The sequence below is a fragment of the Nicotiana tomentosiformis genome, chromosome 4 (genome assembly GCF_000390325.3).
Source record: "Nicotiana tomentosiformis chromosome 4, ASM39032v3, whole genome shotgun sequence".
Lineage (NCBI taxonomy): Eukaryota > Viridiplantae > Streptophyta > Magnoliopsida > Solanales > Solanaceae > Nicotiana > Nicotiana tomentosiformis.
This window is the reverse complement of record NC_090815.1, coordinates 1,186,056-1,258,144: the sequence shown is the minus strand read 5'-3', so window position 1 is coordinate 1,258,144 and position 72,089 is coordinate 1,186,056. Positions and strand designations below refer to the sequence as shown.

Here is a 72,089-nt window from a genome sequence, read left to right as displayed (position 1 = left end):
TGGCTCGATTGGCCCAAAGATATCCATACCTCAGGCAACGAACGGCCAAGGTGCTGACATAGGATGTAACTCTGAAGGCGGTACATGAATCAAGTCACCGTGTATCTGACACTGATGGCACTTCCGGACGAAACTGAAGCAATCCTTTTCCATGGTCATCCAGTGATAACCTGCCCGCAGGATTTTCTTTGCAAGGACATATCCATTCATATGAGGCCCACATACTCCCGAATGCACTTCGTTCATGATCTTTTCAGCTTCTTGGGCATCTACGCACCTCAAAAGATTCAGATTTGGAGTTCTTTTGTACAAGATTTCTCCGCTCAAAAAGAAATCGCTCGCAAGCCTTCTGGTAGTTCTCTTTTGATCTCCATTGGCCTGCTCGGGATATTCCTTTGTTTTCAAAAATCTTTTAATATCATGATACCATGGCCGACCATCTGGTTCTATTTCAATTGCATTACAATAACCATGCCTTTCTCGAATTTGGATTTCCAGTGGGTCAATATGGACATTGCCCGAATATGGCAGCATTGAGGCCAAAGTAGCTAGTGCGTCAGCTAACTCATTGTGGAATCGAGGAATATACCTGAACTCGATGGACTTAAACCATTTGCTAAGATCTTCCACATGTTGCCTGTATAGGATAAGCTTGATGTCTCGAGTTTTCCATTCGCCTTGGGCTTGCCGAATGATCAAATCAGAATCTCCCATGATTAACAATTCTTCCACATCCAGATCGACTGCCATATTCATGCCCATAATTCAGGCTTCATATTCATCGATGTTGTTTGTGCAAAAAAACGAAGCTGGGCTGTGGCCGGATAGTGCTGACCAGTGGGCGAAATCAAATTTGCCCTAATCCTGACTCTTTTTTGCATTTACAGCTCCATCAAAGAATATTTTCCAAGCATTGGAGTCCTCTGGAATTACTTCAACTGAATTTACTTCTTCGCCCGGAAAGTAAGTACTCAGGGGTTTGTATTATCATCAAACGGGTTCTCAGCTAGATGATCCGCCAAGGCTTGAGCTTTCATCATCGTGCGGGTGACATAGACAGTGTCGAATTCAGTGAGCAGGATTTGCCATTTTGCTAACCTTCCCGTGGGCATTGGTTTCTGGAATGTGTACTTCAGAGGATCCATTCTGGTTATGAGATATGTAGTGTAGGCCAAAAGATAATGTCTGAGCTTTTGGGCGACCCAAGTTAGGGCGCAACAAGTTCTTTCTAACAGAGTGTATTTGGCTTCATAACTAGTAAACTTCTTGCTCAAGTAGTATATGGCTTGTTCTCTCTTCCCGGTCGTATCATGTTGCCCTAGGACACAACCGAAGGAATTTTCCAAGACCGTCAAGTACAAGAACAAAGGTCTTCCTAGCTCAGGTGGAACCAACACTGGCGGATTTGACAGATATTCTTTGATTTTATCAAAAGCCTCTTGACATTCATCCGTCTATTTGATCATCGTGTCTTTCTTCAACAACTTAAATATGGGCTCACACGTGGTAGTAAGCTGTGCAATGAGCCTGCTGATATAATTCAATCTTCCCAGTAGACTCATGACCTCTTTCTTGGTTCTCGGAGGTGGCAAATCCCGAATAGACTTTATCTTTGTTGGATCTAACTCGATACCCCTCCGGCTAACTATAAACCCCAGAAGTTTCCCAAATGGAACTCCGAATGCACATTTAGCTGGATTCAATTTCAAGTCATACCTGTGCAGGCGCTCAAAGAACTTCCTCAAATCCCACACATGGTCTTCCTGCATTCTGGACTTAGTGCTCACATCATCCATGTACACCTCAATTTCCTGGTGCATCATGTCGTGTAAAATGGCAGTCAGGGCTCTCATGTAGGTTGCCCCGACATTTTTTAGACCAAATGGCATGACCCTGTAACAGTAAGTGCCCCAAGGTGTGGTGAAAGCCGTCTTTTCTACATCTTCTTCATCTATCAGAACCTGGTGGTACCTATCATAACAATCCACGAAAGACTGTATCTCATGTTTGGCACAGTTGTCAATAAGAATGTGGATGTTTGGAAATGGAAAGTTTTCCTTGGGGATGGCCTTGTTCAAATCCCGATAATCAACACACACTCGGGTTTTCCCGTCCTTATTTGGCACTGGGACCACATTAGCCAACCATGTGGTGTATCGGACCACCCAGATAACACCAGCTTTCAATTGTTTAGTGACTTCTTCTTTGATCTTATCACTGATGTCTGTTTTAAACTTTCTTTGCTTTTGTTGGATGGGTGGGTAACCGGGATAAGTTAGCAATTTATGTACCACCAAATCAACACTCAACCCTGGCATATCATCATAGGACCATGCAAACACATTTTTGAATTCAAATAAAGTTAGATCAATGCATCTCTAGTTCTTTCATCTGCGTGAATGCTTATCATGGTTTTCCGGACCTCTTCTGGACTGCCCAAATTAACTAGCTCGGTTTCATTTAAGTTTGGCTTAGGATTATTCTCAAATTGTTCCAATTCTTGCTTTATTTCCCTAAAAGCCTCATCTTTATCATATTCTGGTTCTTGATTCATTATTTCATAGTTAGACAGTGTTTTAGGATCTGGGCATAGAGTCCGCAAGTATGTCATGTTATTTAAGTCCGCATTATTAGAACTGAAAAGAAAAAGATAAGAAAAATAGCAAAATCATAATAAAGAAAAAGGAGACATCCATTGACGATGAAATATTGATTCCATTTCATTGAATTGAAGATAGGAGGGTTTACATCAAAATTAAAGACAATAAAATAAAAACATTTGAGTTACACCCTGGAATAACTCGTAATGTAGAAGAGATGGAAAGACTGGACTATCGGGACTCCCGTCTGATGGGGAATGGGGTAGCTTTCCAATTTTGAAGCTTGGCATCGGGCCCCATGTACAGCACCTCGGCATTACTCGTGCCTTACCCAGGTTGAACCATGTGAGACTCATATAACATTTGTTTCATGGCTTCACAAATATCCTCAATCTCTTTGGCCGTGAAGGCCTCTTATTCTTCTTCCCCATATTTGGGTTTAATGAATGACTTGGCGAGATGCGGAATGGGCTGGGGAAGGACCCACCCATTTTTCTTGCGCTCATCATCCCATTATCTGTCAGCCTCTGTAGCTCGGAAACCTACGCCGAAGAACTTCTCATTGACGAGTGAAGTGATGGGCTTTGTGATGCCTTGTAGAGATACCCCGAGCCCTTTTCCGGGCTTGTACCCATATCTAATCATTTCAGTGGTGACCATGACCGAGGCATTAGATAAGCAAGGTTGAGGGAACGGGGTCCCTTCTTCGCATTGGTCGGCGACCATAATTTCGAAAGCTTGGTAGACAATGTGCTCACTTCCTTCTCTATCTTCGAGACACGGGACTGAAGGCTCCCTATAAATGGATAGTTCATCCTCCCCATGGACAATTATTTCTTGGTTTTCATACTCAAATTTGACCATTTGATGGAGAGTGGAGGGCACAGCTCCTGCAGCGTGAATCCATAGTCGTCCTAGGAGAAACTTATATGAAGTATCCATGTCCAGAACCTGGAAAGTCAGTACGAAGTCTACGGGGTCAATGGTCAAAATCAAATCGATCTCCTTTATTTTGTCTCGCTTAACACCATCAAAAGTGCGCACACAGACATTGTTTGGTCGAATTCTTTTTGTTCCAATTTTCATCCTCTGGAGCGTAGAGAGAGGGCAAATGTCGACCCCAGACCCATCTAACATGACTCTCTTCACATAATAACCATCACATTTGACAGTAAAGTGAAGGGCTTTGTTGTGGGCGGCTCCCTCTGGGGGCAAATCATCGCGGCTAAAAGAAATCCTATTGACTTCGAAGAATCGTTCAGCCATTCTCTCCAACTGTTCAACTGAAGTTTCAACCGGGACATATGCCTCGTTCAATGTTTTCAAGAGTAACTTTTGATGCTCATTCGAGATCAAAAACAGAGATAAAAGCGAGACTTGGCAAGGAGTCTTCCGGAGTTGGTCAACTATGGCATATTTCCGAAGTTTTCATTTTTCGGAAGAACTCTTCTGCTTCTTCAGCGCTCACAGGCTTCTTGGGTGGAAATCGTTTCTCCTTGTTCAATTTTGATTTCTTTAACTCTTTCGGATTGTGGTACCTCCCAGGTAGATTCATTTCGTTCACCTCTCCCAAAATCTTTTTTCCCTTGTAAGTAACCACTGTTTTGTCGTAATTCCAAAGGACTGTAGTGGGGTCTCTCATAGGGTTCAGTGGTGCACGGTTGATAACCACGGGCTCAGTTAGCCTTGGTGGAATTACCGACCCTAGCGCCACATAAGTCCCTTTTGGCAGATACAACTTTGGCACATTTAGCGCGGCTTTCCTTTGCTCGAATCTTTTAGGAGTGTTCCACATGACCAGTTCTTTCCTTGGGGCCCTAGGAACATAGAGAATTGCGTCCTTAGCAGGTGCTGCCCTAGTTTTTATTTCTACAACTTTTTCTACAACTTGAGGAATTGAAGTGATTTTCTTCTCATTTCTGGCTTGTTTCGCCGCCGCTTTGGGTCTTGACTCTGAATCGGCAATGGCAATGATAGCTTTCAAGGTTGGATCAAATTCTTTATCATCACAAATCATTCCAATGACCGGCCCGTTGTTATGAGCCGGTAATGGATTGTTAGTCACATTGGGAACTTCCTCGTCCGTCAGCACCACTCGTTTTTGTTCTATCAAATTCTCAGCTGCCCTCTTGAGAGTCTAACAATCCTTCGTATCATGACCCTGTCCTCGAATGATAGGCACACCTGGTACCGGGCCAGTATGATGGAGATTCCGGATTTTGCTGGTTTGGAGGCACAGGTTGCAATAGACCCATTTGGATTAATTTTGGAAACAGTAGGACTCACCAATAGGGGTGAAGTCGTTTCTCCTGGGAGGCTCACGGGGGCGTGTATTATGTTGGTAATTGTTTTGTGGTGGACGGGGGTTATATAGATCTTGGTGAGGATGGTTATTTTTGTGAGGTCGAGCTCGATTTTGGTTGTAGTGCTGTTGTGGCCGTGTATAGGGTTGGGCATTCATCACCGATTAGGGAGGCGGTGCCACGACATATGCTTTATATTGATGGGGGTAGTAGTGTTGTGGGGTTCTGGGAGGAAGGTAAGAATGATCATGGGATCGACGGGGGCCTCTCGAACCTGAAGCCATCATGGCTCCTTCTTCCCTCTTCTTTCGATTTGCTAGACCCCCGAGTCGTTCTGGATGGCTTGGGAGGTGGCTCTCAAAGCAGATTGACTTATGATTCGGCCAGTCTTCGGGCCATTTTCTACCATTTCTTTGATTTTTATGCCCTCTGCAAAAGGATTGCCCATGGAAGACATCATGTTCTGAAAGTAATCGGCCTCTTGGGCCTGTAAGAAAACATTGACCATTTCTGTCTCATCCATAGGCGGTTTCACTCTAGCTTCTTGCTCACGCCACTTGATAGCGTATTCACGGAAACTTTTCGCGGTTTTCTTCTTGAAATTGGTAAGGGAATTCCTATCTGGAGCTATATCAACGTTGTATTGAAATTTCCTGATGAAATATCGAGCCAAGTCATCCCATATATGCCAATGGGAGATGTCCTGGTTCATGTACCATTCTGACGCAATTCCCGTCAAGCTCTCCCCGAAATAAGCCATCAATAATTCTTCTTTTCCACCAGCACCCCTCAGCTGGTTACAGTATCATTTCAGATGAGCGATCGGGTCTCCGTGCCCGTCGTACTTTTCAAATTTTGGCGTCTTAAAGCCAGCGGGAAAGTGAACATGGGGAAACATGCACAGATCGGAGTACTAGACACTCTTTTGGCCACTCAGGCCTTGCATGTTCTTCAGACTTTGTTCGAGGCTTTTCATATTCCGAGCCATTTCCTCTTGCTCGAGGTTTTTTACTATTATTTCCTGTTCCATCGGAGACTCATATTGCGGGTGCTGAGGGTAAGAGTTTGGGGTAACATGAGCTGTGTCTAGCTGAAATTGCAGGACTTAAAAAGTGAAAGCTGAAGGCTCGAAGCATGGCCTAGGCATTGTTGGCTGTGCCACAGTAGAGACTGGCGGTGCGGTGAATAATGTAGAAGGTACCCCCGAAAACGGTGCCTGAGGGCGAACCTCAAAAGGCATACCGGTGAAATTGGCTGATATAGTGGGGGTACCCAAACGGGATGAATGGGTTGGTTACGGGGATGGGGACGTTGGAGGTTCCACTCGTCCTGGGAAGCAGTTCAGGAAATCCAGGGATTGTACTGGGCGGTTCTTTTCCATTAGACCAAGCATCCCATATTTTTAACATGCGGACGTGCAACCTCCTATTTTCTTCAGCGCCTGCGGACGCTAACTGTGGAATAGCCGATACCGGATTATCCTCGGGCTCAATAATTGGTAGATGACTTTCGGAGGCCATAGAAAAACTGTCTTTAGATCTTGTGAAGTAAGGATGAGAAGCCAGATTACCAAAAAAAACCAACCACCTAAACAGGACCTGTCTTATTTGCACACATAACAACCTGGTTAGTTTGAGATATTTTAACTGATAAGGAATCGCAGTTTGGGGATGTAATACACCTGAACAGTTAAACGTTTCTAAATGTTTTTTGCAAAGGCTGTGTGTTTCTTCCCGGCTTTGTTTTTCTCAAATTTCAAATCCTGATTTCTTTCCCTTCTATTTTTACTGTTTTTTTTTTGCTCTTTTATTTTTCACTCTCTTCTTTCTTTTTCACTCAATTTTTCTCTTTTTCTTTTCCCTTTTTTTTCTTTTTCGGTTTATTTTTCACTCAAATTGTCTATGGCTATGATCGAATCCGATGGGGACTGCCTATGTATCATGACGCCGCATGAATCAGACCATTACGTAGTTTAGGAAACAAATGTGGAATAAAAGAAAAGACAAAGTTTTGGGTTTTTTAATATTTCATTAAATAAAATCTTTTTGGGTTTTCTATTACAAAGATTTGGAAATACTGACGATTAAACATACAGACTCAAAACAAAAAAACAAACAAACTTGAAAAAGACGAATATACTCGAAAAAGCAGAATACAGACTCAAAGACAAAAAGGCCAAGAATACATAAGAGCCTCCAATACTACTCCAGGGGCCCGCGGGACATCAATCGGTTTTGACGCGGGCCTGCGTGCGATCTCTTCTTGAAGGTACTCTAAATCAGCCATCACCTGACGGACAAAGGTCATCACAGCAGCAAAGAACATGGACCTGGTCATATCTTCACATTCATGGCAATTCATTACAAACATAATCATCGATTTCATTAATCCTCATTCTAATGACACCTTTTTCTTGGAGCATGCATCCAATTTGCTGTGTCCGGGCCTCTAACACCTACATGGCCATGTGGTTTTGGCATTGTAACTACTGCATGCCTTCTTCCAATCGGGAAATCAATGTATAGCAATGATCTCTTTCAGCTTTGAAATCATTTGTCTGCTGGACCATTTTATTTTCGAGATTAGTTAGCTTTTCCCTTAAGATCGTGACCCCTCTATCATACTTTTGCTTTAACTGCTGAACACACCTTGCCCGTTCTTCTGCATTGTTTGCCAACTTTTCCAGAGCTTTTGTCAATTCATCCTCAACCTTTGTCAGATCAAACCCATAATCATGAACTTTCTGCCTCAGATTACTTATGAGTCTTTCATCTTTTTTGCTTCTTACCGGGTTTTCAGCTGCTATTTTCATTTTCTGAATTTGAGCCCGAAGGGCTTCATTTTCCTGAGCCAACCTTTTATTTTACCCTTCATCCTCGGCAGTCTGCAAACTACTATCAAATTTGAGGTTTCTGATTTGATCCTCTAGTTTGCATATAGTGGTCCGGTAGTTATTCTCTTTAACTAACCAAACCCATTATTCTTGCGCTCCGTCGGTGAATTATTGGACATGGGGCTTTTTGACGAGCTGTTCTGGCTCTTGATCGACCCAAACTCTCTTACCATACCATGCGGTATAGTTGGATTCTACTTCACCCGAGGACAAATCCCGCACTTGAGTTTGTGGCTCCAGAAACCTACATTGATGCCAAATCTGGCGAACCAATTCTTCTGGGAATGCGGCCTTTGGGAATAGTTCAATAACCTGTGGACTCAGATCTTCATCATGGGGGACCGTTTGATACCTTCCCAATTAGCGTAGGGCCCGATGCAGAGCATATGGCTGAATACTACGAAGACCCATCAGTAAGAGAAAGCATACTCCAGCGGACATGTAAATAACCTCATTGACTCCACTTAATTCATCTTGCGGTCAAAGAACCCAAATACGCGAACCATGCCTTCGTACCCTCCGGCAACTCATAGCCGTCTACCCGGTTTCCGTATTCTTCAATGCAATTGAGTCTGGTAAGTTCGTAGTTCATGTAACTTGGGCAATGACAGAGATGTTCCAACATCCACATTTGCAAAAGCAGGTTGCAACCCTCAAAGAACTTTGCACCAGCTTGACATGCGGTTAAAGCTCGATAGATTTCTGCGAGAATCATCGGTATAAGAGTACCGTTGGCCTTCTTGACCATAAAGTCAGCCATTCCTGCAAGCCCCAGTTCTATATGTCCGTCACTCATTGGGCATATCAGATTGCCTAAGACTGCAACTACGAAGGCTAAACCTCTGCGTGCTTCCCACTTGGTTTTATTTCCCCGGTGACTCAAACCAGTGTCCGCAGCCTCAAATCCACGGGGGTCCCCATACCGACTATATAAGAAATGGAATGTACAGAATTCTTTGGCCAAATTTCTATCTTTAACCTACCGGTTCAGAAGGTCCAAAAACTTATGAGGGGTTACAGTCCTTGGTGCTACTGGATATTGTTGCTTGAGATTCCCGTCAAGACCAGCGTAACCTGCCATATCCTCCAGTGTGGGGGTCAATTCGAAGTGACAGAAATGGAAGACGTTGTGTGCCGGGTTCCAAAAGGGTATCAAGGCTTCAATAATATCAAACCTGGGTTTAATCTTCAGAAGACCGGTGAGCCCACCTAGAGCTTTGGTCACAGAACGCTTGATGTCCTCCCCTAGGTCGTCCCACCATATGTGGAGCCTTAGTGAAATCTTATCTACGACTCGAAAAGGTATATTTTCAACAGTGCTCATCCTGCACATTTTTATTTAGGGTGCCTGGTTAAAACATGTGAATTTTTGTTTAATTATTGACCAAAAAGATTTTTTATTTTTTTTGCAAAAAATATAACTTAAAATAACTCAAGGCCACCTTTGCAAATACGGCCCTTCAGCACTTCAGAAGGGAAGATTTTAGGGTCGTGCTTGCTAAGGAGCCAAAATTAAAAAAACAAAAGGGTCATAGGTAGTTATTCTTGCAAAAACGGCCTTTCGGCGTCCCGTTGGGACATTTCTGGCTATTTGGACAAAAACGACATCACCTAAATTTATTTATGACAAAATGGCAGCATTTTCCACATTTTGGATTATTTTTTGCAAAAGCGGGGCTGGACCCGATGAGGGTTGCCTATATATCTCACATCCGGTGAGAATCAAACCCGCGTAATTCGATAAGTTTTGATGCACAGAAAATATGACTTATTTTGAAATGACTTTTCTTTTCTTTTTTTCTCAAAATTTTGGCAGAGTTTCGGGATTTTCTGAGTACCGGGATTTTCAGAACCGGGTGTTTTTCTATCCTACCTCACTCTTGTTTTTTTTTTAATTATTTTCTTTCCCTATTCTAGAAGTCGGTCAACATACAAGCCGAAGCAAATAAATGCACGAATAGCACGTAAAATGCATCAGGATGGTCTTTTAATTTTGGGTACACTTGTTCTAGACAGACCCAACCCCTGTGTTGAGTCCCCAAAGTCAAATGCACGTGATGCAAATAATGTACCTACTAGGGATCCGGCATGAGGCTATGTCATTCTAAGTTTGGATCCTGGGTGTATTGTTCTAGACCTAGCTTACCCGAACAGACAACTCGAGCCAGGGGCAGCGTATCGGGAATACAGAAGCTTTTTCGTCTTTGCAACTTGTCCGAACCTCATTCTAAAATTAGGATATGACTCTAACAGAAAAGAAGCCACGCGAAGCGCACGCTTCCCAGAAGATTTAGAAGACTCAGAGAGAAGAAGGGTTTGCGTAACAGTTTATATACAATTCACGGCAATATCAAAGCGGTAAAAAATGGCATTTAGCACATTAGGCTCAAACACATACAAATCAGATAATAAGCAAAAGTCAAGTATAACAGTTATTCTAAGCTCGAATTCTGAACCCTGAACCAGAGATTCTGGGTTCTTGTCCCTAGCAGAGTCGCCAGAGCTATCACACCTCCTTTTTTCCGAGGGATGAGGTAGTTTTTCAAATTAAAGTGACATTATTCAAAATAGAATTATTTATTTATTTCAGAGTCGCCACTTGGGATAATTATTATGGTGTCCCAAGTCACCGGTTTATTTTAAAATCCCAAATCGAGAAAATTGACTCTATTTATGGTCTGCGAACACAGAAGATCGGGTAAGGAATTCTGTTAAACCAAGAGAAGGTGTGAGGCACTTCCGAGTTTCGTGGTATTAGCACGGTCGCTCAACTATTAATAATTGGCCTAATTATCTGATTTAATACATGTTTAAAACCTATTGTGCATTTTTAACAGCTTTTAATATTTATGAAATTTATTTAAATAAATCGCGATATCGCGCACTTATTGTTTTTGTACACATTGCGAATTGCGTCACGTGAAACGCACCCGCGATCTACAACATGTTAATTTTTATTATTATTTGAAGTTATGGTCGGGTCACATGAAATGCACACCCAAATTGGGATTATGTATCATGACTATGCCACGTGAACCGTACCCATAGTCACGATGATTTATTATTAATCGCGCCTAAAGCAGCTACGTAGGTTTATGAGTTGTTTGTTTTCCTAAGTTTGGGATTTCACGCGAGGGTTCATAATTATGTAACAATTTATAATAATCAAGATATGTAATTGGGCTAAACTAAGTTTAAGGTATTGACGAACTATCACTCACTGGATATTTGGATTCGTTTGGGCATTTGAATACGTTTAGAAAGCTATTTGATTTAAAGGAAAAGGGGAGTCACCTAGTATTTAAGTTATTACCTTGTTGGATTTTGGTAACTCAGACAAAACATGCATGTGCTGGGGTGGCAGGTCCAAATTATTAGGAATTTCAGATTTATTGATGCTTGCGTGCAAATAGCAATGAGTCCAAGTGAACTCCGCATCGCTATAGCAGCAGAATCAAAATAAAACAGAAAATAAGTCTCTGAAAACTGAAAAAGGGTAGCAACAAGAATAAGTACAGCAGCAGTAAACAGCAACACCGGAATCAAGAAAAAACCAGCAAATTTCCGGAACCAAGAGAAGTATTCCAGCAACTCAAGAGCAAAACTCAGCAACCAACTTAAAATCCCAACAGAATTGGAGTAAAACCAGTAAAACTGAAAAGAAGAACAACTTTGAATTTTTTTTTCCTATCTCTACATTGAATTTTGTGTGTGTCTTCTGTTGAGAGCCAAAGCAAAATACAGAGTATTTTGTGTGTAAAAATTATCCGGACCCCTAATGCTAGAGTTCTTATCCTTTTATACAATGGAGGGAGTGTGTTGTATGAGGGGAGGGAATATATGAGATGTCAGCTAGTTTTTAGGAGATAAAGCATCTTTTGTAGCCAATTCTTGGACAGCTGTCCCTATTTTCAGATATTTAAATTTATTTTTCAGCATCTTTCTTAACAAATTGGGACATTTGTCCCTATTCTAGAAGCTTCTTTTATTTTTTCACTCTTAAAATTCTGTATTTTACCCTTTTTTTATCACTCCAAGTTTATCTAAATGCACTTTAGTCCTTTATAATACCTACTGATAGTTCTGAACAGCTCAACAAGAAGCCTCTTTATTTTTTCTAATTCTCTCTCAACCCCTTTTTAGACTTTTCGTCAACTAAAAATTAAAAATAAAACAAATTATCACACAAACTGAAAATGCTAACGCAAAAGATGAAACAATTCAATAATAAAATCCTAATTCAAATATGTGACTAACTAATGTATTCAACTAATACTAATCATGCCAAACACACAATTAAACAGGTAATATGTAAAACGTCTAACCAAACTAAACTAAGAGAAAAAAGAGTGCAAAACGAGAATTAAATAAAATTAACAAAGAAATAGATAAAGAGAAATATTGAAAATTTTACCAATCAAATGCTAGCCAAAAAGGACTGGTGATTGACCAAGCTCCGGCAGAAGAATCCGATCAGTGTTTAATATTTTCATATGAGCACTAATTTAATACTCGAAAGCACATTTAATGATATATATGACAACTTTGAGCACGGGCCAGCCGAGGGAGTGAAATGTGAAGGAAAAATTTCTTCTTGAAGACCTCATGAACTAAAACACTCCAAGAAATGGTAGTTCGTAGATGGTCAAGGCAACCGGCTTTGGTATTGAAGCTAAACGAACCAAGATTTGAAGAAAAATCAAAAAAGAAGTGGATTTAAGATTTTTTTGATTTCCTCAGGTCTAAAATTCGGGGGGTTTGGGTAATTTTATGGTGAAATTAAACGGAGGTATGTGATGAGGGGAAAGTGGGGACTGTAGGATGAAGTTTTGGACATGGTTGGGTGGTGGTCGCCGCCGGCCGGGTCTTGGGAATCCTAGGCGGCTAGGGTTTTGAGAGATTGAGGAGGGAGATCAAAATGAGAGGTCTTTAGGGGGGGGGAGGGGGGGTTAGGGATATTTTCGGACAGTTATAAGTTTTGGGGAGGTTAGTTTAGGACTGTTAGATGAGAGAAAATCAAAGGCTAGGATTAAAAGGTGAAAACGACGTCGTTTGGTTTAAATGGGGGTCGGAACGATTTTTTAAACGGGTCTGGGATGGGTGGAGGAGTGTGGATTAGGCCATTGAGAGCTTTTGGCCCAATTTTGAACAAGACCAAATAATTTTCTTAATTTCCCTTCTTTATTTCTTTCTTCTTTTCTTTTTCTTTTGATTTTAAAATTCTAATTGAATTAATTAAAATCCTAAACAAACTAACTAAAATCCTAAATTAGATTCTAAATTAATCTATTTTGTAAAATTATCCTTAACTTATTTTCTATTAAATTATCACTAAATAATTAAGACTGAAGACTAAAAATATAAACAACCATTGTATTTTGTTATTTTTATTTAATAATGCAATTAATAAACAACTTAAATCCTAAACATGCAAATAAAAACCTAAAATGCAATGCATGAAATTTTTGACATTTTTGTGGTATTTTATTATAATTTTAAAGTATTTAATATGCAACTAAGTGCAAACAACAATTAGCAAAAAATTCCTAAAAATTCTATAAAAATAAAATAATTAAAACAAATCTATTTTTGTGAATTTGTAGGAATATTTTTTGTCGGGCAAAAATCACGTGCTCACAACGACGTCATATCTGCGAGACTGAATTCACTATGTTGGGGTTCACTACGTTTATCTTGCACAATCTACTGATTTGTCTGTATCCTCTTGTCTAGCCATAACTAGGATCTTCCTAAATCAAATACTAACTACTCGTTGGTCCATTATCATATTTATATTATGTGTAATCTCTCTTAGGTTATGTCCTTTGTCTTAACTTATCCCTCGCACTGGCTTCTGATGTATCATGTGTCCATTCGCACTTATTTATCAATAACATCCTGGCCGGGAACTCTTACTGCTTCTCTCCGGCATCATGCTTGCATAATGTTCTGGAGTCATATCATATCTGTAGGATCTGAATAGATACAATCTCATTCCTTTCACCTTTTTACCGCATTCTTCCTTTACAATTCCATAGTTACCTCTTCATCTTTGGTGTTTTTTTTTTACATCTTCACTGACATCTTACTCGCCTTGCAGTAACCCTTCTATACTGGGGCTAATTGAATTTCTTAAGCATAAGGGTGACACTTAGTGTAACTGGTACACTTAGTCCCTTTTATCATATCTTACTCATGATGCTTCAATTACTCTCTTCTTATTCTCCGGCTAATATTTTTGTCTATCACTTTATTCTGAAAACTTCAACAAAACGTTCTTTCACTTTTAGCTCTCCTTGCTTCATCTCACTGGCTCTTCGGGACGCCTAACATGTTTTTTTACTAGGGGCTGGAGTCATACTAAGGTAAATATTTATCCCCTCTAGGATCCCACTGCCTATCTTTTGAAATTTCTGAATAGTCTACTATTCATATATGACTGTACTATTCTACAGTTCACCATCTGGGTGTCTCACATGGAGATCTATTATCACATTTGCTCTATCCTTCGGAAATATTAGTTAATGATAACAATCCATCCACAATTTTGGGTTACTCTAACCCAGCTTGATCCTGATATCTCATCCTTCTCTTAAACTATATTTGTCAGCTCCCATAGGGCATAATTGAGATGGGTGTGGTCAATTGTATATATCTCTATTACTGTTGAAAGTAACTCAGAATGCTTATATTTATCTGCTTGAATTGTAAATACGGTTAATCTTCATTAACTAGGTACCTCGTACCCTTATTCACCTTGCTTCTTTTACTTCCTGAAATTTATGTCTACCTTCCGATTCTCTTATTCCTTTTTACCATATGAGTGGATAGATATTCTTGCCTTAGGGATCCTTATCAAGAAGCTTAAACATTTTAGTACACACATCATCTACTGAAGACCTCACATTTACTCATCATAAGTATGATACAAAATCGAGTTCCTCTGACTCAACTCTTCCGCAGCCATATTCAATCTCTTACCAATTGTCTTTCTGGATGTAGGTATCATTGTATTATGAACAAAATAAAATTTAGAAGTTTGAATTCTTACAACTGAGCTCTACCACACGATCTAGAGTAAGAAGAAAGAGTGACAGTCCTAAATACCCTGTAGCCCCCTGCTTATAAGTGTGGTGTACGGCACACCCATAAACAAGACTCTACTAGACACGGTTTGTAGACTCCCTAGGACATAACTGCTCTGATACCACTTTTGTCACGACCCAAACCGTAGGGCCGCGATGGGCACCCGGTGCCTTACTCAACCGAATACCAACATAACATATCTTTCTTATCATACCATCATGCGTAAATGGGCCAGAAGGGGCGTCATGAGATAACCAGAATAAAACAAAAGGGAATACTAGACATATGACGACCCAACATGATATACTGACTTATACATATGACATACGGTCCTATAAGGCTGACATAATCCTTTGTATACTCAAAACATAGGCCGACAAGGCCATACAAGTATCCATATACATGACAGCTGTCTACAAGCCTCTAAGAGTACATAAATATCATAAAGGTCGGGACAGAGCCCCGCCATACTAATCAATACATGTCTAAATCATACTGACCAAATAGGCAACTCCGGAGAAAGTGGAGTGCACCAACACCTTCCGCTGAGCTGATAGTCTACTAGGAGGACTCTCAATCTGTCTATTGGGATCTGCGGGTATGAAACACAGCGTCCCCAGGCAAAAGGGACTTCATTACAAATTAAGTACCGAGTATGTAAGGCATGAAAGTAGTATATAAAAGACATAAAAGAAACATGGAGTAAAGAACTCAACCTGTAATTATGAATAGCTATGTGAATCATGAAAAATTTATAATGTCATGCATGGGGGTATAAATGTCATACCATGCATAGGTATATGCGTACATAACGTCATCAAGCCTCTGAGGGCATCCCATCATATCATCTCAGCCACCGTGTGCGAAATCATTAACGTATACCAACTGATCAGGTGGTGGTGCGTATATAACACCATAACCTTTCTCAATACCACATATACGTGTATATAACGCCATCTGGTCATGGGTCAATGTACATGTATAAATGAATGCAATGCATAATGAAGTAAGTCAATAAGATCTCTTGGAATTCCATAAAATCAATATGCCTTCGGATAAACTTTAGCAACTTACGTATTTTTCTGAGACCTGTGAACAAAAGATATAATAATAGGACACATGGGGAATCAAGAACATAGGCACCCCTAGTACTTCTATGAATAGAGTCATTTATGAAAGTTGTATGTTTGCTCGTTTCGTTTGTATCATATGGATCATGCCAAAAAAAGAAATAAGGGATAGCCTTAATATACCTTAACTCCATTGAGTCCTTAATACCTTCCAAGAAATTTTTCAAATAACTCAACTCAATCTACTATAGCATAAGGAGATTCAAAATCAGTGTTGAGTAAAGGCTAAATTCGCAACTTAAACTAGTAGCTCGTTTATGTAAATTTGGGCAGCATCTCCCTTGTAACAAGAGCCTCCTCCAATATCATATACCAACAACAATGACCAGAGAAATCCATCAATACATAATTATCAATAACAAGATACCCCACGACGAGCGGCAAGCTCCGATTGGAATCTGTATACCCCTTATCACTCCTTATAGACTTCTTAATTTAACTTAACAATATCATTAAAATTATAATGAAGTCATTCATAAATTATTCCAGCCTTATACCATATATCTATAACAAAGAAAACAATCCACAACTCCAATTATCCTCGAACCTCGATTAGCAACTTTATTCACTAGTTCATGTCTAGTCCATCCATTTAACTTAATCAATGCCAAGATAACCTTAAGCACATGCAAGAACACAATATAATTATCTCCTATAGTGGATGCAAGTCGAAATCCATGTTATATTTAGCTTACAACAGCCCAACACACCCTAATCACTTCATACCCAAAACGACAATTATAGTAGTGTCAAACGCCCTAAAAATGTTACAAAGAATGACTAATCCACCATTTCACCATTATGTGGAATTTATCCACACCATTTCTCCTCCATAAACTCCATTAAACAAAAGCAAAATATACAGCCCAAAAGCAACACGAAACAGCCCACAACACAGTCCACTATAAGTCAAATAACTCAAACTCACGGCTTCCGATCACCATCCCGTGAGTTCTAATAATTAGGAAATAAATTTATCAACCCTTCTTGATATTTAAAAGCTTAAATACAGAAAGTAGGCATTTTATTTACTATTAAATACCTTTCAAAACTCAAACTACAAAGAAAAAGAGAGGCGATATAGCGATACTTACGTCGTAGGGATCGTTTTAATGTTATCGCTACTTGATTTCGTGTCCGAGATGATAATCTTGCTTGAAGCACTTGTAAAGATCTTAAGGGTAAGGTTAGGGGTATTATTTGGTCGTGCTCTTTGGAAAAATGGAGAAAGATACGAGATAAGGGATGTAAATATCCCATTTTTTAAAAAGTCAAAAAGGTGCTACTTGGCACCCTATCATTAGCCCTTCTTCATACGCTTATATCTTTTTATCCGGACATCGTATGAGTGAACGGTTAAGAGAGTTGGAAACTATATTTCAAGACCTTCAATTTTGTATATAAGATGTCCCAAAAATACCTCATATAACGCACAAAATATATTGCTCAAAAAGCTTCATTACAAGGCAAATCCTTAGTCGATTTTTCCGCAACTTAAATCCGATTTTTCTCAAACTTTATATTTTATATCCAAACATCACATATAGTCATATCCTGACTTTAAACTCATTTAAATTATGAGTAAGAAGTCTCATATTTATCTTAACTTACTTAATACTTCGGTAAACCTTTCTTATCCATATAGAAGGATTTCGTCCTTTTTGAGCTTACATTAGATAATCATATAATGACAGTGACGTCTAAAGTACGAGGTATAACAACATGTTCCCTTAGGAAAATTTGTCCCCGAATAATAACTCTTAAAGGCTTGCAAAAATTGGACGTAACATCATTAAATCGCTTTATATACTTTCAAAGAGGATCTCATTTTCAAGCTTACATCAATTGACTTACGACGTGCTTTCACGTATAAAAACATGGGGTATAACAATCCTCTTCCTCCTCTTCCTCATGATCTCAAAGTTCATGACCAGGAGCTTATGAAGGGTCGAGAGGTTCTCGCTCGGGATGACCTTGCAATCCATGCAAAGACCTCTATCGGACTTCCTGCAGAGTAAATAATCAATATGAGTCTCGGCCACCGAGTAAATAATCAATCCGTGCAAAGACCTCTATCCCATTTGTGTGTGAGTTACCTGACCTAGTGCAGAAAAACCTAAAGGGTCCAAGATACCTTGTTGTTGTTGATGATATTTGGAGTGCGGATGTTTGGGATAGTAGAAGAGTTATATTTCCTAATTACAACAATGGGAGTCGAATCTTATTAACTACTAGGGAAACAGAGGTAGCGATATATGCAAACACTAGTAGCCCTCATGAGATGAACGTCTTGAATTTGGAAAATAGTTGGAAGTGAGTTGGAAGAAATTGGAAAGAAAATAGTAGAAAAATGCCAAGGACTACCCTTGACGATTTAGGTAAAACGGCCAGGACATTAATAAGTTGCAAGGATGTTGCCCAATCATTAGGTGATATAGTTGCTAGTCAACCAGATAAATGCTTAGGAGTGCTCGGTTTGAGTTATCACCACTTGCCTAATCACCTCAAACCTTGCTTTCTTCTATGGGTGATTTCCCGGAGGACTTTCAGGTTGAGACTTGGAGATTGATCCAATTATGGATCATGGAAGGTTTTATATGGACGTCTGGAAGGATGAGGATGAGGATGAGGTTGAGGAACCTTTTATATTCAAATATTACACAACATCCTGCAGTACTTGAAGTTTTCTCTCGTTTCAACCTTCTCAGGGTATTGGCTATCTTCAATGGTGTGTTCCATTCATTTCCACTAGCGATTACAAAGTTATTTCATTTGAGATATCTTGCAGTAAAATGTGGTGGAAACCTTCCTGCATCAATTTCAGAGCTTCAGAATGTACACACTCTAATTCATGCACAATTTTGTTCAGTTATAACTTCATTACCGGAGAAGATATGGATGATGAAGAACTTGAGGTATATACATCTAGAGAGAAACAATTACTTACCCAATCCTAGAAGAGAAAGTGTCACGCCCCAACCTCGGGGAGCGCGACTGGCGCTCAACCGAGTGGACCCGGTCGAGCAAGCCTGTTAGACATTATCTACCCGACTCACATATGATCCAGAGAAGGCATGCTCTCATTAGTTAGGCAGTAGAAGGTTCATACATATATACATTACTAGGTCGTTTCATTTTATCACATCATTGTTAAGTTTCAAAATACATACATCCTTATGACTGAGTGGAACAAGAGCCCCAAATACAACATGATCCGTTGACCTTTCTAACACCTATATATAACCCACATAGTGTCTACAGAGCCTCTAATGATACAAAAGAGAATAAAGATGGTGCCGGCAACAAGGCCCTGGCTATACCTCAAAAAGTGACCACAATATAAATAAAAGGTGCAACACATGACCCCGGAATGAAATGGGGCTCACCGAGTCCGCTGAGAAGAGGATGCAACACTATCTATGATCAATACTGTCTACTATGTAACCACCTGCATCCATTTAAAGATGCAGCGCCTCCAACAAAAGGGACGGTAGTACCGTCGAATAGCACTAGTATGTATAGCTAAATACCATCTCGATAGAATGAATAATAATACAAGAGGAACATTCAAGAATTCAATAAGAGCTTCAAATAATTTTAAAACATCAAGTTAAGGATCACATAGCTTTTTAAATCAATTCCCGCATTATTAGGTTGGATGGTTTTTAGAGTCAATATGCCACAATCCATAATACCACCGTGTTCTTACACGGAGTCCGATCTCGGTCCGATCGGCTAAGCCATATCATTTGAGACATCAACCATATTCACTATTTCATTCACAATACCACTATATTACTATACGGAGTCCGATCTCGGCCCGATCAGCTAAGCCATCTCATTTGAGACATCAACCATGTTCACAATTTTACTCATAATACCACCGTGTTATTATATAGAGTCCGATTTCGGCCCGATCGGCTAAGCCATCTCATTCGAGACATCAACCATTTCAATCGATCATCTTACTTCATATTTCTTTCCCATCTTTTCAGCACATTGGCACAAGTGGCTTTAATTATAAAGTCGTTCTTGGCACTTGGCCTTATTTCATAATTCAAGTTTTTTTCCACAATCCAACATTATCATTATCATCAATAACAACGTGGTTTTCATTCAAGACTCTTGATTTCACATGTGAGCAATTTAGAATTCAAGGCACATAGAGGCTTTTCACACAATTTGGCATAATAGTCTTTAATCGAATTTGACTTGAAGTATAGGCATATTAGCGCATATTCTAAGTCTTGAACATTTTCTCATATGATGAGATAACATGATGAAAGCATGGGAATACATAATACACATATATTTGCAAAGCAAGCAAATTCGAGATAGCAATTTCTAGGACGTTTAAAATTGGGACTTACGTCGATTGCATGAATATCGTGGGATTCAATTCTAAGAAGAGGGGGTTTAGCCAACATACCTCAATTGAACCTCTTAAAACTCTAAGATGTTTCGGAATATTAGCAACATTAATCTATTTTAGCAATATAGTAAAATTGAACCCAAAATTAGGAAAACAGTCATAATTCTAGCTCACTTGAGCATTCTATCAAACACTATGTGTGTATTAAGGTTCCATGGCCCTTTTATGAAAGACTTCACCATCCCATACCCCATTATTTTCTATTTTTAACTCACAACCTCCCCACATACCTTAGGAACACATGCATGCAAGATAAGCACTCTCATCCCCATGAATTACCTTACTAATAGCCCATTCTATTTACATTTTAAAATTTAAGAGTTTGGGTGATAGAATCTTACCTCTTAGGAAGAAGACCTAGGTGCCTCTCTTGATAATCTTCAAGGTTTTAAGTGAGAATTGAAGAGCAATTTGATGAAGATCACTTTCTCCCTCTAGGACCCTCTCTCTCACTCTAAAAATATTAGAAAATAAGTTCAAAATGGTCCAAGGTAGGTGTTTTAACGGAATAGGGTCGGATTTGGGTGCCAAAACTGGAAAGGAACTGACCAGGTCTGCGGTTACTATGCGTCTCGCAGACCTGTTCTGCGGTTGCATAATGCACCACAGAACGGTTCTGCGATCGCATAGTGCACCGCAGAACCTCCCTCCGAAAAATCCCAAAGCGGGATATGCGACAAGAGTGAGGCTCGCGAAATGGTTATGCGGTCGCATAATGGGCAGCAAAAATGACATTAAAAATAGCCCAAAACACTGCTCCACTTTTAGGCCATTCTGCGATCCGCAAAGTGGTTCTGCGGTCGAAGAACGGGCCGCAAAAATGCCTACGTTTGTCCAATGTTTTCCTTCAACTCCCCAGTGCACTGTTCAATCCAAAAAGTCCGAATCGCAGCTCGCAAGCTCGCCGCAAAGAATTTCTACTATTATTAACCTCTACGCCTACTTCGGCATCACAGAATCTGGGTTTTTATGAAAAATTTTACGAGGCCTTACATCCTCCCCCACTTAAGATCATTCGTCCTCGAATGAGGATTAAGGTCCACTATTAGCACCTTATGCAACTCAGTTTTTCATACCCCACACCAGCAGCCCCAAATTTAACTAACTCCCCAAATTTCCAAAATTTTTGCCAGAGTTTCCCTTGTAACTGGGCCTATCCACCAGTCAGAGAGCCCCAGAATCACATCCTAAAAATATGTACACAAACCAACGATGTAACATAACTTATAACAATACCAACTGTGGCCTTATGTAAACAACATCTAATCAAAAGGAACACCTTTACATTAACTGAACAAGTGATACAAAATTCATAAGCGACAAGTTCATAAAAAGGATTACACATATATTCAAACAAGTAAGGATACTTCTTCTTCATCTCTTCTTCGGCCTCCCAAGTGGCCTCTTCAACCTGCTGGTTTCGCCATAGCACTTTCACGGAGGGAGTTTCTTTATTTCTCAACTTTCGAACATGTCTATCAAGAATGGCAACTGGAATTTCTTCATATGACAATTCTTCATTAACCTCAATAGTCTCATCGGCACAATAGCGGACAGATCTCTAACTACCTTCTTCAACATAGACACATGGAATACCGGGTGCACTAATGACATATCGGGTGGTAGCTCAAGCTTGTACGCCACCTCACCGATCCTCTGAATGATTCTGTATGGCCCGACATACCTCAAACTTAATTTCCCTTTCTTACCAAATCGCATTACGCCTTTCATGGGGAAAATTTTCAAGAATACCCAATCATCTTCCTTGAACTCCAAATCCCTACGACGAACATCCGAATAGGACTTCTGACGACTCTGGGCAGTTTTCAACTGCTCCTTTATGATCTTAACCTTCTACATAGCCTGATGCACGAGGTCTGGCCCTATCAACTCAGCTTCCCCAATGGGAGATCTACATCTCCTACTATACAATGCCTCAAATGGTGCCATCTGAATACTCGCATGAAAGCTATTGTTATAAGCAAACTTTATGAGTGGAAAATGATCATCCTAGCTACCTTTGAAATCAAGAACACAAGCACGCAACATGTCCTCAAATATCTGAATAGTCCACTCTACTTGCCCTTCAGTCTGCGGATGGAAGGCTATACTAAGATTTACCTGAGTACCCAAACCTTGCTGAAATTTCTTCCAAAAATTGGTCGTGAACTGAGCCCCTTGATCGAAAATGACGGAAACTGGAGTGCCATGCAGCCTGACTATTTTCTTGATATACAACTGAGCATACTATTCCGCTGTGTCGGTAGATTTAACTGGCAAGAAGTGTGCTGATTTCGTGAGTCGATCCACGATCACCCAAATTGAGTCAAACTTGCGCGGTAATCCTACCACAAAATCCATATTAATCATTTCCCACTTCCACATTGGAATTTCTATATTCTGTGCTAACCCACCAGGTCGTTGATGTTCGGCCTTCACTTGCTGACAATTCAGACACCTTGCCACAAAGTCCGCCACATTCCTTTTTATGTCATTCCACCAATAGATTTCCTTGAGATCGTGATACATCTTTGTAGAACCTGGATGCATAGAATACCTAGAAGCGTGAGCCTCGTTCATGATTCTTTCCCGGAGACCATCTACATTTGGAACACATAGTCGCCCTTGGTACCTCAGTGTACCATCATCCATGCCAAGCGCAAAAGCCATAGTCTTATGTTTATGAATCCCCTCCTTCAGCTGTACCAACAATGATCGTTGTATTGCTTCTCTTTGACTTCCACAACAAGCGATGATTCAGCCTTTTTTTGCACAATTACCCTTCCTTCACTAGAGTTCGCAAGACGAACTCCCAAACTGGCTAGCTGATGAACCTCCCTGGATAACGGCCTTTGACATGCCTCCAAGTGGGCCAAACTACCTATAGATTTCCTGCTAATAGCATCCGCCACAACATTGGCTTTCCCTGGGTGGTACAGAATATCGATGTCGTAATACATGAGTAACTCAAGCCATCTTCTCTGCCTCAGATTCAACTCTTTTTGCTTGAAAATATATTGGAGACTCTTGTGGTCCGTGAATACATCCACATGGACCCCATACAAATAATGACGCCAAGTCTTCAATGCAAAAACCACCACCGCAAGTTCTAAGTCATGATTTGGATAGTTCTCTTCATGATTCTTAAGTTGCCTAGAAGCATAAGCTATAACCTTGCCGTGTTGCATTAATACACACCCAAGCCCGATCCTTGAAGCATCGCAATATACCACAAACCCGTATGTACCCTCTGGAAGGGTCAACACCGACGCTGTAGTCAATCTCGATTTCAATTCCTGGAAGCTCCTTTCACAAGCATCGGACCATTGGAATTTAACCGCTTTCTAAGTCAATTTAGTCAACGGAGAGGCAAGAGTAGAGAACCCCTCCACAAACTTCCTGTAATACCCTGCTAAGCCCAAGAAGCTGCGAATCTCGGTTGGCGTTGTAGGTCTAGGCCAATTCTTTACTGCTGAAATCTTTTGAGGATCAACCTTAATTCCTTCTCTGGAGACAACATGACTCAAGAATGTGACAGATTCGAGCCAAAATTCACACTTTGAAAATTTCGCGTACAATTAGTGCTGATGAAGAGTCTGTAACACTGCCCTGAGATGATCAGCATGGTCCTCTCGACCTCGTGAATACATAAGAATATCGTCAATGAATACTATCACAAAGGAATCGAGAAAAGGCTTAAAAACCCGATTCACAAGATCCATGAAAGCCGCCTGGGCATTTGTTAGCCCAAAAAACATTACCAGAAATTCAAAGTGCCCATACCGGGTTCTGAAAGCTGTTTTCGGAATATCCTGCTCCCTGATCTTCAATTGGTGATACCCGGATCGTAAATCAACTTTGGAGACGTATTTAGCACCATGTAACTGATCAAACAAATCATCTATTCTTGGTAACGAGTACTTATTTTTATCGTGACTTTATTGAGCTGCCGGTAGTCAATACACATCCTCAGTGATCCATCTTTCTTCCTCACAAAAAGGACCGGTGCACCCCATGGTGACACGCTCGGTCGGATGAAACCCTTTTCTAACAAATCCTTCAATTTATCTTTTAGTTCCTTCAATTCTGTTGGTGTCATCCTGTAGGGCGGAATAGATATAGGTTGCGTGCCTAGCATCACATCAATCCCAAAATCAATCTCCCTATCTAGCGGAATCCCAGGGAGTTCATCAGGAAAGACCTCTAAAAATTCATTCACAACTGGCACAGACTCGAGTGTAGGAGCCCTCAACATCGGTGTCCGTAACCCGGGCCAAGTGATAGATACACCCCTTGTTAATCATTTTCGTGGCCTTAAGGTAAGAAATAAACCTACCCTTAGGCACCACATTATCCCCCTTCCACTCAACAACTGGCTCACTTGGAAATTCAAACCTCACAGTTCTAGTTCGGCAATCGATCTTTGCGAAACATGACTAAAGCTAATCCATCCCCATAATTACATCAAAATCGACCATCCCCAATTCAATGAGATCGGCCATAGTGTCCCGACCACGTACCGTGATAATACAACCCCTATAAACCCGTGCGGCCACAATAGATTCTCCAACCGGAGTAGATACAGAGAACAATTCATGAAGTTGTTTCGGTTCCATCCCAAATTCCATAGCAACATAAGGGGTAACATCGGACAAGGTAGAACCGGGATCAATAAGAGCATACATATCATGAGTTTGGACAGTCAATATACCTGTGACAACATCTGGAGAAGCCTCTGCACTCTGGCGACCACTCATAGCATAAAAATGGCTGGGTCCTCCTGAACTCTACGCACCACCCCTAGCTACACCACGCCCTGCTGGTGCTGGAGAGCCTCGAGCTGGAGGGGGTGCTAAAGATATAGCAGTTGCAGAACTGGATGGTTGTGTTGTGCCCCTGCCCGTACCCTGGCGGGATGAACGACACTCCCTCTGAATATGATCCCTTATTCCGCACCCGTAACATACTGGTATGTCCTGGTAGCAGATCCCCATATGCATTCTCCCACACTTGGGTCATGTGGGTCTCCACTACCGCTGGAATCTCCCTCCTGATCGGCCTTGATGGTGGGACCCTCTGCTGGCCTGATTGGGCCTGAAGCGACTCCCTTACTGCTGACTGTGCCCCGTTGGCGGTGCACTTGCTGAAGACTGAGTATAAGACTGGGATGGCCCTGATGACCCTCCCCTAAAAGCTGATCTCCCACCACCAAATGAATCTACAGGATTGCCCACGGACCGGGCCTTGCTAGTACCCTCTCGCTCCCTTCTGTTCTTCAACTTACGGTCCTCTGTAGCTTGAGAAAATGCTACCATTTTCTCATAGTTCATATCTGAACTCAAGGCAGTTGTGGCAGCCTCATTAATAACCAAAGGGCTAAGGCCCTGCACAAACCGACGCACTCTGGCCTCAATAATGGGCATCATGTGAATAACATATTTAGACAGACGTGCAAACTCTATGTGATACTCCCACACACTCTTACTTCCTTGCTTAAGGTTCTCAAACTCTGCGGTACGAGCTGCCCTAGTCTCGGTCGGCAAGAAATGGTCCATGAAAGCGTCAGCAAACTCTCTCCACCTCGCTGGATGGCTCCCCTCCTACCGAGAGTCCTCCCATAGCTCGAACCAAGAATAGGCCACCCCTTTCAGGCGGTAGGCGGCCAACTCTACTCCCTCAGTCTTAGTAGCGCGCATAACCCGTAGAGTCTTATGTATCTCATCAATGAAGTCCTGTAGGTCTTTCTCGGGATTAGCACCCATGAACACCGGAGGATCCAACTGCAGAAACATGTTCACCCTAGAACTAGTAGAATCCCCTTGTGGGCTAGAAGGTGTGGGTGCAACATTCGACCTTTGGGCCTGAGAAGCCACTATCTGAGTCAGCATCTGAATAGCTCCCCTAAGATCCCCATCAGAAATACTAGAACCGGAAGTTGGGGTTGGAGGTGGAACCGGAATATCAGGTGGAGGAACCGTCGCACCATCAGTAGGTGTAGGGACTGGTGTGGCCTGGCTAGGTGTAGTGGAATCATGCAGTGAAGCAGTCGGGGGATTATCCTCACCCCTCGGGTATTCACCCGCGTCATCAAATAGAGGGTCAACTGCCACTCCTGAAGCAGCATTGGCCCCTTGGCCAGTTCTTGCTCTCTTCTTAGGTGCCATATACTGAAAGTTAAAGGAATGCACGAGTTAGAGGAGGAACAGTTGCACAATTATTTTCATCGCACGATTTCTTAAATGTCCAAGTAGCCTCCAACCTATAGATGTAGTCGACAACACACCGATAAGAAGGACTCTACCAGACACGGCTCTGAGACATCCTAGGACACTTTAAAATCTTAGACTCTGATACCAAGTTTGTCACACCCCAACCTCGGGGAGCGCGACCGGCGCTCAACCGAGTGGACCCGGTCGAGCAAGCCTGTTAGACACTATCTACCTGACTCACCTATGATCCAGAGAAGGCATGCTCTCATTATTTAGGCAGTAGAAGGTTCATACATATATACATTACTAGGTCGTTTTATTTTGTCACATCATTGTTAAGTTTCAAAATACATACATCCTTATGACTGAGTGGAACAAAATTCCCAAACACAACATGATCCGTTGACTTTCTAACACCCATATACAACCCACATAGTGTCTACGGAGCCTCTAAAGATACAAAAGAGAATAAAGATGGTGCCGGCAACAAGATCCCGGCTATACCATCAAAACGTTACCACAATATAAACAAAAAGTATAACACATGACCCCGAAATGAAATGGGGCTCACCGAGTCTACTGAGAAGAGGATGCAGCACTATCTGTGATCAACATTGTCTGCTATGTAACCACCTGCATTCATTTAAAGATGCAGCGCCACCGGAAAAAGGGATGTTAGTATCGTCGAATAGCACTAGTATATATAGCTAAACACCATCTCAATAGAATGAATAATAATACAAGAGGAACCGTCAAGAATTCAATAAGAGCTTCAAATAATTTTAAAATATCAAGTTAAGGATCACATAGCTTTTTAAGTCAATTCCCGCATTATTAGGTTGGATGGTTTTTAGAGCCAATATGCCACAATTCACAATACCACCGTGTTCTTACACGGAGCCTGATCTCGGCCCGATCGGCTAAGTCATCTCATTTGAGACATCAACCATATTCACTATTTCATTCACAATACCACCGTGTTATTATACGGAGTCCGATCTCGGCCCGATCGGCTAAGCCATCTCATTCGAGACATCAACCATTTCAATCGATCATCTTATTTCATATTTCTTTCTCATCTTTTCGGCACATTGTCACAAGTGGCTTTAAGTCTCAAAGCTATAAACACTTAAAAGAATTGAAACAATTATAAAAATGAAATTGAGACTTCAAGAAAATGGAAAGGGACTTGATGTATCCAACTAACTATTTCCATATCTGAAAAAGCAAAGAATTGAGTGCTCACCATGTAAACAGCAATTGAAGAAGAGAGCAAAGTTTTCATTCTCTTTGTTTGTTGTGTGTACTTGTGGGGGACAGTGGACTCTCTCATTTGAGCAACTCAATCTGTGGTCATAAGTGATAACACCACCATGTGAAATTCTGAAACGTATCTACTCTCATTTTAGTCAACTACTATTATACTAAAGAGGTGGGAAACAGAATTATAGTGCCATTTCTGCTTTTCTTTTCATCACTTGCCACTCAATGAATTTATTTTATGGTCTCATGTGTTAGGAGTGTGTGAACAAAGTATCCTGCGGGCTTGTCCTAAACAGAAAATATCATAATTTCTCTCAAATGGAAAATATCACACCATGTTAAAAGTATATTTGGGCCGTTTTAGCGAGTACATTACTCATATGATCACTCAACTATCCAAAATTATGGACTAAAGTCATTTTTCTTTCATTTGTAACAGGAAAGTCACTCAACTATTCCTATTGCACACAAATGATTTCAACCAAAATTATCAAATTTTCCGGTGAAAAAAAGTGATGTGGCAGTCCATATGAATTTTTTATATTTTAGACCAAATAAAATATTTAACGCTCAAACAAAACATAGAAAATCTACCCACACCCAACCTAACCCGTTAAAAATAAAAATTCACCCGCTAAATATATTCAAACGCTAAAACACATCCCTATTGCAAATGCATCTCTTCTTCTTATAAAAAGCAAGGGCTTTTTTCATGATTTCGCTCTAGTCCTTAATCTCGCACCGATTATTATTTTATATATAAAAAATAGAAGAAAATTCGTGAAAAGAAGAATATAGGTCATTGAGAAAAGAAGAACACAAGTCACTCTAGTCCTCAGTCCTTAACCTCGTACTCATTATTATTTTATAAAACTAGAGAAAACCATGAAAAAAGAAGAAATCTGCTTTTTATAAGAAGAAGAAGAGAGATGCATTTAAAACAGAGATGCGTTTTAGCGTTTGGTTTTATTTAGTAGTAGATTTTTATTTTTAGTGAGTCTGGTGGGGTGTATGGATGAATTCTTATGTTTTGTTTGAGTGTTAATTATTTTATTTGGTCCAAAAATATAAAATATCCATGTAGACTGCAACGCCACATTTTTTCACCGAAAAGTTTGATAATTTCGGTTGAGTGACCATCTGCGTGCAATAGGAATAATTGAGTAATTTTCTTGTTACAAACAAAAGAAAAATGACTTTAATCTATAATTTTGGATAGTTGGGTGATCAATTGAGTAATGGATTCAATTAGCCCAACATGACGCAAGTTGAACTAATATAAAATTGAGACTAGGTTATATACACAGACAGCTTAGAGCTTACGGTATCATAACAATTTAACTTGTAGTAACATGTTCTTAATATAACATATTAAACATGTAGTGAAAGTTATTAATTATTACAAGTCAATTTAATGGAATAATGTATAAGAAATATATACTTTCTTGAAAACTATATACAATTATTATTTGTATATTGAGTAAATTAGCACCGCTATTTTACACTATATATTTGTTTCTAACAATAGTGGAAACTTTTGATAGACAATGCTTCTTTTTTAAATGAATGTTATGCAACATAAATCTAAATTAATTGAGCCAACATCCAACATTTATCCATGTCAATAAGAAATTGCTTAACCTTACCATTTATTAAATTCTTACTTCATTTTTACCCTTAGCAAATCGGCTTATATTTATTTTTCCTTGTGACCATAATGTTTTATTATATATTTGAAATTATCTTCAAAATTGGAATTTCGTTAGCGTAAGGACCAAAACATAAATCTTTTTTAACAACTGAGATAATATTAGACCAGAGATGTAAATTCGACCTTTTCCCTTTACATTGTACGTTGCTTTGCTTTGGAGCTGCGACAGTGAAGATGAATACGGGAAGCTCCAGTTCAAATTCCAGTAAGGATGAATTCTCAGTTTTAGTGTTAGCATCGGATCTTGGTATTGATGCCCGACCCTTTTTGACCCAACCCGAAGAGAGCTGGCATGATTGCCCTTCTCACCTTCCTTCTTCTGAGGAACAAGATTTTGACTTCCTCCAATTCTTCCGCCTTGAACCCGGTTCTGATAAAGCGGGTAATCGGATCTTCCGTATTGTTGGAAAATACTTCCCGGGTAATATTCCTTCCTACCCCGTTCCAGTTCTTTAAATTTACTATATGTATTACTCAACAATTTTGACAACTGGTACTCTATTATGTCTATATTCTTTTGCTTATTGAGGTTAGTTAAAATGACCAATTTCGATATTCCCTCTATTTGTTCCATTTTATGAGCAATTCGCTAATTCAAAGTGGGATGTAAAAAATTTCAAATAGTAATTAAGTACTGGCTGCTTAAAATTATTAAGTATATTGTGAATAATAAAAATGATCAAGTTTTGTAATTTTAAAGGTCAGAGTCAATAAATATTACTCCTACTAGTACTATTTTGTTTTGATTTATTTTCCTTTTTGTGTGTGTGTGTGTGTGTTTTAGCAATGGTGTACTTGTATTGGTGTGGCTATGTTCTGTATTCGTGTAAAAGCATAAAAATCGAGTCTTTTTTCTGTTTCGCTATTGCTGTGGAGCTTACTTTGAGACCAGTACCTTCAGCTGTATAAACTAATTAATAAGCCTTCTCCATAACATTTTTTTCACTATACTGTCAATCGAGTAAATGTATTAGTGTGATGCTTCTGCCTGCACTTGAGACCTGAAAAGAAAGCTACTTTGGTGTTTGAGCTTTATTTTCCTTTATGCTTTATGTTTTGCATTTGTTCCAGTTGCAACTGATGTATTTCTGGGAAGAATACACCATGTAAGCCTGTGATGTCATCCCACATCTGAACTGTGTTTCTCTTCAACAGTCTATCAAACTTTTAAATGAATATCAAGTCAATCAAGTGGTAAAACTTGTTTTGAAGTTCTTCTACCGTTGTTTGAACAAATCGTTGATTCATTAGATGGATTATCGTTAAAATTCAAGGGTTTGACCTGATTATCGATTACATGGGGGACATTTTACATGGAAGTACTATTTTAAGAATTGACTAGAATGCTTCTTGCTTGATTCTTGTTGGCCTTTATACCAGGTTTTATTGCTTTAACTCTTCAAAATACCTGTAAATAAATTTTTATTAGATTTGTCTGTGTGAGCTAGTCCATTATGGTGTCATTTGTGGTGCTACAAATGGTTCAAGGCAATTGTGCTGCCTCCGTTATTCTTTAATGGTGGGAAAAACAGAAGAAGCTTTGGTTTTTTCCTCTCCTCATTGGTTCCTATGGCCTTGTTTCTCCAACTCCATTATACCCATTTCAGCTGCTTGTTCCTTCCACGTGGAAGGAACACTGACTGTAACCACTAGGTGATTCCATAAACAACAGTCACAGGCCATACAATGTTGGACAAATACATGTGCATGGATGGGTGACCTTTCCAAAGGCGTGATTTTAACCTCTAGGCCAGTTCTTTATTTGATTTTTGCTTTTACTTTGTGGTGTCATCTGCATCTTGTGTGTCCAGAGATTTCAAAAGTACTTGGACAAAATACTCTATTTAGTTTAATGCAGGATATGATTCAATTAATATAATTCGTGGCTGCTGTTTTCTCGTCTCAAGTGATATTCCATCTCATCTTTCTTGGTTTCTGTTTCCCTTGCTGTTTGTCACTCGAAAGTTTTTATAACAACTATTTTCAACATTAATATGCAGCTCTAGTTATAGATGGGGAGCGGCTGAAAAGGTATGTCTTTAACAAAATTTGCACGGAGTTGCCTGAGGGGCCATTCTGCATTGTCTACATGCATAGTACTGTCCAGAAGGAGGATAACAACCCTGGATTGACCATCTTGAGGTGGATCTACGAAGAGCTACCCTCTGACCATAAGGACAGGCTTCAGGTTGTATACTTTGTGCATCCTGGGATCCGGTCAAGGCTTGTTCTTGCAACACTAGGCAGATTTTTCCTAAGTGGAGGGTAAGTAGTTTCTTGGTTAGTTAAGAACTCTGCACATGGTAATATTGTAGATCTCACATTTTCCCCCTGCATGTTTAGTGCACTGTGAAATTATGTACCTTTGTGAAATATTGTCAAAACCATCTTTAGAGATCATCTGTTTGATTACTCATATTCAAATTTGGAAGTTATCATCTACTTCAAAATTTGTCGGGGATTATTTATTTTATCCCTATCAAAATTTGTTCGTGCACAAAAGGCTCTTGTAAATTAAATACTGAATTTTCATCTTGAAAAGGGGGGCCTTTTACTCCATTTACAAGGATTAATCATCATGGAGAGAGCTTTCTGCAAGAACTTTGACCCGATATTTACATTTTTGGTTTTAAAGAATTGAAGCTATGATCGTGTGCCTTTCCATAAAACATGTACGTTAGACCTTTTAACATGTAATATTGTCCAAATGCATTGACGTTACAGTGTTCTTGAAGCTTTATATGTTACTACTATTATTTAGACTTTGTTTCAGGTTTCTCTCTTGCGCTCTTCTAATTCCCAATACCAATAGCCTAAGTTAGCAGCGTGTTGTTTTCTTCATCTGATTACAATGCAATGGGTATTCACTATACACTGTTTTCTTCTGGTGTAGCTTGTATTGGAAAATAAAGTATGTCAGTCGACTGCAGTACCTTTGGGACGACATAAAGAAAGGAGAGCTCGAGATTCCTGAATTTGTTCAAAAGCATGATGACATTCTAGAGCGCAGGCCACTGACTGATTATGGAATTGAACCAGATCCCCTCCATCTATCGCAGATGCCACCGACAGCCTACTCGTTTGGGAGACATGATTCAGGATGGTCATCTAGAGAGTACATGTCTTAGAAAAGCTGCTAGATTCTGTACAGCATTGTACTTATGTACCAATTCTAAGAGTTTTTAGTTCAGATATGTTTCTACAACTTATATGAGCTTGTACTAAGCTTTCTTCTGCTTGTCTCTGCTCACTTTTGTGTTACCATAAACCACTACTGCATAAGTGATCTTTACAGAGATAGAAAGGGAAGGAACCCCTATCCTCTTCCTAAATTCTCCCTTTCTGTGTTTTTTATTGCAGCTAGCGCGCAACATATTTGAATGGAAAACGTTCTTGTAATGAAAATGGTGCAGCCTCATTAGCTCTAGGTATGTAAGACGTAATATCTCTAGTATTTCTTACACAACGATTCTTACAAAACTCAAGATAGTACAAAACAAATTGAAAGACAAATAACACACCTTAACCAATATACAGAGAGTTTCAGATCCTAAGAATATGAGGTTACATGATAATTTAGAGGATTACAGAAGTGTAAATTACATCACTAGTTAAGTAGATCAACATCAATGGACTCGTGGACTTATTTATATGTGGCCAAATCCTAAATATTTAATCAAAAGCAAACTTCACATATCCAGCAGCAACACAGTGCAAAGAGGCTGCAAAAACAAAAACAAGAACAGTTAACAAACTTTTTGTTCTAAGTTCTCTTAACAGGGAATAATATTACTTGAGGTTGTCAAAGCAATAGTTACAAAACAAAACATGTGAAAATTAAGAAAACTTAATTACCATCCTTCAAGAAAGCCCCTTTCTCCTTTTGGTTTACTTTTTGGGAAGCACTTCATCTTCTTGTTCTTCTTTCCAGTTGGTGTAGATTCAGTAGGATAACCTTCAAACAAAAACACACAAAAAGGAAAAAAAAATAGAAAATAAGTGAGTTCAACTTCATATTCCTTGTGTGTGTACGTGTGCAAAAAGTAGGGTCTATAGTGGGCACGGCGGATCCCTACAGCCTGCGCAAAGAGTAGTCAGTTGAACACTCTGCCAAAAATTTATATTATATTTATTTTTTTATAAGTATATATTAGATCTTGAATATCCTTAATGAAATTCTCCACTTTGGTATGAGTCATGGGTTCGAATCGTGAAAACAATCATTAATACTTGCATTAGGGTAAACTGTCTATATCACACCCCTTGAAATGCGGCCCTCCCGAATTCCGCGTATGCGGGATACTTCGTACACCGCACTTCTTTCTTCTTCTTTTTTTGGCATGGAAAAAGGGTGTGTTTAGGGGATAAATACATACCTGGAGGAGGTTGGTTCACTTGGTTTTCTTGCTTTTGCATCTTGAAAAATGAACACAAGAAAAGAAAAGAGGAGTATAGAGGAAAAGTATTTCAGTATATTATCTGTCAAGCAAACAAACAGACTATATGCAAATATGAAAGACAGTGTGGAGATTTGAGAACTTGTTTGCAAATGGCCACCTTTTATATATAGTTTTCACTTGGATGGATGTGGACTAAAGGAAATTAGAAGGCAACAACATCTAGGTTTTATTTTTTTTAATTTTAAAATGTGGGACCCACAAGGCCACACTTCAGTTATTTGTCAAAGAAATGATATCATATGGATTGGTTTGAAAGATAGAATTTTTTGTCACCTTCCCCTGCTGTATTGATATAGTAGTAACTTTTTTTTATAATAGCGGTAGGAGTGTCAAACGGGCAGGTTGGGTCGGATATGGTTCGGATAGAAAATGGATAATAAAAAAATAAATAAATTATTCAACTCAACCCATATTTAATACGGATATAAAACGGGTTATCGCCGGATAATATGGGTAACCATATTATCCATTACTTCTTGCATATGATCACCTTTAGGAGAATTCTTAATCTCCCTAACTTGATTAACCCCCAATTTGAGGCTTTACAAATATAAAAGTTAGACCCATTGGTTGTCCATTGATTACCCATTGGTTATCCATTTTCTAAATGGATAATATGGTTCTTATCCATATTTGACCCGTTATTAAAAAGTTCATTATCCAATCTATTTTTTAATTGATAATATGAGTGATTAACTGTTTTCTTTTAACCATTTTGCCACTTGGTTCGGATTGATATAATGAAAATAAAGTAAAAAATAAAATAAATGAAAATGAAAGTGAAAGGGATCACGGAAATGGTTATCAATTTTGCATATTTTGATTGCTATATTCGTGTCTTTGGAGAATATTGCGCCGAAAGAATTCTCAAACTGATTATTAATAAAATTAAAAAGGGAAAAGAATAATTTGTAGTGTGTAATGAAAGAAAGCTATAAGAATATATTCGCAAATTTCATTTATTTATTAAAACGTCAAAATGATTCGAAAGCCAACACGGTTTTTGATCCCTTTTTGCAAATCTTTTTTACCACCCTATATTTTCAAGATTAATACTAAAGATTCTCCACTCCCTCGTGACAGATAAGTATTCATTTCAAAAACCTTTTTTTTTTTTTTTTTTTACCTTTAAGATTGTATGAAATTATTATAAGAGGCAGAATTTTAACTAAAAGCAGTCAAATATGAAAAAGTAAAATACTCAAAGAAGTCAAGAGATTTAACATATAGCATATATATTCACACAACACAATTCTTTTTAGATAGACAGTATAATTTTTTAGACAAAGGTGCGTCAAATTTTTTTTTTTTTTTTTTGAGAAACTGGAGATTTTATTGAAAATATACTAAAGTTATTCCATACTATTACATGTCACAGTGATGCCTTCTAAGGCATTACGATTGCCAAGTTCGGCTAACATCCTACAAGAATCGTCTACAACAAATTTTAAAGAAGAGTCTCCATCTTTGTCTGCCAACACCTTGGTCTCAACAGGAGGAGGAGGAACTGCCAGATAGACTAGATGATTCATGTTAGACTGATTGATTGCCTTCTTAGCCAGTAGGTGGGCTACTTCATTTCCTTCCCTGATGCATAATCCTTGGCTTCCCCATTCCGGACAGTAATAACCTGCAGTCGTAAATTAAGGCATCGTAAGTAGGACATCCATGCTTCAAGTATTTTAATACCTCAGTTGAGTCAATTTTCACTTCCAGTGGTGTGAGATTCATTTGCATAGCCACTTGAAGACCTTGTCTGAGTGCCAGGAATTCTGCATGCAAAGGAGAAATAACTTTAGAATAATTTTGGTAGCCAACTACCCAGTCACCTTTATAATTCCTTACTACACCTCCCATTCCACAACACAATTTGTTGACATTAAATGCAGCATCGGTATTTAACTTGTACCATCCAGCAGGTGGTTTATGCCATCGAATATGTATAAGAATTTTCTTAGTCGGATTACTTTCTCTATCAGTCATGAGCTTATATTCCACAGCATGATTAATAGCAGTGATAAAGCTCATGACATTGTTTGTGTTATTTTGATTGTTACGATTTCTGTTCATCCAAAGATTCCAGATAACAAATGGAAAGAGATCCCTTCAAGTCAAAAATTTATTAACATTAGTCGTGGGGGCTCATGTCTCTAATTGTAATAAGCCAGTGCTTATTATTAAAAATTTGGTGATCTACTGCAATTCTTAACTTGTTCTAAACATTACGTGCTGCATAACAATATAAAAATATATGATTAATAGTTTCATCGACTCCTTTACATACTGGACATACTACATCTATGTTTATTCCGAGGTAGTTTAGATAAGAACGACAAGGGAGTCTATCATGATAACATAGCCATAAAAGGAACTTAATTTTGTTCGGGGAATGAATTTTCTAAATCCATATAAAACCTTTCTCTGTATTACTAAAGCCATTGATTAGTTTGTAGCAGGAGTTGGTAGTAAACACACCACTACTGGTAATATCCCAAATTGGAGTGTCATGGGCTTTGGGATAGAGTGGATGAATAACTAGGTTGATATTGTCAATAATATTGGAGGGTAAAACAAATAAAATTTTCGAGAGGTCCCAGTCATTTTTCGTGCACAAGTCTTTAATAGTCAAATTGAGGTCTGAGATGTTTAGAGTCCTCTCTATAGTAAGGCTATGAATATTTGGGATCCATCTGGCAATTCCACATATTGAGTGTAGAATTTTTATGAGTGATCCAAAGCGTTCCCAAAGTACAATAGTACCACCCTTTGATTATGCCTCAGCCATATAAATGAAGGACTGGACTTAGGTTTATCAGATGCATAACTACTAATAAGGAGTTGAGACCACAAGGCATTGGGAGAATTAAGTAGTCTCCAAGAAAGCCCAATCAAAAGTGCTAAGTTTTTTGATTTAACCTTCTCTATTCCTAATCCACCGTTGGCTTTATTAGTGGTAATAGTACTCCAGTTTAGAAGATGAATCTTTTTCTTTTGTTCTATTATACCCCAAATAAAATTTCTTTGAATTTTGTCAATTTCTTTCAATATTTTTTGGGGGTAATAAAGTAAATTGTATCACATGATTAGGGATATAGGCTAGGGTAGAGGATGTTAATGTAGTCCTACCAGCTATATTCATGCAACTTATTTTCCAGTTGGAAAGCCTTGAACGCATATTATCAAGGATAAAATAAAAATCAGAAGGCTTTGGAGAGGTTTTCGGGATTGGAAAACTTATATATTTCCCAAAGTTGTCACTAATCTTGATACCTAAGTAACTAGAAATATCCTTCTTGTTGTCATAATTTATCACAGAAAAGGTTAAGGCTTTTGAGGATTGATTCACTAGATTTTCTGTTAACCTTGGCCATGAGAGTAAGGTCATATGCGAAGAAAAGATGCGAAAAATAGGGGCATCTATAATTGACCTTAATAGGATCCCAATTCCTAATATCTAATTAGTGGCTTATATATCTAGACAGCATCTCCATACAAAGGACAAAAATGTAGGGAGACATTGGATCGCCTTGTCTTATATCACGCGTAGGATGAAAATACCTAGTTCTAGAGCCATTCACTAAGATGAATATATTACTGGTAGTAATACAAGTCATGATCAACTTACTAATCTTTGGGGGAAAGTGAAAAAAATAGAAGAGTGCGGTAGATAAAAGACCATTCGAGATCTATCAAATGCCTTCTCTAAATCTATTTTAAGAATCATATTTGCTACCTTGCCCTTATAATTCTTAAATCTAGAAATGATCTCCTGGATGATTATCGCATTGTCACTAGCCCTCCTATTTTTAATAAAACTATTCTGGTATGGACTAATGAGCTTATCAACGTGTGGCTTAATTCTATTAGCAATAATTTTGGTAATAATTTTATAAACAGTGTTACACAAGGTGATAGGACGAAAAAATTTCAAATTGTTTGCATTAGGAATTTTAGGAATTAAACAAAGGTATGAGTTATTTACGAATGAAGGGATATTTTGGGTATTGAAATCTTGGTGGGAAAGATCCATAACAGAAGGTCCAACTATTTTTCAGTATTTTTGAAAGAAAAATAGGTGTAATCCATCAGGCTCTCGTGCTTTAAAAGGCTTAAAAGAGAAAAGAGCAGATGTTACTTCAATATTCGTTAAAGGATTGTCTAAGGCAGATAAATCTATATTATCAAAGCTTTTTGAACTAGTGAGAATATGTTTCCAATTAGAGTGAATATAGGAGGTGGTAAATATATTCTCAAAATATTGTAAGGTGTGGGACATGATAGTAGCATGGTCATCAATCCATTCACCTTGGTCATTCTTAAAGTGAGTAATATTGTTCCTCCTTTTTCTATTTGTAGCAGTGATCTGAAAGAACTTAGTATTTGCATCACTATCATTTAACCAAGAGACTCTAGCCCTAAGTTTTCAGTAATCTTCTTCAAGTTTGAGGATGTTGTTATACTCTAGTTTCAAGGAATCTTCTAAATCTTGAAGAAACTTGCTGGTAGCATAATTCCTAGAGTTCTGAATATCACTTAGTCTGGCTAAAAGCCTTTTCTTCCTACGAAAGAGGTCTCCAAAAGTAGAACCTTTCCATGCTTTAACTCTATTCATGAAAGAACAAGCAGCAGTTTTAAAGTCATTATCCTTCCAGTTTGAAGTGACTATATTGATGAAGTCAGGATGGGTGCACCAAATAGTTTTCAGCCTAAATGGTTTAGCACTACTATTATTGATAGAGTTAATCTTAATCAACAAGGGATTATGGTCAGAATAGGTCTTAGGAAGGTGTGTAACCGAGGCGTGTGGAAAGCTAGAAATCTACTCCTCATTAGAAAAGACTCTATCAAGTCTTTCGGCCATAATTAAACCCTTTCGCCTCTTCCTATTGTTAGACCAAGTAAATTTACAACCCTTAAAACCAAGATCGATAAGATTGCAATTATTAATATACTGACAGATTTTTCAGGTTCTGTTTAAATTAATAGGCCGGCCTCCTAATTTTTCACTAGGCATAACAACATCATTAAAATCGCCACCAACAAGCCATGGACTATTATAACCGTTATGGATAGATCGTAAATTATCCCAAAGAGTATCTCGGTCTAGTTTGTTGGTACTAGCATAAATTGTACTAAATAACCAGAATTTATGATAAGGAAATACCTCTACCATAACATGGATCTCCTGCTTTCTTTTGATAAAGTTATTGTTCCATAGAATAACCATACCACCAGATTGTCCCTCCTCTGGAACCTCTATTAATTCGGTAAAAGTGAATACATTTAGTAATGGGGTATGAATTTTCATCCTAGTTTTTAGTAAAGCTACCAAGCACGGTTTATGGGTGGTAATCAATTCCCTAAAATTTCTCTTAAAGTAATCATTGTTCGATCTGCGAACATTCCATACTACAAAGCTAGTTGGTCGATTCATCATCACAGGATGGTGTTGGTTTTCTCTCCTCTCCTCCCCAAAAGGTGAAGAAAGGCTTGTCCTCGGGGAAGGAACTAGTATCACTGCTTGCTTTCCTACCGTTTGGTCTTATCGTGGCCTTACTATCATGAAGCACATGTACAGTGCAGTCGGACAACTGAAGATGTGCTTCTTGTTTTGCCTCTCCTTGAAGAGCTGTACTATGACTTCGTTGGGGCTTGAAAATTCTACCCTCAATTCCCTGATTGGTAGTGATATCCCTTCTCCTCTCTCTACTACTTTTTCTCTTTGTTCTGGAGCATTGTGAGAGGGATTGGCATCCGTTGGTGCATGATTCTTTTAGTCTTGGTTTCTTTGTTGCCTCAGAACTTGTATGAGTTAGTGTCTCATCCGTAGGAAAATTAGTATTATCGGCATTACACAGAGTATTGGAATTTATAATGTAGGGATCACTTGAGGAAGTGGGCATTGTAGAAAGGGAAAGAGGCAAATCAATTGTTATATAGCCTAATTGCACGCCCTTCTCCACTTGTACATCTTCATTAGCCAGTTGGCTATTTAGAAACTCCGCTGAGGACAAGTGATCTTGGTTATTAGTGTCAGTAGCGTCTTGGCAAAATTATTAGAAGGATTGAAGCTTTGAGAAATTAAATCAATTTGAATTTAACAACGGGTTTTTTACTGCTAATTCTAGCTTGATCATAGTTAAACAATAGTCTAACTTCAAGAATTTTGCACAAATACTGCTCTAGTACTCCACCCCAATTATAATAAATCTATTTAGAGAGGTCAATCTAGTAGTTAAAAATCAAAATTCGAATCACAATATAACGAGTAAATTACTGTCAAAATTTTTAAAAAAAATACTATCTCAAAATTATATGAAACGAGATCTTTATAAAGATAGAAACATTCCATAAGTCTTTCGTGGGTATTCCATATCTGTAATAAAATTAGTGGAAATGGAATGTATTAGAGTAAGTAAAAAAAAAAAAGAATTCTTTTCTTTTTCTCCTTTTGCCTTTAAATGAGAAATCTAGAAGGCTATTCACATTGCGAGATACAAAGAGAATGGAATCATTAGAGCGTTATAAATATTCAATCTAATGAGTTGAAATGGACAAAATTCTAAGTGTAAAATGATACTAGTCAACTTTATGGTGAGTCTTTTTATTATAGTTAAAACTCTTACTATTTTGAAAAGTTGTAACTTTTTGTCCGTTAAAAATCAATCAGAAAATACTTCGATTTAGATGAAAGTATTGGTTGTGCTTAGATGAAAATGCTTATATAAGAACTTTTATTTTTCGAAGGAGGATATTCAAGTCTGCTTTGATTTTGAAATTGTTCAACTTAACCATCGCAAAGCATTTTTTAATATAATTATTTTTTTTTTAACGAATGATTTTCTATATTAACGCATAAAAGGTCTCAAAGATTCAACGACAAAGGGTCAAATATACCATTATACTTTCGAAAATGGTCTAAAAATACCCTTCATTACACTATAGAGTTATCTATACTCCTCCCGTCATACTTTGGAATAAAAATACCCTTATTTTGGATGGAGTGCCACATGGTAGCACCAGATGAAAACGACCTATTTTTTTTTTTTACCCAATCTGTTTTAAAAAACTCACCACCCAACCCAATTTTCACCCAAGGCTAAATTTAGCATCTTTTGATCTAAAATATTTTTTTTGTAAAAACTGGAAAAAAAAATAATTTTACAAAATATTTTCATTTTTTTAAAAAACTAATGCACCCGTAGTCCACTGCTTTAGGAAAGTCTTTTTTTTTAGTTTTTACAACAAAAAAAAAATCAGTTTTATCAGTTTTTTTAAAGCATAAATTTTGTAAAAACTAGATTTATTTTTTTGTAAAAACTGAAAAAAAAAAAAGAATTTTCAAAATATATATTTTTTCAGTTTTTTAAAGCATTATTTTTTTGTAAAAACTGGAAAAAAAAAAATTGCAAAAATATTTTTATTTTTTAAAAACTAATGCATATGTAGTCCACTGCTTTAGGAGAGTCTTTTTGTTTTCAATTTTTACAAAAAGATATTTTTTCAGTTTTTATAAAAATAATGCTTTAAAAAAACTGAAAAAACTTAAAAATATATATTTTACCAATTCTTTTTTTTTCTTCAGTTTTTACAAAAAAGAATTCCATTTTTTACAATATATATGCTTTAAAAAAAATTGAAAAAATTGATTTTCTTTTTTTATAAAAACTGAAAAAAAACAAAAAAAAAAAGAATTTCCTAAAGCAGTGGATTACAGGTGTATTAGTTTTTAAAAAAACGAAAATATTTTGTGTTTTTTTTTTCAGTTTTTACAAAAAATAATGCTTTAAAAAAAACTAAAAATTATTTTCTAAAGCATTTTTTTTCAGTTTTTACAAAAATAATGCTTTAGATCAAAAGATGTTAAATTTAGCCTTGGGTGAAAATTGGTTCGGGTGGTGAGTTTTTTAAAACGGATCGGGTAAAAAAAAATAGGTCATTTTCATGTGATGCTGTCACGCGACACTGCATCCAAAATAAGGGTATTTTTGTTCCAAAGTATGACGGGAGGGATATAGATAACCCAATTATAGTACGAGGGGTATTCTTAGACCGTTTTCGAAAATACATGGATATATTTGGCCCTTTGCCGAAGATTCAAAGGATGCACCGGCATCATTTACAACCTAACTACGAAAAGCATAAACCAAAGTGATCCTCCGTATTAGTGAAATAGAGAACTTAGCTAAAACTGTGCGCTAATACATTTCAAGATCTAGACATATATACAATATTGACATTTTCAAAGGAGCTTATCATATCCTTTGGGGTTGCCCAATTAGTTTGGAGGGTGTCATCCATATGGATGATCTGGGATCGAATCCCCCCTCAATGCCTTCTGGGTTGAGTCTCTCACACAGTGCTTGTCTAGTGTAGTTTACATCCCATGTGTGATTTGCAAGCTATTACACAGGGGGAGGTTTACCCAGTGCTCACCCGAATGGCAGAGGTTGTAGCAGTGGCTGCGGGTTTTCTCTTTTGCAAGCTATTACACAGGGGAGGTTTACTCAGTGCTCACCCGAAGGGCAGAGGCTGTGACAGAGATTGTAACGGCAGTTGCGGATTTTCCCTCTTACCAAAAAAAAAAAAAAAAAAGGAGTTTATCATCTTCCAGATATCTTCACAAGTCTGTCTTTATCTCCCATGAGACTACCACTTTTTTCGTATCATATCCACCATTTTCTTTTTTGCATATGATAAGATATGCACCTTTGACCATCCATTCTCTATAGCTTTTCCCAACGTTTCACGAATTGCTAGTGCTTCAACGGTGATGACCTTCTCAACAAGTTTAATTGGAGGTGCTAAAGGCTTGAAGCAGATAAGCGTAGTTATCTATTGCTGTCACTCCAATGCGTGCCATCTTCTTTTCTAATTGTAACCCACCATCTACAAAAAGAACAATACCATCTTGTTTCATAGTAATATTTTTATCATTAGTACAATTAGTGTATAGGGTAAAATATATTCATATTAAATGATCGCATGATAACGCGATATGTGGAGCCGAAGACAGAAGACAACCAGATCCGAACGCAACGATCTCTCTTGTTACCGAAGGGAATGATATTCATAAAGGAGAATTAAATACCTGCCACCCGGTAATATTTAATAAAACATATTCCATAGTATTAAGTATACTGTCAGTTACAGAGAATATGGCATTCACTGCCTACCGTTACACATTCTTCAATGGCCCTCATAATTGTCATTTAAAAGGGACTTGATCCTAGGACCTTGTTTCCTAGGTGCAACTATAAATAGTGAGCTCTACAACTAATGTAAATGACACGAATTTTCTAACAAACATATATTATACTCTGTTAAAAGCTCAATAATATTTTATCTTCTTGCTTATTAATACTGTCACTATTGCCTCCGGAAGCTCTGCTCCTTGAACCAAGATTTCTGTTGTTTTATCTCGATTTCAATACTAAGTCCTATATTCTTGTTTAATTAATTTATTATTTTAGTATCAAATCGATTCTTTTGTCTGTAAATCACATATAAATTCAACTGTACCATTTTACGGGTAAATATTTGGCACCCACCGTGGGGTTTAGACAGTTGTGTAATTGAGTTGATCCTTGCATATATTACTAACCTGTTTGATTCTTTGTTCTTAGAAAAAATCATAAAAAATGGTAGATAACGATGTCAATATCACACACAACATTGAGGCCCAGGGAAATCAGTCTCAGCACGAAGATTCAATCAGTGATACCCGAAACGAGAAGGATGAGGCCACGTCGGTTTATGGCGGGCAATATCCATGACATGTTCGAGAGGCAACTCCTGATGCTGCTGAAGACGAGCACATCATTAAAACAGTAAGGATCATGAGGGAGCAACAAAAGGCCATTATGGACTACCTCTCACGACAAGATCAGGTCATGACAGAATTGAGGCAGGCGTTGCCGGGTGCTTCTAATAACGCGAATGGACGAAGGACAGTTCCTCCCGGTGCTCCCGCAAATCAAACAACGCAAAGGGTCAACAACAACACCCCGAGGGGTGAAGTCAGCTTTGAAAGGGCGGGGAGAACGGTAACAGATCTGGTCACAACAATGAGAATGATCCCTTTAAAACTGAACTAATGCGGTTTATGAGGGAAATAAATGCCCGAACGGATCAGATTCCGGGCGCACCACCAATATTGAAAAGACCAAACAAAAAGAAGTACACCCAATTGCCATTTAAATCGAGCGCATCACTAGAATTGATCCCGAAGCGGTTTAAAATGCCAGATGTACCGAAGTATGATGGGACTTCAGATACTCAAGAAAACATCACAACCAACACAATGGCGGTGAAAGAGAACGATCTAGCTCCACATGAGATTGAGTCAGTCTTGTTGAAGTAATTCGGGGAGACCCTCAAAAAGGGGGCCCTGACATGGTATTTACTATTGCCCGAGCACTCCATATATTCTTTCGAGATGCTCGCCGATTCTTACATCAAGGCCCATGTCGAGCCACAAAGGTACAAGCTCAAAAGGCTAAAATATTCAGGATTGCACAAGGAGAGTCTGAATTACAGCGGGAGTTCATGAATAGATTCCAAAAAGAAAGGATGTTGCTTCAGGTCGTACCAGACGAATAAGCAACAGAACCATTTACTAAAGGGCTGAATCCAAGAAGTTCTGATGCTTCCCGAAAACTGAAAGAAAGTCAGTTCGAATAAAAGATAAGAATTGAAGATGATCAGCTCGGTTTTCCGGCATCAACCAAAGGTCGGGACCGGGAAAAGAATAAGGAGAAATCAAAGGATGATTTCGACATATATCAACGGTCTTCAAGGGGTCGGTTTTTGCCCTATGAAATGGCCGAAGGACGCGGCAGATGTTTCCAGTCAGCGGATAGATTCGCTACCGATAAGAGATCTTATCTCAGCCGGAATAATAGGTCATTGCAGGATAAGGAAATATCAGGTTCTCGAGATTCCTCCTACCCCAAGCTTTCCGAATACAGCTTCAACGTCAGCGTGGTGGAGCTAGGGTCGGCTATGAGGAACATTAAAGAAGCACGGTTCCCAAAACCAATGAGATCTGATCCCAATTAGAGGGATCCTAATTTGTGGTGTGAATACCATGTGACCAATGGTCACCGGACTAGGGACTGCTGGCATTTGCGCGATGAGGTAGTGACATTGCTGAAAAATGTCCATCTCCTAGAATTTTTAAGTGATCGGGCCAAAAACAATTGCGGCCACAATCGCAATAATGCAGAACCTTCAAAAGAAGGAGAATACCCTCTATGTTTGACGATCAACATGATATTTTGGTGGAACGAGATTAATGATATAACATTTTCGGCAGCAGAAAAGATGAAGGTATCAGTAACCCACAGTAAGAGACTTCGAGAAGTCACTGAGGATGGCATAACTTTCATGGAGGAAGACGCAGATGGACTCCTGCTACCGTATAACGATGCCTTGGTAATCTCTTTAAATGTCTTAGATTTTAAAATTAAATGTGTTTTGGTGAACCCAGGAAGTTCGGCCAATATTATCCAGTGGAGAGGGATGGAACTAGCCAAGCTGACCGGAAGTATCATTCCAACCACAAAACTCCTCGCTGGGTTCAATCTGGCAAGCGTGACAACCCGAGGAGAGATCCTGCTGCCTATAAATGCCGAAGGGGTGATGAAGCCGACCCTTTTCGAGGTAGTAGATAGTGATATGGGCTACAATATTATCATGGAGAGACCATGGCTGCACGAGATAAATGTTGCGCTGTCAACATATTATCAATTGCTAAAGTTCCTGACTCCCAAAGAAATTAAACAAATAAGAGGAGACCAACCGGCGGCAAGGGAGATGAACGCAATCTCAGTTTCCAGTAGCAAAGAGAAGGAGTATGCAACATACCAATTACAGGAACCAGCGCCTGCTCGCGAGCCGAGTGAAGTCAAACATGCAGAGGAGGAGTCGGAATCCTACCAGGTACCACGATATTTTCAGGTACCAGAAGAAACGGACGCAACAAAATCCACGGCGTAAGAACTTAAGCAAGTCACGCTGTTCAAAAAGTTCTTGGAGAGGAAGTTCCACTTGGGGACAAGACTGAACCCCGAGCTCAGGTCTGACTTTACCGACTTTCTTAAATTTAATGTTGACTATTTTGCATGGTCGTATGCGGATATGACAAGTATTATGCCAGAAGTGGTCATGCACAAACTAAGACTGGATCCCAATATCCCTCCGGTAAGACAAAAAAAAGGTCCTATTGCGGAAGTCAAAAACAAATTTGTCAAAGGAAAGGTAACTTGTTCGCTTGATATCGGTTCAATCCGGGAGGTAAAGTATCATGACTGTCTAGATAACATAGTAGTAGTTCCAAAAAAATAATAATAAATTTCGCATGTGCGTAGACTATAATGATTTTAATAATGCGTGCTGATAAGTAGGGATTTTGACCATTTATTTACTTTCTTTTACTTGCATTTTAGCTCAAAAATGCTTAAAGGTATTCCTGAAAATTAATGAAATATACTTTCGTACAGGAACATTGGGAAACGAGCCAAAGAGGTCAAAACCAACTCATAAAGGAGTCAAAAGTGGACAAAGAACAAAACAAGACAAAAGGCCCACTGTGCGGACGTACAATGCTGTATGCGGCTGCAAAACAAAGAAATAGCCATGTCAGCTTTTCTTTAGAGTATGCGGACCGCACAAATATTGTGCGACCACAGAAGAGGAGATTCAGAGAGCTGGTTTTGGGCAAGTTGAAGGAGTGCGGACCGCACCGTAATTGTGTGGCCACAAAATGACAAGTACGGACGCACTCAATATTATGCGGCCCGCATAAGTCAATGGTCAGAGAGATGAGATTTCAAGTTCAAGAAGAAATGTGAACCGCACCATTTTTTTGCGGCCGCACTCATTTTTATGTGGTCCGTAGAAGTCTTACACAACCAGAGCTTAAGATCAAAGAGTGCGGACCGCACTATAATTGTGCCGCCGCAGAAGCAAGAGTGCGGCCGCTCTCACAAATGTGCGGTCCGCGGTAGTTGAAGGAGTACGGCCACAATCCAGAATTGTGCGGCCGCAGAACTGGAACCTGTCAAGCCAAGTCTCGTTATACGGACCGCACACATAATTATGCGGCCGCACAACCTCCGTAGGAGTATTTTTGTCAGATATTTTTAGCTTAGTATAAATAGAACTTTTTGTCATTTTTAGGGTAAATTTTGTCTGGGTAGAGCACCTGAGCCGTTTTCCTTTACTGTTTTGAGTAATATTGTACTAGATTAGCTTCTAAATATTAGATTTTATTTCCTTAATCAATTATTATGCATTCTATCTTAATTTCTTCTTGTATTTCTTTATTTTTCATGAGTAGCTAAATTTCTAGTTAGGGTTGTGGCCCAACATTAGTGTGGGTACTTAATGGATGTTTGATTTAGGACTTGTTTGTGATTGGGTTAGTGATATTTAGCCTAGTTCTTGCTTGAATTCAAGAATTAATGGTTGCAAACATTGATTCATGCCAAATTGACTTAGTCTGTACTTGAGAAAGAGAGACTAAGTCTAGGAAAACTTGGCTAACAAGAAATTGGGGTGAACTCAAGAAATTGATAGCCCCAATTAAAGGGTTGAATCTAGAGATAGTAAAACCCGACTTGAGCAGTTATCACTTGTTTTGTGCAATACCCATTTGGACTTGAGAAAGTCAAATTGGGCAAAATCACTCAAACTATCGAGAGGTATAGAGTGGGTAATTGTGTGTAATTCCTATATTACAGCCCTGACCAATAAGGCTTGTCCTAGAGTTCTCAACCTATTAGGTAACCACCTAGGTGAAAGTCATGACCCTAGATCTTTTATCATTTAGAAAACAACCAAAATCAAAAATATTGTCTTCTAGTTTTATAATTGCAGTCAAAAGTTTAAAGTAGAAGTAGAAACAACAAACAAGAATGTGGAAGTGTAATCTAAGGCATATTGTACAATTACACTAAATATATACCTAATCCCAATTCTAACTCCCTGAGGATTCGACCCCGACTTGCGTTGGGTTTTATTATTGCTTCGACCGCCTCACTACCTATATTTGTGGTGTGAGTTTGGGCGACATCACGTGCCCAAAAGACTCATTCCCGTTCCCAAACATTGATCAAATGATTGATGCAACGGCAGGGCACGAGTTAATGAGTTTCCTCGATGCTTACTCTGGGTACAACCAAATCAAGATAAATCGGGCGGATCAGGAAAAAACTTTGTTCATAAGGAACTTTGGAACATATTGTTATAATGTGATACCTTTTGGGATAAAGAACGTCGGGGCCACTTCTCAGCGGTCGTAAAAAAAATGTTCGAGAAATAAATAGGGAAAGCCATGGAAGTTTACATAGATGATACGTTGGTTAAGTCTTTGAATGCAAGTGATCATCTTAAACACTTGCAGGAAACCTTTGACATCGTAAGAAAGCACAACATGAAGCTTAACCCCGAGAAGTATGCATTCGGGTGCAGCTCCGGTAAGTTCCTGGGATTCCTAGTGTCGCAAAGGAGGATCGAGGTTAACCCCGACAAAATTAAATCCATCGAAGACATCCCGGATCAGTTACCAAGCATGAAAGGGGTTCAAAGGTTGACAAGGATACTGGCCGTTTTGAGCAGATTCATTTCCCGGTCTTTGGAGAAATGCCATCATCTCTTTTCACTTCTCAAAAAGAAGAACAACTTCGAATGGACTCCGGAATGTCAGCAGGCTTAGATATATTTGAAAATGTATTTGTCAAGTCCTCCATTACTATCAAAACCGGAGGAAGGCGAATAGTTGATGATCTACTTAGTGGTCACGGAGGTAGCGGTAAGTGTCATCTTAGTCAGTGAGGACAAAGGTACGCAATCTCCTATTTATTATGTTAGTATAATATTAATAGGAGTGGAAACTTGCTACCCATATATGGAAAAATTGGCCTTAGCTCTCGTAGTTGCTGATCGAAAGCTTAGGCCTAATTTCCAATGTCATCCGATAGCCGTGGTGACCACTTTTCCTCTGCAGAATATTCTTCATAAACCTGAACTTTCAGGTATGTTGGCCAAGTGGGCAATCGAAATGAGTGAATTTGACATAGAATATAAATCAATAACTGCGATTAAGTCACAAGTTTTAGCTGACTTTGTGGCCAACTTCAGTCCGGTACTGTTTCCTTTGGCTATCAAAGAAGCAGTGATGATGTTAGAATCAACATCAGGAGTTTGGACCTTGTTCACAGACGGAGCTTCCAATGTAAAGGGGTCCGGGCTCGACATAGTGTTAATCACGCCCTTGGGAGAAACCCTAAGGCAAGACATAAGAACTCTTCCTCTGACTAACAATGAAGAATAGTATGAAGCTTCTATTGCATGACTTGAGCTGGCCTGGGACTAGACTCTGAGGTCATAGAAATAAAATATGACTCCCAGTTGGTAGTAAATCAGGTATACGGGATCTTCAAAGCCAAAGAGGAATGCATGCAACAATATGTAGTGAAAGTCCAGGTTCTGCTCGCTCGGCTCAAGGAATGGTCAATTACGCACATCCTGAGGGAAGATAATGCGGAAGCAGATGCACTAGCTAATCTTGGATCGTCCACATAAATGAAGGAATCGGACTCCGATATGGTCGTACAGCTTATGTATTTGGTATTGAACACAGATAGATATTATGAGGTAAACGCAACTAATTTAGTATGGGACTGGAGCAATGAGATCATTGACTATCTCAAGCACGGAAAATTTCCTGAAGATCCCAAGGCATCTCGGGTGCTGCACACTAAAGCAATTAGATACAACTTCAAGGGAGGACAATTTTATAGAAGAACTTTCCAAGGCTCGTTGGCCTGATGTTTGGGAGCCTCCGAAGCTAACTATGTTATGCGAGAAGTCCACGAAGAGATATGCATAAATCATGTAGGCGCAGATTCCATAGTGTTAAAATTAATTAGGGAAGGATACTACTGGCCCCGGATGGAGCAAGATGCCAAGGCTTATGTTCAAAAAAGTGATATATGTCAATGCGACGCACCGTTCGTACATCAACTGGCAGATCCACTACGCTCAGTTTTGTCACCATGGTCATTCATAAAGTGGGGGATGGATATAGTCGGTCGCTGCCACCGGTCCCCGGTAAGGTAAGATATCTTTTGATTTGAACTGACTATTTTTCTAAGTGTATTAAAGCAGGTCCTTATCAGAAGATCGGCGAATACGAAATGGTAGATTTCTTGGGGGAGAATATAATTTGCAGATTCAGGATACCAAAAGAGATAGCCTGCAATAACGGGCCATAATTTATAGGCGCAAAGGTCACAAAATTCCTTGAAGACTTAAAAATCAAAAGGATCACATCGTTACCCTATCACCCGAGCGTAAACGATTAACCAGAATCAACAAACAAGGTGATTATACAAAATCTCAAAAAGAGATTAGAAGCAGCCAAAGGCAAATAGCTCGAAGAGCTACCAGGAGTACTATGGGTGTTCGAATAACGGCCAAATCAAGCCTGGGGGAGACTATTTTTGCTCTTGTGTACGGAGAAGAAGCCCTGATCACGGTGGAAGTAGGAGAACCTACCCTGAGATATTTTTGGGTGGATGAAGAAACAAATAATGAAGCAATGTTAGTCAAATTAGAGTTGCTCGACAAACGCAAGGACTTGGCGTATATAAGGATGGCAGCCCAAAAGCAAAGAATGGAAAGATATTGCAATCGAAGAGCCAACCTCCGTTATTTCATAGTAGGAGACTTGGTTTTAAGGAAGGTAACTCAGAACACCCGGGAGCTCAACGCAGGAAAGCTAGGTCCAACATGGGAAGGCCTCTACCGGGTTTCATCTATCACTGGGAAAGGATCATACAAATTGGAAAATCAAGACGGAGTAAAGTTGCCGAGCAACTGGAATGTGCACACCTCAAAAGATACTATTGCTGATGAGCTTCGCCTATACTGAAAGTATGTGATGTACTTTTTTTCTCTCGTCCAGTTTTTGTCCCTATTGGGTTTTTTTAGCAAGGTTTCTAATGAGGCAGCAACGAAAAGCATACTACAGAAGAAGCTTCGTCAGCATAAATAAGACCTTTAAATGACAAGGCATGCAGGCGACGAGCCATTGCAGAGCAGTTAGATAGTCTTTTGCTCGGTAGCAAAATTCCTACCGAGAAATAAAGTTTGTTATCGGACAAAGATTACCAGACCATTCACAAGTGCAAGACACCGGGGGATTGTTAGATAATCTTTAGCTTGATAGCAAAAGTTCCTAAGGGGAAGTAAAGTTTGCTATCGAACTGAAGATTATCTAATCATTCACTAGTGGAATCTTCAAAGGTGCAAAACTTCCAGTGTTCAAATTCGCATTCTTCGCATTCGAACACTGGGGGGGAATGATATGATAATACGGCAACAATAACTACCACATCGACCAGGAACACAAAACACGGAAATAAAGTTGTATCATCGAGACCGGGGACTGCTTGGCCAGCCCCGTAGAAACAAGTTGTACAAGTTAGCCACAAGTAATGGCAATTTCTTTTCCGCATAATGAATGCTTATGTACTTTTGAAAATGGAAAGAATAAAGTAAAATCCTTTTATTTTTATCTTGTTTCTTGTCCTATCGATGAATTAGTTTTATCATTTGAAAGTTAAACAAGTATTTCAAATGCTAGTGCCGTAATGAATAGGAGACGTCCTCTTCAAGAGCACCGTAAACATAAGAGGGCCCTCTCTTATGAAACCATCATGTTAAATGGTTGATTTTGGAAGAACCTATGCCTGGAATCAAAATACTATCGGGGAAAAATACACCCGAAGCCTCGCATATCTCGGCGCGGAAAATTTGCGAGAATACTTAAACAAAAGTAACGCAAAAAAAAAAACAATTTGCACAATACTTGAACGAAAAAGTACTTTTATATATAACAAACGTGCGAAGAAGCACGAGTACAAAAGTATAGAAAAGAAAGCAAAAGCTACGCTATGGAATCTCCAGAACCCGAAGAAAGAGAAGCATCTGCACCCCTAGGAGAAGTGGGTGGATCCGCCGCCGGCTCAACATCTTGGCCTTCACCATCTTGACCTTTAGAATCATCACCTTCCGGTTCTTTTTTAGTTCCCGAGAACTCGGAACCGGAACCAGAAGAGTCGGTAGCATCAGGCCGGACCGGAAGGCCCCTTCGGGAAGTTGACTCTAGCTCACGGGCCTTAGCAATTTCGGCATCAAAGTCAATGACGCCCGCTTTGGCCTCTTCTAAGGTTTTTCTCCTCATGATATACATAGAATATGTTTTTTCAACAATGATTGAAGCCGCTCGGCGCTGAAGTTCTTCTTTAAGACGGTCAACCTCGGTTGAAAAGTTATCTTGCTCGAATCTAATGGCTCGGAGGCTGACATCAAGGTCACGGATAGTGGAGCTGAAAACTTTATTGTGTTCTATGACCTTCTTATGCCTCTCTTCCAACCGGGCATACTTCTCCTCAGTAGCAGTAACTTCTTTAATTTTGGAGTTTAAGGCTGCCTCCAAATTATTCAATCTTTCAGCAGAGGCAGCCTCACGGTCGGATGCAGCAAGAACGACATTATGGACTTCAACCCATTTGGCCCTAGCCTCTTCGTACCCTTAACAGGGTAGCTTCTTGGCCAAGGGTCACTACCTCTTGCTCGCTTTATTGCAATTGATCCTCCAATTCAACGGCCTCAGCGGCTCATGCTACCAGTTCTGAAATGCGAGCAACGATTTGGTCTCGCTCGGCCAACTGTTGATCTCGATCGGAGGTGAGTTCCTCCTTATCAAGAATCAACCTTTGAAGGCCCTCAAAAGCAAGGAAGTTAGCCTGTAAAACAGAAATACAAACTAAAACCCTTGTCGTAACAGAGATAGAAAAAACAATAGAGGAAACAAAGTTTGTACCGCTACTGCATTGTGCATGTCATTTTTTAACAAACACTCTCCCGAGAGAGATTGTATTTTATTCCTATCTTTTTCTAAAGCTAAAGGCTTCAGATAATTAGCAAGTTCCACCGATCGGGATAGCAAATGGCATCCAATAGAAACCGAGAGGGAGACGCTCCTCCTCCTTTGGGAATCTTCGAATTGGGCAGAATAATTATACCCCAAATTCCCATGAACTAGGGACTGGGGAAGAGGGACATCATCCTCTCGGACAAATGCGGCCGGTAGAGATGATGTATCAGTTACTGGTAGTGTAAGGCCCCGTAAAGTTTTTCCTAAAAACTTGAATTCCGTGATGCCGAAATAGGCATAGAGGTTAAAGGAAAATGTTGGGAAGAAGTAGGTATTTCTGCGGTCCGTTCTGCGACCGCAGAACCACTCTGCGGACCGCAGAATGGCCGCAGAGTGGAGCAGTCTTTTGGGCCATTTTTAATGTCATTTTTGCAGCCCATTATGCGACCGCATAACCATTTCGCGGGCCGCACTCTTGTTGCATATCCTGCTTTGGGATTTTTCGGAGGGAGATTCCATGATGCACTATGCGACCGCAGAACCATTCTGCGGTGCATTATGCGACTGCAGAACAAGTCTGCGTGTCGTATAGTGACCGCAGACCTGGTCAGTTCCTTTTCAGTTTTGGCACCCAAGTTTCGCGGTCATTTCGCGGACCGCATAATCATTATGCGGTCGCATGTGTGACCGCAGAACCTGTTCCGGAGCTTCATTTTTGTGATTTTTAAACCCAACCTTATTCCGTTAAAACATATCCCATAGACCATTTTGAGCTTATTTTTGATACCTTTAGAGTGAGAAAGAGAGTCCTAGAGAGAGAAAGTGATCTTCATAAAAGATTTCTCATCAATTTTTGCTTAAACCTTTGAAGATTAGCAAGAGAAGCACCTTAAGTCTTCATCCCAAGAGGTAAGAATCTATGCCCCAGCTCTTAATTTCGAAAATTTATAAAAATGGGGTAATTAGGGAGACAATTATTGGGTGTAAGGGTTGTTGTCTTGCATGCATGTATTCTTGAAGTATCTGGGAAGGTTGTGAGCTAAATATGGTAGAGAATGGGTTGGATAATGATGGAATCTTCCACAAAGGGCCTTAAAACATTGATGCTCACCTAGTGTTTGATAATATGCTCAAGTGAGCTAGAATCATGATCGTTTTCCTAATTTTTGGCTCAATTTTGCTATATTGCTAAAATAGATTGAAGTTTCTAATATTCCAAAACATCTTAGAGATTTAGGAAACTGAATTGAGGTATGTTGACTAAACTCCCTCTTTATAGAATTTAATCCCATGGTATTCATGAAATCGATGCAAGTCCCAAAATGAACATCCTAGAAATGGCTATCCCGAATGTGCTTGTTTTGAAAATATATGTGTAATAAGTATTTTCATGCTTTCATCATGTTATCTCGTCATTTGAGAAAAAAGTTCAAAACTTAGAATATGTGCTAAAAATGCCTAGACTTCAAGTCAAATTCGATTAAAGACTGTTATGCCAAATTGTGTGAAAAGCCTCTATGTGCCTTGGATTCTAAATTGCTCACATGTGAAATCAAAAGTCCTGAATGAAAAACCGTGTTGTTGTTGATGATAATAATAATAATGTTGGAATATGGAAAAGAACTTGAATCATGAAATACGGCCAAGCGCCAAGAATAACTTTATAATTGGGGCCGCCCGTACCATTGTATTATAAAGATGGGAAAGAAATACGAAGTGAGATGACTGATTGAAAAAGGGTGATGTCTCAAATGTGATGGCTTAGTTGATCGGGCCGAGATCGGACTTCGTGTAAGAACACAGTGGTATTGTGGATGAAATTGTGAATATGGTTGATGTCTTAAATGAGGTGGCTTAGTCGATCGAGCCGAGATCGGACTCCGTGTAAGAACACAGTGGTATTGTGGATAAAATTGTGAATATAGTTGATATCTCAAATGAGATGGCCTAGCCGATCGTGCCGAGATCGAACTCCGTATAAGAACACGGTGGTATTGTGAATTGTGGCATATTGGCACTAAAAACCATCCAACCTAATATTGCGGGGATTGACTTAAAAATCTATATGATCCTTAACTTGATGTTTAGTGTTATTTAAAGCTCATATTGCATTCTTGACTGTTTCCCCCTGTATTATTATTCATTCTATTGAGACTGTTTTAGTTTTACATACTACTACTATTCAACGGTACTAACGTCCCTTTTACCAGGGGTGCTGCATCTTTAAATGGATGCAGGTGGTTCCATAGCAGATAGTGTTGATCATAGATAGTGTTGCATCCTCTTCTCAGCGGACTCGGTGAGCCCCATTTCATTCCGGGGTCATGTATTGTACCTTTTGTTTATATTGTGGTCACTTTTTGAGGTATAGCCGGGGCCTTATTGTCGGCACCATCTTTACTCTCTTTTGTATCTTTAGAGGCTCCATAGACACTATGTGGGTTGTATATGGGTGTTAGAAAGGTCAACGGATCATGTTGTGTTTTAGGCTCTTATTCGCTCAGTTATAAGGATGTATGTATTTTGAAACTTAACAATGATGTAACAAAATGAAACAACTTAGTAATGTATATATATGTATGAACTTTCTACTGCCTAACTAATGAGAGTATGCCTTCTCTGGATCATAGGTGAGTCGGGTAAATAGTGTCTAACAGGCTTGCTCGACCGGGTCTACTCGGTTGAGCATCGGTCGCGCTCCCCGGTTTTGGGGCGTGACAGGTAGCGAAGGCAGAGTTGGTGAAGAAAGAGATGAATCTGATGGCGTTGTAGATTGAGAAGCATCTGCGGCAACCACAGTGCTAGTTGCCGGTTACTCATCAACTGAGGACGGGAGAGACCCGGTACCCAGCTTCACGCTACCGGGAACATCGACTAGGACTCAAAAGTGAGAATTGGCATCTTCTACTATATTATACTCCCCCAGAGGGGCAAGGCGACGTCCTCGGTTGGCGTAACTAGCTTAACAGATTGAGCATTCTGTTGAGCTGATGAAGGCCATCGTCTTCTATATAGAGAAGCCCCCTCATCACTGGCTCATCCATCATCATCGACCACCACTGTCACGACCCAAACCGATAGGCCGCGATGGGCACCCGGTACCTTACTCAATCGAGTACCAACATAAAGTATCGTCTGTATCATACTATCATAGGTAATTGAGCCGGAGAGGCTGTCGTGAGATAAGTAGAATAAAATATGAGGAAATACTCAATATAGGGTGACCCAACTTGATATACCGACTTATATATATGACGTACTGGCCTATAAGACCATACCAGTATCTGTATACATGACATTTGTCTACAAGCCTCTAAGAGTACATAAATATCATAAAGGTCGAGGATAGAGCCCCGCCATACTAAACAATACATATTCAAATCATATTGACCAAATAGGCAACTCCGGAGCATGTGGAGTGCACAAACACCTTCTGCTGAGCTGATAGCCTACTAGAAGAAATCTCAACCTGTCTATCGGGACCTGCGGGCATGAAACGCTGTGTCCCCAGGCAAAAGGGACATCAGTACAAATAATGTACCGAGTATGTAAGGAATGAAAATCAGTAAATCATAGACATGAGAGAAACATAGAGTAAAAGACTCGACATGTAAGTCTGAATAGCTCTGTGAATTGTTTAATATTATAATGTCATGCATATGCGTATAAATTTCATACCATGCATTGGTATATGCATTCATAACATCATCAAGCCTCTAAGGGCATCCCATCATATCATCTCGGCCACTGTGGACAAATCATCAATGTATACCAGCTGATCAGGTGGTGGTGCGTATATAACGCCATAACCTTTTCCCATATCCCATATACATATAATATACGTGTATATAACGCCTTCTGGTCATGGGTCAATGTACATGTATAAATGCATGAAATGCATAAGAAATACGTTAATAAGATTTCTCGAATATCATAAAATCAATATGCCTTTCGCACAAACTTTATCAAATACGCATTTTTCTAAGACCCATGAACAGAAGATATAATAATAATTCACATGGGGAATCAAGAATATAGACATCCCTAGTGTTTCTATGAATAGAGTCATTTACGAAAGTTGCGTATTTGCTCGTTTGGTTTGTATCGTACGGATCATGTCAAAAGGAAAGGAGGGATAAACTTAACATACCTTAACTCCATTGAGTCTTTAATACCTTCCAAGAAATTCTTCAAACAACTCAACTCAATCTACCATAGCATAAGGAGATTTAAAATCAGTGTTGAGTAAAGGATAAGTCCGCAACTTAAACTAGTAGCTCGTTTACGTAAGTTTGGGCAGCATCTCCCCTATAACTAGGCCCTCCTCCAAAACCATATACCAACAACAACAAGAGCACAACAATAACAACATGTAAGCATCATTTTCCAACCTTATCTCCATCACAATATACCACAAAATAGCCTACACACCCTAATCACTTCATACATAAAAACGACAACCAAAGTAGTGTCAAACAACATAATAAAATGTAACGACGAACGACCAGCCCACCATTTCGTCATTATGTGGTGTTTATCCACACCATTTTTCCTCCAAAAATCCATTAAAAATTAGAAAAATATATATCCCAAAGGCAACACGAAACAGCTCATAAACCAGTCCACAAAATAGTCCACTACAAGTCAAATAACTCAAACTCACGGCTTTCGATCACCGTCCCGTGAGTTCTAACTATTAGAAAATGAATTTATCAGCAGTACTTGATATTTAAGCACTTAAATACAGAAATTAGGAAATTTAATAACTATTAAATACATTCCAAAACTCAAACTACAAAGAAAAAGAGAGGCTATATAGCGATACTTACGTCGTAGAGATCGTTCTGATATTATCGCTTCTCGATTTCGTACCCGGGATGTTAGTATTATTTGAAGCACTATTGGAGAGCTCAAGGACAGGTTTTATGGAGTTCTCTGGTCAGGTTCTATGTAGAAATGAAGAGAGAGACGAGTTAAGACATATATATATATATATATATATCAACTTTTGAAAAGTCAAAAGGTGCTAGCTTGGCACCCTCTCATTTGCCCATCTTCTGACGCTTATATCTTTTTATCCGAATGTCTTATGAATGAACGGTTATGTGCTTTGAAAAAAAAATTCCAAGACCTTCAATTTTGTATATAATATGTCCCAAAAAGACCTCATATAGTATCCGAAATATATTTCTCAAAAAGCTCTGTTACAGGGCAAATCCTTAGTCGGTGTTTCCGCAACTTTAATCCGATTTTTCCCAAACTTCATATTTTCTATCCAAACATCATATATATTCATATTATGAATTTAAAATCCTTTAAATTATTATTAACAAGTCTCATATTCATTACGTCGCCTTGGGACACACAGGGTGTAACAATCTTCCCTCCCTTAGAAACATTCGTCCTCGAATGTTAAACTCCCAGAAATCTATAGAAATTTTGGCGGAGTCTCCTATGTAACGGTACTACTACCAACTTGTCACATAAGAAACCCAATAATACAAAGCCACACTGGTCCACAATCATCAATAACACCAATGGCCTCACATGACCAATAACAATAACTTACATAAGAATCAAGTACCATATACGTACCTAAAGGTTGTGATGTCTCAGTCTGATCCTCCTCCGAAAGTTGAAACAAGTGAGGATACCTAGTCTTCATTTCCTCTTCAGTTGCCCGAGTCATCTCCTCCAAATTATTGTTAATCCAAAGTACTTTAACGAAGCTACATCCTTAGTTCTTAATCTCTGAACTTGTCTATCTAGTATAGAAATGAGAGCCTCCTCATATGATAGTTGCTCTGTAACCTGAACATCGTCAACTGGAATGAATTTATAGGGATCTGCAATACACCTACGGAGCATAGACACATGAAATACTGGATGTACAGACTCCAATTTGGAAGGCAAGTCTAACTCGTATGCTACTTGGCCTACTCTGCATATAATCTTATAAGGTACAATGTACCGAGGGCTAAGCTTTCCTTTCTTATCGAATCTCATAATGCCTTTCATCGGTGATACCTTTAGGAATACCCAGTCATATACATGAAAGTCCAAGTCTCGTCGTTGATTATCTGCATAGGACTTCTGACGACTCTGTGCTGCTAATAGTCTTTCCCTTATAAGCTTAATCTTCTCAACTGCCTGTTGAACCAACTCCGGTCCTACTAACTTAGTTTCCCCAATCTCGAACCATCCTATATGTGACCTGCATTTTCGTCTGTAAAGAGCTTCGTATGGAGCCATCTGAATGTTGGAATGATAACTATTATTATATGAAAAATCAATAAGTGGAAGATGATCATCCTAGCTACCCTTGAAGTCCATCACACAAGCCCGTAGCATATCCTCCAGTGTCTGAATAGTACGTTCAGCCTGACCGTCTGTCTGGGGATGAAATGTTGTACTAAAACTTATTTGAGTCCCCAATCCTTTTTGGAAGGACCTCCAGAAATTAACTGTAAACTGAGCACCTCTATCTGAGATAATAGATATAGGGACACCATGAAGTCGTACTATCTCCCTAATGTAAAGCCTTGCATAATCCTCTGCTGAGTAAGTAGTCCTGACAGATAGAAAATGGGTTGCTTTTGTAAGTCTATCGACAATCCCGTATAGCATCGAACTTACGTTGGGTACGAGGTAAGCCTATGATGAAATCCATATTAATCACTTCCCATTTCCAAATCAGAATCTCTATAGCCTATAATAATCCAGTGGGTTTCTGATGCTCAATCTTAACCTGTTGACAATTTGGGCACTGAGCAACAAACTCTGCTATATCCTTCTTCATTTCATCCCACCAATATATTCCCCCGATATTATGATACATCTCCGTAGCTCCTGGATAAATAGAATAACGAGAATAGTGATCTTCTCTCATAACCTGTTGTTGCATCCCTGCAACATTAGGGACACATAATCGTCCTAGATACCTGAGGACTCCATCTTCTGTAATCTCAAATGGTGTATTCTCCTTATGAGGGGTCGTATCCCTATAATGAGCTAATACAGGATCCTCGTACTGGCGTTCCTTCACTTCAGTTACTAAAGAGGATATTGTCGTGTCTTGAATAGTAACTCTGCTATCACCTGAGTCCAGTAATCGAACTCCAAGACTAGCTAGCTGATGAATCTCATGGGCTATCCCACACTTCTTTGGCTATAAATATGACAGGATACCCATAGATCTATGGTTGAGGGCGTCGGCTACTATATTCGCCTTTCCTGAATGGTATAAAATAGCAACACCATAGTCTTTCAGTAGCTCCAACCATCTCCTTTGGCGTAAATTCAATTCCTTTTGATTGAAGATATATTTAAGGCTCTTATGATCCGTATAGATATCAACATGAATGACATACAAATAGTGCGTCCACATCTTTAGTGCATGAATCACTGCTAACTCTAAATCGTGGGTCGGATAATTGTTCCTATGCTTTCTTAGTTGTCTTTAAACATAAACAATTACTTTTCATGGTCGTTCTGCCACTTGTTGCATGAATACATGGCTTATCTCATTACCCACAATTACTGAAATTTCTTGTAACTCATATGATCTCAAATATCGTCTTTTGATTTTTATTTTATTTTTTTGTTCATTAGCCACGATAGGTGCCACTTTCTTATGGAATGCATACAATGTTGTTGTGAAACTGTTGTTACAAGACCATTTCTTCCTTATGTCACTATGCCTAAGTTGAAGACTTCTTCCTTATTCCCTCAGCTAGTCTTTCTTTGTAGTACTTAAGAGAGACCCTTTGACTTCTGTAAAGCTGCGAGCTTATTACATCGTATACCCGAAAGAATTGATGTTATTACTCGCCTATAATTATCCTTAATTACTTACCTCCGCGCTCTTGTACTCGTAAGGTTGATTCTTAACTGAAATTTTTGACTGCCTTCTCAGTGGCACCGTTTTTTTAATTTTCGTAACACTTATACGGTACCTATAACAATCCCAACTCCTATCTGAATATTTCTCAAGGATTACGATGTCATCATATTTGCGAGACTGAATTCCCTATGTTGGGTTTCGCTATGTTTATCTTGCACAACCTGCTGATTTGTCGGTATCCTCTTATTTAGCAATGGCTAGGCTCTTTCTGAATCAACTACTAACTACACGTTAGTCCATTTTCATATCTATATTCTACGTAATCTCTCTTGGGTTATATCCTTTGTCTTAACTTATCCCGCACACTGGCTCCTTATGTATCCAGTGTTCATTTGTATTTATTTATCAATAACATCTAGTGATGGAACCCTTGATGCCTCTCCCCGTCGTCATGCTTACATAATGTTCTGGAGTCATATTATATCCGTAGGATCTGAATAAATGCAATCTCATTCCTTTCGCCTTTCTACCACATTCTTCCTTTATTAATCCATAGTTACCTTAACCATATAATTCAGACTTAATACCATAGCACACCATTTCCCTCATTTTAGGGGAGTACTAACATTTATTGCTATGAAGATTTACGTATAAATGTTTCACCTCTTCATATTTGGCGTCTTTTCACATCTTCACGGGCTCTTACTTGCCTTGTGGTAACCCTTCTGTACCAGGGATAATTTAATTTCTTACACACAAAGGTGACAACTAGTGTAACTGGCACACTTAGTCCCTTAAGCTTAACTCTGCTCACAGTACTTGTTTTAGGAAAACATCTTCCTAAATGACCTTTAAAAGTTATTCTTCTATTGTCTATTCAATTATCACCTGGAACACAATCTCTGAAATTCTCACGATGTCAACTATTATCAAATCCTTCGGTCCCGAATTCATGTTCAGTTTATCTTATTCACTAGCCCATACTAATTTCTATTACTCCGGGGGTCTAACTTTTCCTTCTGGTAATCATGTATGAGTCACCAACTCATTTCTCGAAATGGGGACATGACTTTATGGCTTATACTCTTTTATTGTCTCAAGGCTTGTAATTTATTGTCTTTTCCTTCACTTGACTATAGAATATGTAGTCTTGTCATGTTTTGATTTACCGTTATCATCTCTTTATCACATCTTACTCATAATGCTTCATTTACTTTCTTCTTATTCTCCTGCTAATATTTCTGTTTATCACCTTATTATGAAAACTTCTTCAAAACATTCTTTCATTTTTAGCCCCCCTTGATTCAACTCACTGGCTCTTCGGGTCGCCTAACACTCTCTATTTACTAGGAACGAGAGCCATACAAAGGTAAATATTTATCCCTTCTAGGATTTCAGTGCCAATCTTCTGAAATTTCTGAATATTCTAGTATTCATATCTGATTGTACTATTCTAGAGTGCACCATATGGGTGTCTCACAAGGAGAACCATTACCACGTTTGCAATATCCCTCGAAAATGTTAGCTAATGATAACAATCCATCCATAATTTTGGGTTACTCTAACCCCAGTTGGATGCTGATATCCCACCCTTCTCTTAAATTATATATGTTAGCTCCCACGGGGCATAACTGAAATGGGTGTTGTCAAGTGAATATATCTTTGTTATTGTTGAAAGTAACTTAGAATGCTTATATTTCTCTGTAACAAGACTCTACTTCTGTCACGACTTGTAGACTCCCTAGGATAGAACTGCTCTGATACTACTTCTGTCACGACCCAAACCGATGGGCCGCGACGGGAACCCGGTACCTTACTCAATCGAGTACCAATGTAAAGTATCTTTTGTATCATACTATCATAAGTAATTGAGTTGGAGAGGCTATCGTGAGATAAGTAGAATAAAACATGAGGAAATACTCAATATAGGGTGACCCAACTTGATATACCGACTTATACATATGATGTACTGGCCTATAAGACCATACCAGTATCCGTATACATGACATCTGTCTACAAGCCTCTAAGAGTACATAAATATCATAAAGGTCGGGGACAGAGCCCCGCCATACCAAACACTACATATTCAAATCATACTGACCAAATAGGCAACTCCGGAGCATGTGGAGTGCACAAACACCTTCTGCTGAGCTGATAGCCTACTAGGAGAACTCTCAACCTGTCTATCGGGACCTGTGGGCATGAAACACAGCATCCCCAGGCAAAAGGGACGTCAGTACAAATAATGTATCGAGTATGTAAGGAATGAAAATTAGTAAATCATAGACATGAGAGAAACATGGAGTAAAAGACTCGACATGTAAGTATGAATAGCTCTGTGAATCGTTTAATATTATAATGTCATGCATATACGTATAAATGTCATACCATCCATAGCTATATGCGTTCATAACATCATCAAGCCTCTGAGGGCATCCCATCATATCGTCTCGGCCACTGTGGGCAAATCATCAACGTATACCAGCTGATCAGATGATGGTGTGTATATAACGCCATAACCTCTTCCCAAATCCAATATACATATAATATACGCGTATATAATGTCTTCTGGTCATGGGTCAATGTACATGTATAAATGCATGAAATGCATAAGAAATACATTAATAAGATTTCTCGAATATCATAAAATCAATATGCCTTTCGGACAAACTTTATCAAATACATATTTTTCTGAGACCCATGAACAAAGAAAATAATAATAATTCACATGGGGAATCAAGAATATAAACATCCCTAGTATTTCTATGAATAGAGTCATTGATGAAAGTTGCGTATTTGCTCATTTGGTTTGTATCGTACGGATCATGCCAAAAGGAAAAGAGGGATACCCTTAACATACCTTAACTCCATTGAGTCCTTAATACCTTCCAAGAAATTCTTCAAACAACTCAACTCAATCTACCATAGCATAAGGAGATTTAAAATCAGTGTTGAGTAAAGGATAAGTCCGCAACTTAAACTAGTAGCTCGTTTACGTAAATTTGGGCAGCATCTCTCCTGTAACTAGGCCCTCCTCCAATACTATATACCAAAAACAACAAGAGCACAACAATAACAACATGTAAGTATCATTTTCTAATCTTATCTCCATCACAATATACCACAAAATATCCCACATACCCTAATCACTTCATATATAAAACGACAACCAAAGTAGTGTCAAACAACATAATAAAATGTAACGACGAACGACCAGCCCACTATTCCGTCATTATGTGATGTTTATCCACACCATTTGTCCTCCAAAAATCTATCAAACAGTAGAAAAATATACAGCCCAAAGGCAACACGAAACAGCCCACAAAACAGTCCACTACAAGTCAAATAACTCGAACTCACGGCTTCCGATCACCGTCCCGTGAGTTCTAACTATTAGAAACTGAATTTATCAACATTTCTTGATATTTAAGCACTTAAATACAGAAATTAGGAATTTTATTAAATATTAAATACATTCCAAAACTCAAACTACAAAGAGAAAGAGAGGCAATATAGCGATACTTACGTCGTAGGGATCGTTATGATGTTATCGCTTCTCGATTTCGTACTCGGGATATTAGTATTATTTGAAGCACTATTGGAGAGCTCAAAGACAGGTTTTATGGAGTTCTTTAGTCAGGTTCTATGTAGAAATGAAGAGAGAGACGAGTTAAGACATATATATCAACTTTTGAAAAGCCAAAAGGTGCTAGCTTGGCACCCTCTCATTCGCATATCTTCCGATGCTTATATCTTTTTATTCGGATGTCGTATGAATGAACGGTTACGTGCGTTGGAAACCACATTCCAAGACCTTCAATTCAGTATATAATATATCCCAAAAATACTTCATATAGCATCCGAAATATATTTCTCAAAAAGCTCTATTACAGGGCAAATCCTTAGTATGTTATTTTACGCAACTTTAATCCGATTTTTCCCAAACTTCATATTTTCTATCCAGACATCATATATAGCCATATTATGACTTTAAAATTATTTAAATCATGATTAACAAGTCTCATATTCATTACGTCACCTTGGGACGCACAGGGTATAACAACCACAGTGTCTATGGCTAGCTCATCACCACAGCATCCACGGATGGCTCCGTCATAGCACCTTTCACCTTTTTATTTTTGCCCTCGGCCGTGGAGGAACGTCGTCTTTTTGCTTGCTTGTTCTCCGACCGGGGACTCCTAGAAGAAGCCCTTATACCGGAAGCAGGACAAATTACACCCGTTCAGGCAAAGGCCTCCTGCAACAACCTCGCCGCATCTGAGAGATCAGCCAAAACATCCTCCTTGGGGACGGTAACAGAGCCGTGGGGTAGACCTAAGTTCAACAAGAGAGAAGGTTAATCAATTTTCTTATACGAAAGGTAAAAACAAGATGATTTCGACCTACCATGATATTTGGCCTTCCACCCATATTTAAGGGCTAGTTCTTTCCACATGCGGATCTCGGGCGTAGTGACATCCAAAATATTTTGGACCCACCGGTCCAAGCCTTCAACCCTAGGGGTATCCACCGAGTTGCTGAAATAAGTGAAAGAAGAAGGATCACTAAAAGCGTGGGGCAATCTTTAACTAGAAGAAAAGACAAACAATGAACTTACGAGTACAGTCACATAATTCCGGAAAGGATGGAGTTGTGGCCAGAATGATGTCCCTAGTGGCAACTGCAACAAAACACTCCATCCACCCACGGTTGTTGTCATCATCCATACTGGTTAGCAAAGTATGGAGGTCATGTTTGTTGAAATTTATCATTCCCCCGCGGAAAATCTTGGGGGAATAAAGGTTCATTAGTCGAGCCAGGTATAGCTCTTCTCCCGTCTCCTGGCATAGACGTTGAAGACAAGCAACTGTCCTCCACATAGAAGGATGTACCTGTGCCAGGCATACCTGGTAACAGATGCAAAACTCTACGATAACGGAGTCAAGCTCCCCGCTCAAGGAGAACGGGCCCAAAGTGAAGGGATATATGTAAACATACGTGAAACCCTTCTTGGGTAAGGTTATCCGCTCCGTCAGGTCAGGAGTGATGATGTTTAAATCATGGCAACGACAGTCTTCCTTCACAACAGGAATGCTGGAAAGACGGATGGAAGAAGGATACACGGCAATAGTCCATGTGCGAGGGTTGGCGGAAGGATACTTCTCTTCGAAGTCCTTAGTTGTGATGAGTTTTCTTGGAATAATGATGCTCACTGTGGGAGGGGCAGCATCATCAGCATTACTTTTGTTCTTTGAGGAACTGAGATTTCTGGAAGAGGATGCCATTGTCATTAGAAGGGAGAAAAAGGTTTTTTCTGAAGAAGAAGAAGATTAAAGAATATTGAAGAAAAGTATGAGTTGAGTAAACAAAGTTTGAGAGAGTTTGAAAAGTTATGAAGTGTAAATGGAGATGTTTGATGCGTATTAGTAAAGGAATAGGCGGCTAAAATCGTGGTCGTAATTACCTCGATAACCGGCAAAAGTGGTGTTGAATCGTGGGATCACGCGTGTTCGGGGCATTAAATGCGGAAAACGTGCGTCTAATAAACCGTCAGAAACTTTTCAGAGGGGGTCAGAGAATTTTTCGCTAAAAAGGTATCTCTACCAATTTTCCGGTGATACAAGGTTATGCCACCGGAAAGCAGAGGGTTATTTGTATAGGGTAAAATATGTTCATATTAAATGATCGCATGATAAAGCGACACGTGGAGCCGAAGACAGAAAATAATCATATCCGAAGGCAACGATCTCGCTTGTTACCGAAGGGAACAGTATTCATAAAGGCGAATTAAATACCTGCCACCCGGTAACATTTAATGGAGAATATTTCATAATATTAAGTGCACGATCCGTTACCGAGAATATGGCATTCACTGCCTATCGTTATACATTATTTAATGGCCCTCATAATTGTCATTTAAGAGGGGCTTGATCCTAAGACCTTATTCCCTAGGTGCAACTATAAATAGTGAGCTCTACAACTATTATAAAGGACACGAATTTTCTTACAAACATATGCTATACTCTGTTAAAAGCTCAATACTATTTCATTCTCTTACTTATTAATACTGTCACTATTGCCTCCAGAAGCTCTACTCCCGGAATCAGGATTTCTGATGTTTCATCTTGATTTCAACGCTAAGTCCTATATTCTTATTTAATTTATTTATCATTTTAGGAACAAATCGATTCAATTGTCTATAAACCACGTATAAATTTAACTGTACCATTTTACGGATAAACAATCAGACATGTAAGTAGGAAGACGTGGTAAGCAAATTATTCTCATATTCATAAAAATCAAAAAGTGCATTGTTCCAAATTTCACTAGGTTCGCAGAGTGTTTTATGGACTTTTTGGGGCTTTGTAAGACAAGCCCATACTATCCAAGGAACCAGTACAGGCCTGGGCTCGAGCCCACTTCCTAAATTGGGCTGCTTTTGAGAACTCGATCATCACTTCCTCGTTTCTGCACTAAGGCCCAATTGTGGCAGAAGTCTATATAGATGGAAATAGGGCTGGCAAGTGGGCCAGTCCCGGGCCTAAACGGGCCAATTGGGTCAGTCCAAACGGTCCCGAACCGGGCCCAAATTAAACGGGCCAAACAGGTTTTTTCTAAGGACCGGCCCGGGACCGGGACCGTTTGGTCCCGGGCTAAACGGTCCCGGGCCGCGGGCTAAGTGGGACCAATATTTTATTTTATTTTAAAAAAATAAATATATATTAGAGACAAAAGAATGTTAAAAAAAATATCTAAGATGTATAGATATTCGAATATATATAGTAAATAAGATGTATATATAGTATATAAGATGTATATATAGTATATCGATATAAGATGTATATATAGTATATATATATATATATATATATAAGCTATATTCGATAAGCTATATATACATCTTATATACTATATATAAGATGTATAAATAGTATAGTATATATATTAAATGTATATATATATATATATATATATATATATATATATATATATATATATATATATATATATATATATATATAAGCTATATTCGATAAGCTATATATACATCTTATATACTATATATAAGATGTATATATAGTATAGTATATATATTAAATGTATATATAGTATAGTGTATATATTAAATATATATATAGTATATATATATATATATATATATATATAAGCTATATATATCCTATATACTATATATAAGATGTATATATAGTATAGTATATATATTAAATATATATATAGTATAGTATATATATAAGCTATATTCGATTCGATAAGCTATATATACATCTTATATACTATATATAAGATGTATATATAGTATAGTATATATATTAAATGTATATATATTATATATATAAGATGTTTGTATAGTATATATATATATTAAATGTATATATAGTGTATATATATAAGTTGTATTCGATAAGCTATATATACATCTTATATACTATGTATAAGATGTATATATAGTATAGTATATATATTAAATATATATATATATATATATTATATATATAAGATGTGTGTGTGTGTGTGTGTGTGTATATATATATATATATATATAAAAGTTATATACGATAAGCTATATATACAGCTTATATACTATATATAAGATGTATATATAGTATAGTATATATATAAGATGAATATATAGTATAGTATATATATTAAATGTATATATAGTATATATATAAGCTATATTCGATAAGCTATATATACATCTTATATACTATATATAAGATGTATATATAGTATAGTATATATATATATACATCTTATATCGATATACTATATAAGCATCTTATATAGTATATCGATATAAGTATATATATCGATATACTATATAAGTATATCGATATATATATATATATATATATATATATATATATATATATATATATATATATATAGAGAGAGAGAGAGAGAGAGAGAGAGAGAGAGAGAGAGAGAGCTATATTCGATAAGCTATATATACATCTTATATACTATATTCGACATAGATATGTTTTCAAATATGGATTTAGGAGAAACTAGTATGAAAAATACTAGGTTGGAAGAGGTAGATATACCTCAAAACCTTAATTTGTTAAACAAATGGACTATTCCTAAAGTCCCTATTAGAACAATCTATGATTATGGATGGTTTGATAAACTCTCTTCTAAACAACTTGTTAAAACAACTGAGCAATCTTTAGCTTTAAATTCGTCTGAACAGACTATTCGTTTGTTAAACAAGCATGATGTAGATGTTTATAGAAACCAATATAATTATCTGCATATTGGTATGGTACAAATTGCTTTTAAACCATTAATCCTAAAAGGGTTACCAGAGACGTTTTTGGCTGCTCTCAGAGATGCCAGAAATCTGAATTTTAGACAGTCTCTGATGGGTTCTATTGAATCTACTGTTGCCTACGGCCCAGTATATTTTAATACTCAACCCAATCTGCAATTATCTCTATCTGATGTTAATATACTTGATGCATTAACATTAAATGTGAAAACGCATGGTTATAATTATGCGCCTGGTTCTGAACTTATATGTTTATCATATAGGATTTACTTTAAATTGCTATCTACGTTAAACCCTAGATGTAAATTATATGATACATCTGATCAGACTATACTAGTAGAAATAAATTTTGCAAAGTCTAAGGTCACCACGAGAAGACCTATTAAGTGGGAAGAAATTAATTTTCCAACTACATGGACTTTGGATTCGGTTATATCCCCCAATCAGATAACTAATGTTGTCAGTAATACTGAGTATTCTCATATTACTCAAAATCCGGATGGAAGGATTTGCATTCAATTTGATGATAATAGTTCCACTTATAGTAGACAGTCATTTTCCAATAATAGACTGTTGCCTGCTATTAGTACTAATTATAATAGACATTCCTTTACCAATCGTAGACTGTTGCCTGATATTCAACACATTTCTCTTGTTGAACCAGTCTATGGACCAGCTAGAAATCGTGCTGCATCTCTACACACAATTTCTACTAAAGTAGGTGATAAACCTGTTGAAAGGGTTAAAATTAACCCCCAAGACAAATATTGTTCTGGATAATGATAATATTTCTGATAAGGATATTCCTTCTGCGTCCGAAATGGATTTTGACCCAAATGAAGTTTAAATGATTCCACACCAAATTAATTTTAGTCCAGGGTCATAAGCTAGAGGTTAATACGTCTTACAGTGGTTCCGAAATTTACGAGTGGAATCTTGATGGATTGACTGATAGACAATTGACTATTCTTGTGCATAGAATGCTTATGTATGCAACTATCTGTAAAAGTGTGAAAAATACAGATAGAACTATTTGCAAAATGATTGTTGCAGGTTTTACTGGCCAACTTCGTGGTTGGTGGGATAATTATTTGACTATCGAAGAAAGAGCAATGGTTATTAATGCTCAAGCCCCTGATGAAGGAGTTGATAACTTAGGCATGGCCCTAGTGGCAAATAGAGAAGATGTTGTTTATACTCTTATTCTTACTATATTAGAATACTTCAACGGTAGATTTACCAACCAGCATGAGACAGTTCGTACTCTCCTTTATGGTTTTAGATGTAAGACATTAGGTGAATTCAGATGGTATAAAGATACCTTTATGAGCAGGGTTATGGAATTACCCGAAAACAAATTTGACCATTAGAAAGCTAGGTTTATAGATGGCCTTCCCTTTTTATTTGCTGAAAGGGTTAAAAAGGTTCTAAGAGGTAGCTATGGTGAAATCCCGTACAACAATTATACCTATGGTAAGTTGATAGGGATATGCACACAAGAAGGATTAAACTTGTGCAATGAGTTAAAATTATCCAGACAGCTTAAGATGGATAAGCTTAAAGAAAAATCCCAGTTAGGAGATTTTTGTACTCAGTTCGGTCTACCTGAGATTTCTACTCATAACAAGAAAAAACATAAGTATCATAAATACCCCAACCAAGACAGTCCTTATAGGAGAAAGAGATCTAGATATAGATCCAAAGAAGAACGAGAAACTAAGAAAGCCAATCGTAAGGCTACTAGATTTACCAAAAATAGGTCTAAGAGAGATCTAGCTGACATTAAGTGTTACAAGTGTGGTAAATTTGGCCATATAGCCCCGAATTGTAAGCTTCAAAAGCTGAAAACCTTAGGACTAGACGATGAGTTACGTGATAAGGTTTATGATTTGTTATACACTTCTGGATCAGAATCTGATTATTATTCTGAGTCAGAATCCAAAGCTGAAATAGATTTACTTGATTTATCTGATAGTGATAAAAATGTTGATAATACTTGTACAACTTGCAAAGGTAATACATGTACTTGTAATGATGATGAATTTTATAAATTGCAATCACAGTTTCAAGATTTGAACATGAAAACTATTACATCTGATAATGTAATAGAACTTTTAAAAGAAGTTATTGATTAAAAACTTCGTGAAAAAATTATTAATTTGGCTGCTAGTTCAAGTTCTAATTCAAGTTCTAGTTTTGCAAAACCTTTTGAAAAAGAATTTGAATATTCCCTGCCTTATTCTTTACTAGAGGTTAATAACCGTCTTTTAAATAAAAATACAACTTCAGCAAGAGATTCTTCTTTCGATGATTTAAAGGTTGAAGTTGAAAACTTAAAATGAGAGATCAAATCTCTTAAACAAAATCAAATGATTTGTGATCATAGGATTACTCAGATTGAGAAAATTAATTCTCCAGCTGAGAAATCTAATGATAAAAACAAAGGTATTTTTGAAAATGATATTGAAGAAAAACCTATTAATTTTGATCCTAAACATGATATGTTTTTGGGAATGATGCAGATTATTACTGCTCATAAATGGTATATCAAATGTACTATTCTCATTGATAATAGTTTTTCTATTACAAACATTGCCATGATTGATAGTGGAGCAGATGTTAGCTGCATTCAAGAAGGTTTAATACCTACGAAATAATTTCAAAAAACTACTCATATGGTTAGATCTGCATCCGGACATGCTTTAGATATAAAGTATAAACTTCCTAATACGGGCATCTGTCAAAATAAAGTCTGTATTCCTCACTTCTTTTTCTTGGTTAAAAACCAGTTACACCCTCCTATTATACTTGGGACACTGTTTATTAAAACCATTTATCCTTTTACTAGCATAGACTCGAAAGGTTTTACTGCTACTTATAAGGATAAAGAGATAAGTTATACTTTTGTTACAGATCC

At 38.4% G+C, this 72,089-nt stretch overlaps 6 protein-coding genes, 1 long non-coding RNA gene and 1 pseudogene across 7 annotated transcripts; 3 read left to right on the top strand and 5 right to left on the bottom strand.

Annotated features, from left to right (window-relative positions):
• Nucleotides 1-750, bottom strand: part of LOC138909163 (uncharacterized) — a 1,568-nt pseudogene extending 818 nt beyond the window's left edge.
• A 4,469-nt stretch (nt 751-5,219) lies between these two features.
• On the bottom strand, nt 5,220-5,663 carry LOC138909161 (uncharacterized). Its single transcript, XM_070200345.1, has one exon. It carries the CDS (start codon nt 5,661-5,663, stop codon nt 5,220-5,222), a length of 444 nt encoding a protein of 147 aa, XP_070056446.1.
• A 19,889-nt stretch (nt 5,664-25,552) lies between these two features.
• LOC138909160 (uncharacterized) lies at nt 25,553-25,999 on the bottom strand. The gene has a single exon (XM_070200344.1). It carries the CDS (start codon nt 25,997-25,999, stop codon nt 25,553-25,555), a length of 447 nt encoding a protein of 148 aa, XP_070056445.1.
• A 45-nt stretch (nt 26,000-26,044) lies between these two features.
• LOC138909159 (uncharacterized) lies at nt 26,045-26,608 on the bottom strand. The gene has a single exon (XM_070200343.1). It carries the CDS (start codon nt 26,606-26,608, stop codon nt 26,045-26,047), a length of 564 nt encoding a protein of 187 aa, XP_070056444.1.
• A 3,074-nt stretch (nt 26,609-29,682) lies between these two features.
• Nucleotides 29,683-32,959, top strand: LOC104096240 (uncharacterized). Its single transcript, XM_009602592.4, has 3 exons — nt 29,683-30,048; nt 31,628-31,892; nt 32,521-32,959. Exons 1-3 carry the CDS (start codon nt 29,802-29,804, stop codon nt 32,753-32,755), a joined length of 747 nt encoding a protein of 248 aa, XP_009600887.1. The 5' UTR covers nt 29,683-29,801; the 3' UTR covers nt 32,756-32,959.
• Nucleotides 32,960-33,060: 101 nt separating this feature from the next.
• On the bottom strand, nt 33,061-34,202 carry LOC138908840 (uncharacterized). The gene is made up of 3 exons (XR_011415240.1): nt 34,004-34,202; nt 33,483-33,582; nt 33,061-33,349 (listed from the first exon to the last, which is right to left on the bottom strand). It is a non-coding gene; the product is annotated as an uncharacterized lncRNA (long non-coding RNA).
• An 11,156-nt stretch (nt 34,203-45,358) lies between these two features.
• Nucleotides 45,359-46,087, top strand: LOC138909158 (uncharacterized). Its single transcript, XM_070200341.1, has one exon. It carries the CDS (start codon nt 45,359-45,361, stop codon nt 46,085-46,087), a length of 729 nt encoding a protein of 242 aa, XP_070056442.1.
• A 4,462-nt stretch (nt 46,088-50,549) lies between these two features.
• On the top strand, nt 50,550-51,026 carry LOC138909157 (uncharacterized). Its single transcript, XM_070200340.1, has one exon. It carries the CDS (start codon nt 50,550-50,552, stop codon nt 51,024-51,026), a length of 477 nt encoding a protein of 158 aa, XP_070056441.1.
• The last annotated feature ends 21,063 nt before the right edge of the window (nt 51,027-72,089 follow it).

Excerpts from the sequence above, each read along its gene's own strand:
- LOC138909161 (XM_070200345.1), bottom strand. The coding sequence starts at position 5,663 with ATGGCTTATTTCGGGGAGAGCTTGACGGGAATTGCGTCAGAATGGTAC.
- LOC138909160 (XM_070200344.1), bottom strand. The coding sequence starts at position 25,999 with ATGGACCATTTCTTGCCGACCGAGACTAGGGCAGCTCGTACCGCAGAG.
- LOC138909159 (XM_070200343.1), bottom strand. The coding sequence starts at position 26,608 with ATGGCACCTAAGAAGAGAGCAAGAACTGGCCAAGGGGCCAATGCTGCT.
- LOC104096240 (XM_009602592.4), top strand. The coding sequence starts at position 29,802 with ATGAATACGGGAAGCTCCAGTTCAAATTCCAGTAAGGATGAATTCTCA. Across the intron at positions 30,049-31,627 it reads TGTTGGAAAATACTTCCCGG|CTCTAGTTATAGATGGGGAG; the intron begins GTAATATTCCTT and ends ATTAATATGCAG. Across the intron at positions 31,893-32,520 it reads AGATTTTTCCTAAGTGGAGG|CTTGTATTGGAAAATAAAGT; the intron begins GTAAGTAGTTTC and ends CTTCTGGTGTAG.
- LOC138909158 (XM_070200341.1), top strand. The coding sequence starts at position 45,359 with ATGATATTTTGGTGGAACGAGATTAATGATATAACATTTTCGGCAGCA.
- LOC138909157 (XM_070200340.1), top strand. The coding sequence starts at position 50,550 with ATGGGTGTTCGAATAACGGCCAAATCAAGCCTGGGGGAGACTATTTTT.